This window comes from Carassius auratus, unplaced genomic scaffold, assembly GCF_003368295.1.
Source record: "Carassius auratus strain Wakin unplaced genomic scaffold, ASM336829v1 scaf_tig00021007, whole genome shotgun sequence".
Taxonomy (NCBI): Eukaryota; Metazoa; Chordata; class Actinopteri; order Cypriniformes; family Cyprinidae; genus Carassius; species Carassius auratus.
This window is the reverse complement of record NW_020525077.1, coordinates 1,631-73,719: the sequence shown is the minus strand read 5'-3', so window position 1 is coordinate 73,719 and position 72,089 is coordinate 1,631. Positions and strand designations below refer to the sequence as shown.

Here is a 72,089-nt window from a genome sequence, read left to right as displayed (position 1 = left end):
CTCTGCAAATGTCTTCACAGCTAAAACATCCTACTACCACAACAAAATTAACAGCTGCTGTGATGCTCGGACACTCTTCAAGACTTTCTCTTCTCTTCTTAATCCGCCGCCTCCACCTCCTCCATCAACTCTTACAGCGGACGACTTTGCAGCTTTCTTCACAAATAAGACAAGATCCATCAGTGACCAATTCTCCACACCGCAGACTGAGGACAACTTCACAATGATCGATGCACACTCTTTATCCTCCTTCTCCCCACTCTCAGAGATGGACGTCTCCAAAATTCTCCTGTCCAATCATCCTACTACTTGTCCACTTTATCCTATCCCCACTCACCTCCTTCAAGCGATCTCTTCTTCAGTCATACCTTCACTTACTCACATTATCAACTCCTCTCTTCACTCTGGAACATTTCCCTTAGCATTCAAGCAGGCTCGGGTAAGCCCACTGCTCAAGAAACCATCTCTAAATCCAGCACTTCTTGAAAACTACAGACCGTTATCCCTTCTTCCATTCATTGCAAAGACACTTGAGCGAGCTGTGTTCAACCAGCTTTCTATGTTCCTTGGACAGAACAACCTCCTGGACAGCAACCAATCTGGCTTCAAAAGTGGCCACTCAACTGAGACTGCTCTGCTCTCGGTTACTGAAGCCCTGCGACTAGCAAGAGCAGCTTCAAAATCCTTGGTACTCATCTTACTGGACCTGTCTGCTACTTTTGACACTGTTAATCACCAGATTCTCCTGTCCACCCTCAGAAAGATGGGCATCTCTGGAACTGCTCTCCTGTGGGTTAAGTCCTACCTCTCTGACAGATCCTTCAGTGTCTCTTGGAGGGGTGATGTTTCCAAGTCACACCACCTTGCTACTGGGGTTCCTCAAGGCTCAGTACTTGGACCACTTCTCTTCTCCATCTACATGACATCTTTAGGATCTGTCATTCAGAAGCATGGCTTTTCTTATTACTGCTATGCTGATGACATCCAACTCTACTTCTCATTCCAGCCAGATGACCCGACGGTAGCTGCTCGCATTTCAGCCTGTCTGAGTGACATTTCTAGCTGGATGAATGACCATCACCTTCAGCTTAACCTTACAAAGACTGAACTCCTGGTGATTCCAGCTAACCCATTGATACATCACAACTTCTCTATACAGCTGGGCTCGTCAACCATAACTCCTTCGAGGACACCTAGAAACCTAGGAGTTGTGATGGATCATCAATTAAGCTTCACTGACCACATTGCTACAATGACCCGGTCCTGCAGTTTTGCCTTATACAACATTAGGAAGATCAGACCCTTCCTGTCAGAGCAAGCAACCCAACTTCTTGTCCAAGCTCTTGTTCTCTCCAGACTGGACTATTGTAATGCTCTCCTGGCGGGGCCTTCCTGCATGTACTGTCAAGCCTCTGCAAATGATCCAGAATGCATCAGCAAGGGTTGTCTTCAATGAGCCAAAAAAAGCTCATGTTACTCCTCTCCTCATCAGGTTACACTGGCTACCAGTAGCCGCTCGCATCAAATTCAAGGTACTGATGCTTGCCTACAAGACGACCACTGGCACGGCACCAACTTACCTAAATTCACTGGTTAAATCCTATGTGCCCTCCGGAAGTTTGCGCTCTGCAAGTTAACAACGCTTTGTGGTGCCATCCCAAAGAAATTCAAAATCACTCTCACTGACCTTTTCCTGGACTGTGCCCAGCTGGTGGAATGACCTCCCAATCTCAATTCGTACAGCTGAGTCTTTACTCATTTTCAAGAAACATCTAAAGACTCATCTTTTTCACCTGCACTTAACCTACTAACACCAGTACTTTAACTTTTCTTGTCTTTTTCATTAAAAAAAAAAAAAAACTGGCTATGCGTTCTATACTAGACTAACTGAGACTTGTCATGGCACTTGTATACTGTTGTTGTTCTCTTGTTGACCTGACTGCTTCTATTGTTCTCATTTGTAAGTCGCTTTGGATAAAAACGTCTGCTAAATGATTAAATGTAAATGTAAATGTAATGTGCCCATTCATCCAGATCACAGGAAGTTCCTTCGCTTTGCTTTTCAAGGTCAAGCATATCAATTCGAGATCCTTTCGCTTTGGCCTTTCCCTCTCTCCCCGTGTATTTACCAGGGTGGTGTCAGCCATTCTTTACCCTCTTCAGGCAGTGGGTATAAAGATCCTCCCATACCTGGATGACTGGCTAATCTGTGCACCAAGCCGTCACAAGGTTCTAAGAGATACAGAGGCTGTTATCAACCATGTACAAGAGCTTGGATTCCGCATGAATCTCAAAAAAAGCAAGCAGATGGAGTTGGCACAGTTTCCAAAGATTACTGGGGATGATATCGGCAGCAATAAAGGTAGTGCCTCTGGGACTGCTCAAAGCACGACCATTGCAATGGTGGATCAACAAATTTCAACTCCACCCAACATTACACTGGCGAGTGAAGTTCAAGGTCACACATAAATGTGTTCAGGCTCTGCGTCCATGGATAAGCAGCAGCAGGTTGGGTCAAGGTGTTCCTCTGGGGAATATACCAGCGGGGAGAATGGTGGTGACAACCGTTGCTTCTCTGAAAGGTTGGGGGCTGTCTGGCAAGGAGGATCAGTCAGAGGCTCATGGATGTTCCCATGGACTATGGAACATCAATGTGCTGGAGCTGAGAGCAATCTATCTGTCTTTGAGACACTTGATTCCGTTCCTACAGGACAGGCATGTCCTTGTAAGAACCGACAATATGTCGGCAGTTTATTACCTCAAACACCAAGGAGGCACCAGGTCATTGCGCTGCCTCCAGGAAACCAGGAGACTTCTGTTTTTGGCTCACCCGAGACTCTCTCAGGGCAATCTACATACCCGGAGAAGTGAACCGGGCAGCCGATCTCCTCTCCCGAACTGGACCTCTCCCGGGGGAATGGCGATTACACCTGGAGGTGGTGCATCTCATTTGGACCAGGTTGGGAGAGCCCACACCGACCTGTTTGCATCAGTCGAGACAACCCATTGCAAGATGTGGTTCTCTCTGAGTGGCCAAGGAGGGCCTTTGGGACTGGATGCACTGTCTCATGAGTGGCCGGGAGGTTTATTATACACTTTTCCTCCCCTACCATTGATTCCTCATGTGCTCAAAAGGGTGGATCTAGGGCTGTAGTACTCGAGTTCGGACTTGGACATTTTTCTGTCGTCTCGGACCATTGGACTCGCCAAGTCTTCTAGTTGGTCTCGGCCGAGTCCAGCAAAAAAAAAAAAGGAAAAAAAATTCTCCTTCAAAACAAAACCACTCGCGACTGAAAACGTGTGGAAAACGCTAGGCGCACCGCTCTCCTTATTTCCAAAGCACTCTGTTATCTTCCTTGCACTCCAGTGGCGTCTGCTGTTGCTGGGCAACCATGACCCGCTCTCCATGAAAACACTAATAGATTCATTTAAAAAATGGCTATCCTTGTACAGCTATGATCATCCGTTTCTCTATCTTGGCTTAGCTTTCAGTATTGTTCCAGGAAATGATGTGCATGACCAGCGGTGCACTTACTGCGACCTGAAAAGTTTAGATGTTTATGATTTAATTTTCTACCTGTTTAAGGATTAAAACACTGATTGTGTTTTATTTATGTCTACACCTAGATAGCCTTCAACGTACCCTTTAAAATAATGAAATACTAATTATTGTTGTACAGTATAGGGGTTGCAAGACTACTGATTTCTACTACTCGATTTTTTTTAATAAAAAATGCTTGGAGTTACTCGGCTACTCGTGGTTCATGTAATTGAAAACAAATTAAATCATTTTTTATCAATAAACGCATATTAATGTATAGCCTTATGCAACAATATGTAAAAGTATTTGTTTCTGTAACAATCACAAATTTTTGCATTCGGATGCAACGTCGTACAGTTACTTGATAAGCTCGTTAAGACGTTTTATATATTTTTTCATAGTTATCAGAATGTCATGTTAAACTAAATTAATTATTAATTTCTAAAATTATATTTATCATGCAAGCAGAGAGATGTCATGACAAACGTTTAGTGATCATTTGAACATGAATGAATCCATTCAATGCGCACATTTTCATTACGCAGAACATAACACTTGAGCAAGTCTTAATGTTATGAACTTCACTAAACAGATGTGTGTGTGCCGCGCAAACCAGCAAAAGGTAAAGATGCAAACATGTAGGACAAGTAGACGGTGTATCCGTATCTAAGCTGATTATTAGCCTACTCTCGAGATAGAACTGAATGGTTTTTGAGAGACTGAGACGCGCAGCGCGGCTGTTTGATTGGTGAGCGCGCTGTGCTTATTCCATTCATTCGTATCATATCGTGGCCTAAGCTTTAAAGGGGGGGTGAAATGCTCGTTTTCACTCAATATCATGTTAATCTTGAGTACCTATAGAGTAGTACTGCATCCTTCATAACTCCAAAAAGTATTTAGTTTTATTATATTCATAAGAGAAAGATAGTCTGTACCGATTTTTCCCGGAAAAACACGAGCATCTGAAGGACTCGCTCTGAGCGGGGCTCGAACCCGGGTCTCCGATGGGAGGCGGACGCACTAACAAGGAGGCAGAGATATTTTAAGCAGTTTTACTCACCGCCTGTGGTTCCAACACACAATCGTGACCCTTTTTCGTTGGGATTGCATCATCCTTAAGAAATAAACGATACGCAAATCCGTCGTCAAACTGGGCTTTGTTTGTAAAACAAGCATTTTAGAAATGCAGGGAACAAACACAAACACTTCCACAACTCCGTTGATGCTCTGTAAAAATAAACTCCATCCACTGGTCCCTTAATGCTCTTTTTTCTTTGGTAATCTGTGCAGGGTTGTCTTGCCCTGGCAACCAAAAACACATTCCTTTTGTGACATTTCGCGATGCTCTCGCTCTGATCAGTGATTGTCTGCACAGCCTCTCTCTGCTCTGCTATACGGAGCGCGCGCTCTTCTGGCAAACGTGCCCTCAGGACCCATATAAGGAAATTCCGCTCCATCTAACGTCACACAGAGCCATACTCAAAAAAAACTTTCCGAAACTTGTGACAAACCGGAAGGAGTATTTTTGGAACAGAAATACTCCTTCAAACGTACAACTTAATTTTTGAAACTTTGTCCATGTTTAGCATGGGAATCCAACTCTTTAACAGTGTAAAAAACTCAGTATGCATGAAATAGCATTTCACCCCCCCTTTAAATATTTGCCTTTTAAATATATACAAATAATATAACGTATATGATGTATTATTGTAGTTAAAATTACTCTTGCAATGATCTGATTTCTGAGAGATGCAAAGAGAGGCAACAACAATGCGGTGTTTGATTTGCGCTCTTTTCACTCATAAAGTATACATTCATTCACTTCTGGCGCTGATCCCCTGGCTCACCTGTTATCTAGCAAACACCAGACTGTCTCAGCTTCAGCCGAGTATTCAGGCAGAATTATTACTTCTCAGTTATTAATTTTTTAAGCCATTATCCGAGCCATTCCGAATAAGGTATTCGGCTTCAGGCACAACCCTAATTATTACATTACATATTTAATTTTTACATGCAACATAGATAAGGTCATATAGTAACAGGTCACACAATATTGTAATTCTAAAATTCACGTTGTACTTGCAAACACTTCGTATGCATTATGGTTAATGCATGCTGGAGTAGTCGATTGTTTCCGAAAGCGCTCGACTAGTACAGTATGACAAAAAATTTGCTGTATTTATGTGCGCATGCCCAACGTATCCCTTCTAGCCTTGCTGCGCACATTTGTCATATCCCAAGCTTTGCGTGTGTCTGTGCACTGTGCCAAGGCATCCGTCATTTTAATTTTTGAACACAGACATAATGTAAGCAAAAGCAGCATTATTAAGTAAATAAAATGAAAATAAAGTACATAAAAATTATTTGAACTTACAGTTGCAAACTTTGTAAAGGGCCAGTGTCCTTTAGAGTTTAGGTTGGACTGAGGGTAAAACCAGTACTCATTACCAGGGCCCCGAAGGAAGAGAGGGCCCTTGAAAAGTATGAATCTGAAATATATTTTATTTTACCTGGATATTTTCATGGGTGGGGGGCATGGGTGCCCATCAGGACTACCTATCCATAGGGCCCGGGATCTTGTGTAATGCCCTTGATAGCTTTAACCCTACACACTTGAACCAGCTAATCAAGCTCTTACTAGACACAATAATCTTCCAGGTGTGTTAAGGCCAGTTGGAGCTAAATTTTTCAGGACATTGCCATCCAGGATCTAGTTTGGAGACCCCTGTCCTACAGAGTTGTTGCTTTGCACATGCTTTTTGATCATTACAAATAATAATGTAAAATTATTTTCTTAGAATAGGAGATATGCTGTCTTTGCATCACAAACATTATCATTAGTTAAGTATGTGGTCTTGAAGAGGACCCTTTTTTCTCTCATTTGGACTCGGTCTTGACCTGGACTTGAAACTTTCGGACTTGGACTTGACTTGGATCGAACCTCTTTGGACTCGGTCTTGACTCGGTCTCGACTAGTCCTGGACTTGGACTTGACTTGGACTCGACAAAGCTGGACTTGACTACAGCTCTAGGTGGATCTGGGATGTTGCAAGATCTTACTGATCGCCCCGAAATGGCCAAAGAGACACTGGTTCCCACTTCTACGTCTGGTACGTGCCATCCATGGCCACTACCAACCAGAACAGACCTTCTCTCTCAAGTGGAGGGACAGATCTGGCACCCAAACCCAGCCACATTACAACTCTGGGTTTGGCCCCTACTGAGCCCCTCTCTTGTCAGCTAGAGGAGGCAGTAAGGAAAACCATAAACAATGCTAAAGCGCCTTCCACTTGGGATAACTACTCAAGTAAGTGGCGTGTGTTCTCTAACTGGTGTCAGGACAAAAACTTAGACTCCATGAATTGTGGTCTCGATTCCATTTTATGCTTTCTTCAGTCACTTTTAGACTCAGGAAAAAAAGTCAACACAGTACGAGTTTATGTGGCGGCTATTTCCCATTTCCACAGTATTTTGGAAGGTTTATCAGTTGGTAAACACATGTTGGTTACTCAATTTCTCAAAGGTGCACGTCGCCTCTATCCAGAAAAAAGGCTGAGATCACCATCCTGGGATCTTCCAATGGTTCTACAGTCATTGACTAGAGCCCCATTTGAACCATTGGCCAAGGCGGATCTTAAATCACTGGCGTGGAAAACAGTTTTTCTTCTTGCTATCTGTTAAGCAAAGAGAGTGGGTGAGTTACATTCTTTAGCAGTAAGTGAAGACTGTCTGAGATGGAAGGCAAACTATTCAGGGGTCTCTCTTTGGCCGAACCCGGCTTTCCTGCCTAAAGTTCTTAATACTTGCACGATCAATCAAGTAATCGAACTTGCAGCGTTTCAACCTGATCCTGATCTCTCTTGTACAGAACTTGATCTTGCTACCTTATGTCCAGTTCGAGCACTTCGCACATACATTGAGCGGACACAGTCGTTACATTTACACACTCAGTTGTTTTTGTGTTTCGATAAGAAAAGTATCGGAAAACCAGCCTCGAAACAGTGCCTATCACATTGGATAGCACACACATACTCCAGTCAGAGCTTACCAGTCCCAGGGAACCTGGTAGCTCATTCTACCAGGAGTCTGGCCACATCCTGGGCAGCACTGAAGGGGGTGGCACTAACGGACATATGTGCAGCGGCATCATGGAGCTCACCTTGTACCTTTGCCCGGTATTACAGGGTCAATGTGGTGGACCCAGTTACGCTTGGGTCCACAATTCTGCTCTCGGCCGCTAAGCAGGGATGTAAAGAAGGAGAGGCTTAAATTCCCTTGTGACCTTGATGGGACTAGTCATTCAAGGTAAGACTGTGGTTACTGTCTGAGTGAGGTTGAAATAGATCGTAAGTTATGACTATAACTATGGATCTATGAGACCGAATGATGACCGTCACCATTTCTTGTCACTCGGGATGAACTGAGGCGTTCCAGGCAAGAGGAAGTGTTCGGTTCATCCGGATGTTTTATAGGGAACCAACCACTAGGGGTCAGTCACCTGACATTGTTTACATTAGGTCTCGAAGAGAGCTGGCAGAATGGCGTCATTCAAGGTAAGATCATGGTGACGGTCATCGTTCGGTCTCATAGATCCATAGTTATAGTCATAACTTACTTTCTTTTTGAATGAATCTTTTAGGTGAACGAATCATTCTCGTTCATGTAATCCACTCCTATTTCTCGTTCAGTGAAGTTCCTCCCTCCACAGCAGCCTGGCGCTATTAGTAGCGCATGCGCAGCTCGGTGAACCGGGTAACTGAACCATTTCATCCTGTCAAAGAATAGCCAATAGCCTTCGAGTATGAGATGTTACTAGAGTATGTGATTTGTTCAATGTAGTGAACGAATATGCCCTTCAATTAACGAGTTTCATATGAGTCTGAACTAGATCTAGAGATCTTATCGTTCGTGAACGAAATGACTGAACTGGTACCCATGTCATTCGTGCACGAGTTGAATGATTTAGGACATCCTGTTCGTGAATGAAATGATTGAACTGGCACACATGTCATTCGTGAACGAGCTGAATGAACGTATACACGTCGTTCGTGAATGAAATAAACTGGTACATAGCTTATCTTGTTCATGAATGAAATGAATGAGAGTAAACCAGTTCAGTCTGCCATTTAACATGTCAATCTCGGAAAATGCAAAGCGCAGTTATAGGTACAGTACTGTGCACATACGCTTGTTTTGATATTTAGCAACTCCACGTTTAATCCCCAATTTATGAATGTGGATATATAATATACAAACTGACCAAACAATTAAAATGCTAATTAGGCAAGAAAACCTTGTGCTTTGTCCATCTAAACAACTTAATTAGACTTTATATATTGAATGCGATTATACACACATTTTAATAAAGCCAGATCAGTTTTTGTAACAAGTGAATACGTTCGTTGACTAAAGACATACCACATAACACACTCTTTTTTTTGCCACCTGCTGGCATATTTTGTGTAATACGAAGAAATTATCACTGAACGAATCAGTGAACGATTCTGAACGAATCATTTTGGTGAACTAACCGAAAATGAACAAATCTCTAGAAATAATCATAATTTCCACCAATTCAATAAGTCAACTCCTTTGTTTATTGGTCAGCGTCGCGCATGATCAGTTCATTTGTTCAAGTCACCGCACTGATAAGGTGCCTTTGTGCATCCTGTGCAAAAATACACACAAGATTTGCCTCCCGACATGAATGTGAACACATATCTATAAATAGCATATTTAATAATTTCAAGGATAAAGTATTAGGTATGGAAGCATATGGGTAGCATTATTCAATTTGGGATGTAATATGCAAAATGACAATGCAAAATGTAAAATGGCAATGCATTTCTGTATTTACATTTACATTTTCCAGTACATTTGTGCAACGTTTGGTGCAAAATGAAAATTAAAATTAAATTACATAATTTTCATTTGCCATTTCCTACACCAGTTTTTGCAAAATTAACCAGTTTTTGCACAAGTTGCAAAATTCAAATTCAAATGTATTACAGAAATGATTAGATATGTCTAACACGTTAAAGAAAAAACTGTGGCAAAATGATCATTTAAAATGCTATTTTTCTTAAATGCATTAACACTCACAGTCAAGACACTTACGATTGCATTTTCATTCAATGTCCCGCAATGAATGTAGCAAAATTCAAAGTGCACATTGAAAATGCATTCAGAGCTGATCACATCTCCGCCCCCTCCCGCCCTGTCAATCACTGCGTGAACAAGGCGGGGCTTACAGAAGGTCAGAGACTCAAATCTCAAGAAGAGGATTCAAGTGAGAGAACATGGACAAGACAGTTGGTCCATGTACGTTTTGATTATTTCAGTTTATGGCTTCAATATTTCATTCGCACTTGTGGGCGGAGCTGAAACGCTGCTTTCATCTGATTGGTCGAATCGCTCAGCCACGTCGAAGTGATCTGAGGGCGCGGGTGCTTCGGTGTGTGCGCATTCTGGGCTGGCTTAGTCTAAGTGCGGCGCTTGCGCAAATTAAGCCAGAACGCGGACGCATCACACACCTGGAAGCACGCGAGTCCTCATATCACTTGGACGTGGCTGTGTACAAGAGGTAAAAACGATATAAATACTGTTCATTTTCTCACACAGACTGCTCGTTTCGTGTCTTAGCCCATCAATGTGTACTTACGATGGGGAATTGTTTAATTTGGACTTCTCTGTGCATGGCCTTTTTAGGTGGTGACCATAGACCTGCATTATATGACTGACAGACAAGAATAGTTTGACCTAAAAAATCAAAGTTGAAACTACTGCGGAAACAAAGACACCTACATCTTGGACGTCCTTAAGGTAAGCTAAAACATACCAAAATTTAATTTCAAAGTGAACTATCCCTTTAAACTTGAGGGAAGAACTAAAGTTGAAATGAGAATAAAATCTGTTTTCACCTTCATTAGAACGATAATTAAAAAAATGCTGTATTTCAGTTTCAAAACACATTATGATAGTAGTCAGACATGTCTTGGGATAACAGTGTTACATAATCAATTATAATGTTAATTTTATTTCCATATTCAGCAGTTATGGATCCCAAATATCTAAGAGAATGGCGTCGCTTGAGAGATCGAGTTAATGCTCTCGCTGAAAATTAATAGGTCATTTTCATTGCCATTTAAGTGAAATTACAGAAATTATATGAGCTTGATAAAAATGAACATTCCAGAAGAAAATTTCAGATATATATGTATGTATGTGTGTGTGTATAAAAAGCATATATATATGTATATATATATATATACACGTGTATATATATATATATATATATATATATATATATATATATATATATATATATATATATATATATACATACATACATATATATATATATATATATATATATATATATATATATATATATATATATATATATATATATATATGCCTTGTACAGAATTGTTCAATACGCGTATCGTTAAACGCCGTATTGCTTTACCATTAAGCGAGCAAAAATGTTCAATTATTGATATTAATTATAATATTGATATAAATTATTGTCTATATTGATATAAATTATATAGTCTCAATCTATATTCTGTTAACTCTATCTATTAAATCATCCTAGCAAGAGTGATTGACTAATTAGTTAAAAGGGATCGTCAACAATGTTTTTCTTGAGCAATAATTCTTTCCTTTTTCTCATTTGGCAGACGCAGTGATGACCAGCTTTCCATCAGCTACGGAATGTGAAATAAAAAATGCTATTTCTAATCATTTCAAACAAGCACCAGGGAGGGCAGGGGTTGGGGGTTATGGATCTAAAGTAAACAGTTAATTCCTAAAAATTAATTGTTTTACATATTTTTACAATGTTTTATTTGTTAATTGTTATGTTTGAATGTTGTCCAAGTTGTTGTTGTCTATATAATTGTTCAAAATAAATCCCTTTATATTCAGTTAGTTTGGATGGATTTTCATTTATGAGAACCTGTTATATTTGAGTGAAAAGAATCCTTATGCCTCATTTTGTTGTCTATTACATGTATATGTAGTGTAATTGATGAGTAGTCTATTCTTGGGCTATGGTTAGACGTCAGTGATGTGCGGGTCAATGTATAAATAACCCGCACCCGACCAACATTTTCAACTAACCCGCCCGCAACTCAGACCGCAAAAAAGGAAAAGAAAATATTGTACTCTACCTGCTTCCTGACCCGCATTTTTAAAATGTAGTAAATGCTCATCAAATCGTCATTGGGCCATAGACATAGGAACTAGGCAAAAAAATAAATAAAAAAATAAATAAGCTCATCATTTGTTCTAAAATAGTCTAGTCTGGCTATGTCTATTTTTATGTTTCTGTTCAGCAGACATGAGGTTCGGGTTTGCGCATTTCTCCATATATTACGCTCCGTTCGCTCATTCCGTGGGGTCTCGCTCAACCCAGAATGGCCTGCTGGTTCCAAAAAATGCAAGGAGACATTTTTAATTGTTTAGTAATAAACTGGTGTTTTCTGTGTTGCTGCAAAGATTAAGTTGACGATGCTCACTTGCCAATGAACGCCAGAGAGAAATGCACATTATGGATTACATAATCAGAGAGTAGCCTATTTATTTTGGTTTTAATATTTTCGTTTAAAAGTAGACATTTCAAGCTTTCTGTAATAGATAGCCTTGTATTTCTCAAATCTGTGAGGCACACGCTGAGTTTCGGCGCCCTCCAGGTCACATGCAAGTGATCTTGCCAGCGCAGCCTCATTACATTGTCTGTTATATATTTGCTTCTTATTTATAAAATACGGGCAATTGATTGATAAAACATTGATCAAAATTAAGATACAATTTATAGAAAACGAAAATCTTTATCTTAACAATCTGATTTTCTACCAAAAATTATTATTATTATCATCATTATTATTATTATTATTATTATTATTAATGTTGAAAAGAGCTGAGAATATTTTTTCAGGTTTATTAGGGGGGATAAATTGAAAGAACAGCATTATTACATTTGTTACAGTCACATTTATTTGTTACATTTATATTATTTACATCAAGCTTTTGAATGGTATAACATTTAGTCGGGAATTATATTTTGGAAAAAGTCTAACTAGTAAAATGTTTATAGGTTATGTGAAAACTAGTACTACAAGTATATGCATAAATAAAAAGAGACTTACTCATGTTTATGATCTCTGCTGAATAAAGCACTTCATCTTTTTTTTCTGAGGAAATCCATTTCTCAAATCCTCAACCACATCACATCTTTTCGGGGTTCATTATGTCTTATTGCTCTCATCGCAAAGCGAAAAAATAAAGAGTAAAATAAAAAAAACTTGAACAGTCTGGCTGCTTTTTCTTCTGTGTGTGTGTATTCAAGCCGCGCGCTTCAGTTTGAATCTGAATAGCGCGTTCAGCGCGGGGGCGTGGTCACAGTAAATATAATGAAGGGAGATGTGAAAAACAGACATCGCGTTGTTTTCATATGGATTACTTTATCACAGAATATCTGTTTTGGCAGCACTTGTTTAGTTTAAAAGCAGACATGTCAAGCTTTCTATAGATATCTCTCTCATGTCTCTTAGTTGAGTATTCACGGAGTTACACTTCATTTTAATGACGTGTTTGTACATGAAGATCAGCGGAGACAAAGGCTGCAGACAGCACACCTTGTTTGTTATCTTTATTTTATAAGTGCACAAAGTTCTGTTGTTATTATGTCTGTATTAAAAAAAGAACACCCTTTACAGATTCGATTGATGTATTGCTCTTATCTGTACGATCAAAACTGAAAATGTAATTTAAGTTCCTTTCGTGGTTATCAGGAGAAAATGACTCATAATGGGTCTCATTCATGAAACACGAGCAGAACGAATTTTTGTGTAAATCGCGTGTAAAGTGGTTTTGGCGTAAATTTTCGGATTCATTAAAACGTTCGTATTTTCCAAATGTTATTGGAAATCTACACCTGCTCCCAGCCACGCCTAAATAGTGTTTTTAACTTCTGAATGTTTTGCTCATTAATACTGCTGCATTTTAATTAACACACAGCATTTTGAAAAAAAAAAAAAAAATTATATATATATATATATATATATATATATATATATATATTAATTACATACGGTTTTTCTTTTAACTTTTATTATGAGGGGCAGTAATAGGATCTGTAATATGCTGCCAAACTTCCTTTTTTAGGACCTGATACGCCACTAGTATGCTTGAAAATAAAATGTGGCATCCCAGCCGGCATTTCAACGTTGATTCAACGTTGAAACAACGTCAGGTACCATGGTTGAAACAACGTTGAATAACCTTTCGATTTTGCAAATTGGATCAACGTTGAAATCACGACGTGGATTCACCGTTGAAATCGCGACGCTGTTTCACCGTCTTACCTGCATTACGGATGAATTAGGGTCGTGCTGCAGACCTGGGAGGAAAGCTGAATGAGGTGTTGATTTTGAAAAGTTAATCAGCGTTGATAACACGACGTTGTTTCCCCGTCGTACCTTGCATCATGTATAAATACACCTAGATCCTAGTTGGCATTTAGATCAACATGGTACGCAAGGCTAAAAATCTAATGACTGGCAGCAATGGCTTTACAAACAACTTCAATAATCTACCACTTGGTCAAAATTGTCAAACAGCAGTTTAATTTTGGAAACATACTGTATAAAACAGATGAAAATAATCCCACACTTTATTATGCAGAGTATGCAGGGAGGTAATGCTAAAAACAGGTAGTAGAACAATCCAAATACAATAATATTTAAAGGTTTTTGTGAAATAATTTGGCACATAAATGCATATTTTTTTTGCAGCACTTACTGACTGAAACCAGTGGATCTTTTATTTTGGTGGAAACCTACAGTTTCTGTCAAAAACATGTTTTAGTAATGTGTCTCATTACAAGAGTTGTGTACATTTGTGCAGTGAAAATGTGTTGAACAGTTCGAGAAGGGAAACTTCCACCAGTTGATTTCTAATGGGAACCCCCCGGACTGTGTCTTCTTTACCGTGGGGAATGCAGAATGAGATTTCTACCGCAGGGCACTCTAAAATGTTAGAACCAGCAGCCTTAGTGTATACAGTGTGGTTGTGCTTCGGGTGATCCTTGAAAGAGTCCCAGCGCTCGGTCCTTTCTGACGCCGTCCCCTCCACTCTCTCCCACTTGTGCACTTTCTGTACCGTCCTGTATAAACATTTACATTTAATCATTTAACAGACGCTTTTATCCAAAGCGACTTACAAATGAGAACAACCGAAGCAGTCAGGTGTACAAGCGAACAACAACAGGATACAAGTGCTATGACAAGTCTCAGTCTAGTACAGAACGCATAGCCAGGTTTTTTTTTTTATATATATATAAAAGACAAGAAAATAAGGAAAAGTGCTAGCATTAGTTGGTTAAGTTCTGGTGAAAAAGATGAGTCTTAAGATGTTTCTTGAAAATGAGTAAACATTCAGTTCGGATTGAGATTGGGAGGTGATTCCAGCAGCTGGGCACAGTCCAGGAAAAGGTCCGTGAGAGTGATTGTGAACCTCTTTGGGATGGCACCACAAGGCGTCGTTCACTTGCAGAGTGCAAACTTCTGGAGGACACATAAGATTTAACCAGTGAGTTAAGGTATGTTCACAATGTTTCACAATAACTTTGATATTGTGAAATATATTTAACTGAAAACTGAATGCAAAATAAATCACACAATATTTTCACTTTACAGTTCAGTAACAGTGAGGTTGGAAACAAAGTGGACAACACTATTCATTAAACACTTATTTAATGTATTCAGATGAAAATTTACAATATTAACAAATTATTCACAAGCAGTGTTTTCAGAGCCCCCAGTTACACTGTTTTAATCAGAACACTAGCAATACAGTGTAGTAAAACAAGTCAAATCAAATACAGTACATTTTTATTAAACTAAGTACAATCAAAACCTATCACAAAAGGTCAAAGCATCTCTAGCAGAAGTGACAGTGCAATGTAGCAGATGAACAATTTCTTACCAATGTTTCAAGAACAAGCTGGATCCTCGATGACTCTACAAGGGGAAAGAATAAATGGTTTACTGAAAAGTTCTTAAAAAGCAGGATTTCATATTATACCATTTCTTTAAACCATTGGTTCTCAAACTTTTTATACCAAGTACCACTTCAGAAAATATTTGTTATTAAATATTAAGTTGCACCATAATGACCAACATTACATTTCAGCAGCGTAGTAGACCAAACTATTCAGCTACAGGTCTACAGTTAAAAAAATGAGGCAGTTTTATTCTAATAAGAATATTAATTGTTGTCAGACACTTTACCATGGTAAATACAGTTTGAACATTAACACTACAACTGTGCTTACATACACAGGTAAATGAAAAAAAAAAAGTTTAAATTAAAATGTAATTTTAAATGTAATTATGTAACAAAAGTTACAAAACTGTACTGTACTTTAACTGTAACATACTTAAATGTGCAAAAAAAAAACTTACTCAAAGATTCAGTTAAAATATAACATTAATTAGTTTAACAAAATCGCACCGAAATCGCACAGTGTATGCCCACCTTAAGCCACTCCGCTCGACTCGTAATTCCTCGCACATGATACGAGCCACGACCATATACGAGCATAATACACGATTTCCATACGATTGAAAAAAAAAATTGCATGCGAACTCGTACGACAGCAAAAATCGCATCGTGTACGCCCGCCTTTAAAAGTGTTACAGCCTCTAAATCAGCCTCCTTAGTAACAGTACATAACGGTTTGTAAAAAGCTTCTACTTTCCTTCATGAAAGAGTAAGCAACTACAAATGACACACAATAGAATATAACATGAAACTCATAGAAAATTACAAGTATAACATTTATATCATGAAGCAAAATGATATACAATAATAAAATATTTCGACATTGTTCTTTGGGTAGGAACTCCATCTTTGAGTTGATCTGAATCTCAGTTGAATCTGCTGCTTTTGAAGATGAAGATGAACTTTATTAACTGTGAAAACTTGTTTCTGTCATGTTGCTTGTAATGTCTGGTTAGGACAGATTTATCCAGGTGATATTTTATTGCTTGCAGCATTATTGCTAGAGCTGAAACAACGAATCGATTTAATCGATTAAAATCGATTATTAAAATAGTTGTCAACTAATTTAGTAATCGATTCGTCGCTAAATAAATTTTATTTGCCATAAGCGGCTCATTTCGTGCATATTTCAAATTTGCGGTGACCAAAGTGTGGCAGTAATGAGCCACCGGAGGTTTTACTCAGCCAGTACAGCAGGTTTTTCCAGGCGCGTCCACACCGCATCCATTTATACTTTGCTGAAATTTCCGGGTCTTCATGGAGAGGGCACGTCATGGAGAGAGCACGTCATAGTTACTTAGCAAAGGCAGACGCCTCAGGGGCGCTTCTGCCCGAGCGCTTTGGAAAGAAGGAGAAAGCGGCGCGACTAGCGTTTTCCACGCGTTTTTAGGTGCGATATGTGAACGGCCCCTAAGAATTTTATTTGTGCAGATTCTCCAGTACAAGGTTGTTTGCAAATGTTTAGTCGTAAAAGCTGATAACATTGCTTTTTAACAGTTAACATTTAAAGCTTTACAAACATGTTATGTGATCAGTTTGTCATTTACCAGTTCATAATTCAGACTTGCAGCCTAATTATGACTGAATGAGAGAGGTAAATGTTTGAGTATATTTAAAATGCACTTCTAAGTATTCACTGCTCTTTTTCACACAGCAGGTTTTTTGTGTGTGTCCCAATTTTTTTTTTCTGGACAACCTTCTGATGGATTTTACTTTAAATTGTGAGTTCCATTCAGGTTTCATGCCATTGGCACTTTTTTTTCGAAGGATTGTTTACAATTTCACAGCATAAGCTATAAAGCTTTTTCCCAGTAAATAATAAAATACAATGCACTGCAATTTTATTCTGTTTTATCCTTATACTTCGTGAAAATATGTTCTCAAAGATTCCTTAAGCTTTGTTTGGGATGTTAAACTACTAAGGACTGCCATGGTGAAAACAATATTTGAAATCTCCTTGTGAATTTTGCTAGAGTATGGGTCAGTGTTTTGATTGCAGAAGAGTTTGACAAAGGATTACTAACATAATAAAACAACTCCAGGTATATTTTTGATGAGGATATGACAATGCAAAATGGTTAAAATCTCTTAAAAATCTATGCTGAATGATAAAGACCCTTTATTAATAATTTACTTGGGGAAAAAATGGAAAAAACTAAAATATAAGTACATAAACCGATTAATCGTAAAAATAATCGACAGATTAATTGATTATCAAAATAATCGTTCTGAAATAAAAAAACGGTTAGTTTTCAGGAACTTTTATGAAGGAATATAAATGTGAACCCTAATTTAACAGCAGAAAAAAAAGTTATTATATAAGATGTTGATTGTTTTTATGAAAGTGACGTGACATTCAGCCAAGTATGGTGACCCATACTCAGAATTCGTGCTCTGCATTTAACCCATCCAAAGTGAACACACACCCGGAGCAGTGGGCAGCCACCCAGGGAGCAATTGGGGGTTTCGATGCCTTGCTCAAGGGCACCCAAGTCGTGGTATTGAGGGTGGAGAGAGCACTGGACATGCACTCCCCCCACCTACAATTCCTGCCGGCCCGAGACTCAAACTCCTAACCCTTTGAGTGCGAGTCCGACTCTCTAACCACTAGGCCACGACTTTTGTAATTTATACGTCCCTGAAAAACAATTATAGGCACTAATCCCATGTTTCTATGAGGAGAACTATTAAATTTTTGATTAACTATCCAACATATCTAACATTTTAGAAGAAAAAGTACCCAGTTCATAGAAAGTGTCCCTGCAGAAATATAAAAGTGCTTGAAGCTTTATAACCATCAGCATTATTAATGAAGAATCAAGAATGAACACCAACCTGTGTGCAGTGGTGGACAGTAACGGAGTAGCTTTACTTCGTTACTGTACTTAAGTACATTTTTCAAGTATCTGTACTTTACTGGAGTAGTTTTATTTTGAGCAACTTTTACTTTTACTTCACTACATTCCAAAGCATAAAATCTTACTTTTTACTTCACTACATTTCATAAAACCTATCGTTACTCCCTATAATATATCACGTGCTCCGACACGCAAGCGGTGTCTGATTCATCATGAACGAACTGAGTCTTTTCAAAATAAACTTTTAAATCGGATCGCGAATCACACCAAACAATTCGTTTACGAATTAGAATGATCCAATTGCAGCTGTTCTGGAGTCGACCACTCACTGATTCAAATGAACCGTTTAGTGCGAGTCCCCAGAAGTAAGAACCGGGAGATCTTGTGAGCGCGCGTGCGTCTTATGTTGCTAAAAGTAACTTATTAATATCAAAATTTTGGATTAATTATTGTAACTGAAAATCATATTTGGGTCAAAACTGTCAGTTGTTTGGGAACTAAATCCATTGTAAAGAGTGATTTATTTAAGCCCACTGAAATGCTCGAGTGCAGAAGATGCAGACACATCAATTCTAGGTAAAAAAACAACAACAACAACAACAACAAAAAAAACATAAAATAACACAGATTAAATACAATAACTTGTGCACGTTCAAATTCATCGCTGCCGTAATGTTAACAGTTTAATTAAAATGTCCTTTGTGACGTTTGTTTTTATATTTTTTATCAACAGTAACGGTATACATATGTATATTGTTTGGATTAACTAGACGAGTAGACAGACATGAATGTTCATCGTACTGAAAATAAGTAAATATTGTTAGCTGATGCTAACTGTCTAGCTAATAAGCTTGTTGGTGCTAAGTTGATGTAATTTTTATAAATAATGTCCAAATATTTTTATTCAGCCACCTATCTGGTTAGAAAAGAAAGGATGTGATGTTCAGAACATGGTAACTACAGTAATTATCAGTGGGAAGAGATGCACCCCATTTGGCCATAGGTGTTTTTAAACCACAGACAAGATTTGAGAAGGAAAAAATCATTATGAAAATTCTTTTATTATTTTTTTCCTTAAAATGTTCTTTCTAACTTCAGGCCTTATTATCATGTCATATTTATAGTACAGACCAAAAGTTTGGACACACCTTCTCATTCAAAGAGTTTTCTTTATTTTCATGACTATGAAAATTGTAGATTCACACTGAAGGCATCAAAACTATGAATTAACACATGTGGAATTATATACATAACAAAAAGTGTGAAACAACTGAAAATATGTAATATTGTAGGTTCTTCAAAGTAACCACCTTCTGCTTTGATTACTGCTTTGCACACTCTTGGCATTCTCTTGATGAGCTTCAAGAGGTAGTCACCTGAAATGGTCTTCCAACAGTCTTGAAGGAGTTCCCCCGAGAGATGCTTAGCACTTGTTGGCCCTTTTGCCTTCTGTCTGCGGTCCAGCTCACCCCTAAACCATCTCGATTGGGTTCAGGTCCGGTGACTGTGGAGGCCAGGTCATCTGGCGCAGCACCCCATCACTCTCCTTCTTGCTCAAATAGCCCTTGATGCCTTCAGTGTGACTCTACAATTTTCATAGTCATAAAAATAAAGAAAACTCTTTGAATGAGAAGGTGTGTCCAAACTTTTGGTCTGTACTGTAACTTTGATGTTCTGTAAAACAACAAACTTTAAAATACTTTGTTCTTACTGGTGAAAATCAGATGGTCATCTCTGTTTTCTCTCAGGAACATCACAGTGTAAGCTTCACAGTTAACATCACTCTCATCAGCGTAGTCCATATCAACAACAAAAATATATCTTGACTCCATATGGTGGTTATTTTGAAAAAATCCAAGGTATTTTGAGCAGTAGGATTATAAAAAAATTTGCTAATATAAAATTAAATTAAGTAGCCTATATAAAATTGCAAACATCTATCTCGCCGTACTTTTTTACTTAAGTACATAAAACATTGAGTACTTTTGTACTTTCACTTGAGTAAAATTGAAAAAGGAGTACTTTTACTTTTACTGGAGTAATATTTTACCATATGTATCTGTACTTTTACTCAAGTACTTGATTTGTGTACTTCGTCCACCACTGATAACGCCATTACTAACGCATTACTTTTTCCAGTAACGAGTAATCTAATTGATTACTCTTCTCATCTTAATAACGCCGTTACCGTTACTGCCCAAAAAATGTGGCGCGTTACTATAACTGATGAAGCTGTTTTTTTTTTCTCATCAGACCAAATAGATCTCTGAGCGAGAGACACTTTTTTACTCTTTAAATGACTTTGACTATAATATTTCAATTTTTATTACATAATTATTTAATTTCTATAGGCTAAATTAGTAAAAATAGAGTCGGCTCTTCAGATATGCGAGCCAGCTCCCAGCTTTTTGGAAGAAGTAACTAGTAACTGTAACTAATTACTTTTTAAAAGTAACTTGCCCAACACTGAATATAATACCCTGAGTTTGGACATCAGGGCGGACAGATTACACTAATCTACAATGAAAAAATTAAACTGCAAAAACTCGGACATAAGACAAAAATAAAGGAACGATCGCAAGATGAAAAAAATAGAACATAAACGGGAGTGTGAGAATCATTTTTCTATGCTGCAGGGTAGCAAGAGATTTTTACCTTTTTGCTTTCCTTACATCCAGTTGTGTTTCGTGTATTTGCATGCTGCACTGTTGCCAAATGCGCTTAATTTAGGCTACTTTGGGGCAATGTTTGATTAACTATTTTGTTGGGTTAACTGCACAGACCTGGCAACTGTATCTAAAGAGTTTAAGAGCATGTCTGAGGATAACCAGCTACGACTGAACTCATAAGCATACAACATAGCCTTCTGAGTGAAAAAACAAAGAGAAAATCAAAAAAAGTCAAAGGTACAAGACTGTACATATTTTCATTTCCGAGCAAAGGAACTCATCCCATAAACCACTGCGCCTCACTGAAGTCGACTGAAGCCACAACCGCAAAAGAGTCTTTTGAGCGACTTCCAAATCTGACGACGTGTCCTCCAGTGAATTTTATATAGTGAATGTGCAGTTAATAGCAGTTCTTTCAGTAGTAATCGTGTAAATAATATTTGAATTGTGGGTGGGGGGAGTGCATGTACAGTTCTCTCTCCACCTTCAATACCACGACTTAGGTGCCCTTGTGCAAGGCACCGAACCCCCAACTGCTCCCCGGGCGCCGCAGCATAAATGGCTGCCCACTGCTCCGGGTGTGTGTGTGTGTTCACTGCTCTGTGTGTGTGCACTTCGGATGGGTTAAATGCAGAGCACAAATTCTGAGTATGGGTCACCATACTTGGCTGAATGTCACGTCACTTTCACTTTCAAAAAGGGGAGCGCTGCTAAACCACCACGAGAATCACCCAAATAGCCCCTCATGTTGAGGGAAGGGATGTTTGAAAGTGTACAAACAAATACACACTGGCTGAATGAAGCCCAAGGAACCAAGGTCTAACTATATCAAGAAAGGGAACGAAGCGGAGGGCGTAACCCTTACCGTACAGGATTTCAGAAAGTGTGCAGAGTCTTGCGTGCACACTTACAACTTACATGGATTTTAGAAAGTGTGCAAAGTGTTCACGTGCACACTCACCACCATGTGGTTTTGAGAAAGTACATAAAGCTTAACATGTGTACTTAAAGGTTCCTAAGCATCGGAGAGACACTGAATCGCACGGGAGAGGCAAGCTAAAATTTTAGAAACCTTGGACAAGGGGAGGCAGCATATACAAGAAGACTTCTATAACTGCCACCTCCACTTCCCCCTAGATGCTACAGCACCACTAAGTGGCCAGGAGACCCCTCAGGGTAACTGAAAGGAAACTCACAGAGTTTATTAGTAGACACTGTGGTCAGTGGGGCGGGGCTGAGAGGCGTGGGAACGAGGAGTGAGGCCAGGTGTAGTGATTGGAGATGAGCTACACCTGCGCCCCACCGCCAGTATTGAGTCCCACGTAGGAGATGGAAGGATATAAAACTGGAGTGACGACCGTGAAGGACGAGAGAGGACCAGGCCTGGGACATTATTTTATGTGTTTGCTTTTTATTTGTGCTGTTTTGTTTATTTTGAATATTAAAATTATGTTTTGATCGTGCGCCGGTTCCCGCCTCCTTCTTCCCGATGAATATGGAGATTTGTATATCGTTACAGTGGTGCCGAAACCCGGGAGAAGGAGGGACGCGCTGCTGAAGATCCCTCACCGCTGTGGTGAATCCGCGGTGCCCTCGAGCAGGCGAGGTATGTGCCGCCATGGACGCTCGAGGCGGTGGGCTGGAGCGAGTTGCCGGGGACGGGCGAGCTCGCTGCCGACCGCCCACGATATGGAGGGGCGGCTGCCATCCGATTTTGGGCAGCGGCAGGAGTCCCCCGTTCCTTGCCCCTCCGGATTCCGTCACGGAGGCGGCAGGCTCCGGCTCCCTGGCGAACGGCGCCGACTCCTCCGCTCCCTCACGGACGGCAGCCGCCCCTTTTTATTTTTATTTATTTTAAAATTTTTTATTAATGATCTTCAGTCTTCAAGGACCTTCGCGGGGTTTAGTCTTTTTATTTTTATTTATTTTTTATTTTTTAATTAATGATCTTCAGTCTTCAAGGACCTTCGCGGGGTTTAGACAGTTCCACGAGTTCCACCAATCAGATGCATCACTGTGGGATTGTTCAGGATTGTGGGTAATGAAGTACTTATCCAAGACATCGCGAATAAAAGGCATTTATCTCAAAACAAGATTAGTGCCCCATGAACTTTTGGCGTTTATATGAGCATATACAATTGCTTAGTACAGCCGTAGCTGGTTTTAAGTCTACCAATTATGGTTACGTTTTTATGGCTAATACCTCAACTGTCAATGGAGATATTGTATTGAATTCTTACTTTGAAAATTTGTCACACAGAAATAACATTTTATGAACATAGTCTGCTATTCAGAGCTACATTTCACGTACATGCATGAAATTAGTTGAAATTGAAATTCGTTACACACGTATGGCGAACCATTACCTGAGATTTTTGTGCAGTTTTCACCCATTTCCATGCCTCGTACTTTGACGAACTCCTCCTACAGTTTTAATCGGATTATCTTCATATTTGGTGAGGGTCATCATAAGACCTTTGTGACGTTAAATTGCGTAAAATTCTGTCCTTATCACATCAACATGCCCTTATTCGGTTATAGTCATAGCGCCACCTGCTGGCAACAGGAAGTGTCATGTTTAACACTGTTTTGGACTCCAAGCAACATATTAAAAAGTGTCATCAAATGCTAAATACACTGGCAACATTCTCAAACACACTAAAACATGCTAGCAACACTTAGCTAAGTGCTAAAGCATGCTATGAATGCAGTGAAGCAGGAAGTTACTGTAACTCAGGCATGCAGTGTCCAATCTGGCCCAAATTTAACAAGTTTGACAAGAGTCATGTCCTTAACACACCTACATTTTAATGTTCAATTATAGTCTTAGCGCCATCTGCTGGCAACAGGAAGTGGCATGTTTAACACTGTTATGGACTCCTAGCAACATGATAAAAAGCATCAACAATTGATAAATATGCTGGCCACATTCTAGAGGCATGCTAAAACATGCTAGCAATACTTAGCTAAGTGTTAATGCATGCTATTAATGCAGTGAAGCAGAACATTACTGTAACTATGTCCAATCTGCCTCAAACGTCACAAGTTTTAGTAGAGTCCTGGCCTGAAGATATCTACATGCTCATATTTGGTTATAGGTATAGTGCTACCTACTGACAAGAGTAAGTGACATGTTTCAACACTTTTCTGCACTATTAGTAACACCATAAAATGTGCCATTGTGTGCTAATCATGCTAGAAATATTCTCAAACATGTAAGCAACACTTACTGTGTTCTAAAGGCTGCTATTAATACTATGAAACAGGAAGGAAGTTGTAACTAATGCATACAATGAGGGTCTTCACACGTTTTATAAGACTCCTGGCCTGAACACAACTAAAGGCCAATATTCAATTATAATTATAGCGCCACCTGTTGGCAGCAGGAAATGTGGCACAAATATTTAACTTTTTATAAGCAAATGGCCAAACGTTCGCTGTTCTCCTATGGCCACTGGGTGGTGGTGAGCCCGGGTCCAAGAGCCCTTTCATCACTACTTGCAGCTTTAATTGTCATTATGTTTCTCTTTCTGTATTTTATTCAGCTGCAGAGATTGAAATAAACATCTGCAGGAACATCTTATGATTTATGGCTCTATGAATCATGATTGTTCTTCAGCATCATGAATGAATGAGGAATAAAAATGAATACCAACCTGATTGTTTTTCTGCAGGGTTCTTGTGGGAAAAGCTAATCTGACAAAATTAAAAAATATATCAGCTTCTAAATTTGTTTTCATAATAAATAGATTTATGTCCGTCTGTCAATTCATTGTAAAGTAACTGATGGTAGTTCATAATGATTTTGATTGCTAAACCTAACATTGTTCGGTGTCTTTCAAATACAGGGAGGGAGCTCAATGCGTTGCAACTTCAGAAAACACATGCAAAAAACACCAGCAAACACCAGTAAATCAAGAACAAATAAAGAAACACACAGCAAATAGTCACAACACAATCAAATAAAAACTTATTTTACAGCATTGTGAGCATTTGCAGCACCTGCTGTCAATCTGATAAAGATGTTTTCTTGATTTCCAGGTGCACTCCCTATTAAGTCCTATTGTACCGAATTTTGGTTGCAGTTCCACTGGGGGTGATCACTATGAGTGCAAAATGAATGGAAGTCTATGGGGCTAGATGGCTAAATTTGTCCCTTTCACCCAATTGCCATTGAGAAATCTCAGATCGGATTGTAGGTTTTGCAAGTTCATCATGGGTTATAGGTCGAGAGTTGAATGAACGAGTACTTATGTCCTTTCGATTTCTTACAGGTTGAGTTGTTATTGCCCATAACATGCTAGCATTCTGCTAATGAACGCTGATTGGTCAGTGAAGGACTGATTACGACCAGAGATACCACTTGATGATATCCGAATCAGAATCAGTGGGATCAGAAGGATAAGGCAAACTTTTTCGCCCAAGTTTTTCTTTTCAATGCAGCAACTTTTTTTTTGGTTGCTGGCACTTTTATCTGCCTATTGTTATGTATGTACTGTGAAATTTACACGGAAAATAAATTGAATTTGAGTACTTGTTGTGTTATTCTTGTGTTAAGAAATAACGGATACATATGGTATAGTATTGCCACCTTAAAAAAACACAAACAAATGTCACGCTCAATAGTGCTAAATATCAATAAAAATGTAAAAAGGAAAAAAAATCGCAGATGTGCAATGATAAATTGTTCTAATAGTGGGCAAGCGTTGTCCTATTTCTCATTTCCCAAGGACGACAAAAGGTAACCTATGTGGACTCAGTTAATTGTCAAAGCCTGAATTTACGGTGGTTCACGTGAGAGGGAAGGTTGGCCAAATGCCAAGTTGGCTAATGTCCAAAATCTGCCAGGTTGCGCCAGGTTGCACCAGAGCCGTTAAATAATTAATTTTTCAACAGCTCTGGAAAGTACCATAGACATTCTATGAAAGCACCAAAGTGACTGAAGGATTGCCGCCGTAAAGCAGTATCTCTGGTCGTATGATGTGTATGATGGCATTGACATTTTAAAAGACTTTTTAAAGCAAATAAGTGACTCTAAAAAATCGAACACCCAGCTATGTGTAATTTCTTTGCATCTCCTTTCGAATACAACATTCAAATTACAAGACAAAAAATCATATCCTGAGAAAAGTGGATTTTGAGGGGTATAACGCCATTGACCTCCATTCATTCTGCTCTTGTCATATGGAATCAGAGTGGAACTGCAACCAGTTCAGAAGCCGGAAGTGTAGTGAGAGTGAAACTTCTCGCAATATTAGACATTCTCTGGTACAGATGTGTTTGATGGTTGTGTAAGTGAAATACAGTGAACTGTTTGCTTCACCTCAGAAGAGTCTTCTTCTTCTTCTTCATAGCCAGCTTGTATTTTCTCATTAGCGCCATCTACTTTGGATTTATGGATCACGTGTCTCCTGTGCTTTATACAGTAGGCTATAAGTCTCATGTGCCGCCTTATACTCCGCCCTGAAAGTATGTTAGAGTGTGCACAGATTCACACTTCAAAAATCACCTGAAATAGTAGACCATCCGGGGACTTTTGGCGTACTTTTTTTTAACATACTATGCTTTGGGATGCCCTTATTCTAATCTCATATACTTTGTATGATGGATAGTACATTAAGACGCAGGGAGAGACTATTTTACTCCTCAGATCTGTCAGGACTCTACGCTGTATATTTCACTAGAAATAATCTTAAAATATCATAACAACGTCAATGACTGAAACATCTGCTCTTCAATACTTGAGTTGCACAGTGGCTTCATTGTTATTTTTTTATTTTTTTAGTAAAAAAAAAATCTCAGATTAGATAGCACACGTACATCTGAAAGATGTCTGTTAAAGATCTCTTAATATGGAAAGCATTTACAGTACTCTCTACAAACATCTGACAGTCGTCTTTAAGATCTAAGTTTTACATACATCCTAAATCATAAACATCTCAAAGATATCTATTAGACGTCTATTTGATATCTAAAAGGAAATGTCCTAAACTCTCTGAAAAATATGTCTTGCAGACGTAAATGCAGACTCTCGGTGATGTATGTGTGACCATGTTCTTAAGGTGGTTATAGTTAAGTTACAGTAGGCCTACATCAGGCAAAAATGCTGTTAATAAACACTGTACCCAGAAAAAGAAAGCGATTTTTATTTTTGTTACACAAAACCTAAAGTTGACATTGACTTTAAATAAAACGTCCAGTATGGAATGATATTCCGGACTTTATTCAAAAGGAATTGCAAATTGTATTTGCAATTCCGTTTTCAATTTGTGGACGCATAAAATGTGACATAATCCAAACGCAAATGCAAATCGCGCATTACTGTTTTAATTTTTGTTTAAGTGAATGCACAGTGTCTGCCAAATTTAAAATGGAAATACAAAGTCCGTTTGCAATTGTGATTCCCATATCTCACGAGCTATGAGCCTGTCATATTTAAATAACAATAATAATTACCGCATTTGCCTTTTCACTCTCTCTGCACTGCGCATGTAAACTGCCAAAACTCAAATGGAATCGCAATTCCTTTTGCATTTGAATTTCCGACATCTACACAGAAACCTGTCAATCAAGTGACAGGGGTGGGGCCATTTTATTGGCCGTGTTTGCATTGGGAAGTGACATCAGTATGAACTCTCATGTGCTCTTTAAGGCATTCTTTTTGCGTAAAACTCTTCCTGCACTGATCACACAGTTTCTCTCCAGTGTGGAACCTTTCATGTGTTTTCAGGTGTCCTGACAGACTGAATCTCTTGTCACAGTGTGAACACTTGTACGTTTTCTCTCTAGTGTGAATCATCTCATGTCTTTTCAGGTGTCCTGACTGATTGAATCTCTTGTCACAGTGTGAACACTTGTAAGGTTTCTCTCCAGTGTGAATCATCTCATGCTGTTTTAAACGGTCCGCTGAAATAAAAGTCTTTTCACACTCAAAGCACATGTACTCTTTCACACCAGTATGAAGTTTCTGATGTTGTTTCAAACTTTGTAGCAATGTAAAACTCTTTCCACACAAATCACACGAATATGGCTTCTCCTGTGTATGAACCGTCAGGTGTTTCTTCAGGACTAAAGCCCACAAAAATGTTTGCCCGCACTGATCACATGAGTACAGTTTCTCTCTTGTGTGGATGTTCATGTGTCTCTTAAGGTTTGATGATTGTGTAAATCTCTTCCCACAATGATCACAAGAGAATGGTTTCTCTCCAGTATGAACTCTCATGTGCTCTGCAAGGCATTCTTTTCGCGAAAAACTCTTCCCGCACTGATCACATGTGGACAGTTTCTCTCCAGTGTGGATCCTTTCATGTGTTTTCAGGTATCCTGACAGACTGAATCTCTTGTCACAGTGTGAACACTTGTAAGGTTTCTCTCCAGTGTGGATGTTCATGTGACCCTTAAGTTTTTCTGATCTTGTAAAACTCTTCCCGCACTGATCACATGTGTATGGTTTCTCTCCAGTGTGAACTCTCATGTGAATATCAAGATTATATTTGAGGGTGAAACTCTTTCCACACTGAGTGCAGGTGAAAGATTTCTTGGCTCTTCTTTTCTTTAAATCTTTCTGTTTGGTTTGAGAGCAACTCAAAGGTTTTTCTCTGGTTTTGACATGATTTTTCTCCTCAACTTCACTTGATTCTTCACTCTCCTGGTTATCTTCAATCAGCTCTGAAATAAAAGTAAAAACGGTTACTTTTCAGGAACTTTTATGAAGGAATATAAAAGTGGACCCTGATTTAACAGCAGAAAAAAAGACAGTTATTATATAAGATGTTGATTGTTTTGATGCGTTTTTATAATTTATGCGTCCCTGACTATTTTCATGAATGAGCTACACCAATCTCCCAGTTATTTTCTAAAACAATTATAGGCACAAATCCCGTGTTTCTATGGGGAGAACCATTAAATGTTTGATCAAATATCCAACATATCTAACGTTTTAGAGGAAAAAGTTCCCAGTTCATAGAAAGTGTCCCTTATTATATGTTGCATCAGCAAGATTATTCAGACGCTCTAAAGATTTTTACAGCAAAAACATAAAAGTGCTTGAAGCTTCATAACCATCAGCATTATTAATGAAGAATCAAGAATAAACACCAACCTGTGTGTTCTTCAGTATCTTCAGAGTGTTCCATTCTGCAAGGTTTGTGGGAGGAGCTTCACTGATGATGTGATTGTTGTGGGAGGAGCTTCACTGATGATGTGATTGTTGTGGGAGGAGCTTCACTGATGATGTGATTGTTGTGGGAGGAGCTTCACTGTCGATGTGATTGTTGTGGGAGGAGCTTCACTGATGATGTTATTTGTTGTGGGAGGAGCTTCACTGTTGATGTGATTGTTGTGGGAGGAGCTTCACTGATGATGTGATTGTTGTGGGAGGAGCTTCACTGTTGATGTGATTGTTGTGGGAGGAGCTTCACTGTCGATGTGATTGTTGTGGGAGGAGCTTCACTGATGATGTGATTGTTGTGGGAGGAGCTTCACTGATGATGTGATTGTTGTGGGAGGAGCTTAACTGATGATGTGATTGTTGTGGGAGGAGCTTCACTGCCGATGTGATTGTTGTGGGAGGAGCTTCACTGTTGATGTGATTGTTGTGGGAGGAGCTTCACTGAACATCAATTTCTCTGGAAGCAGATTTTGGAGAATTCATTTACACATTTAAGCATTTACTCAAGTGAAGCCAAAGAGACCAGAGCCTAGCAAATATAAAGTGTTTTCTCTTTGAAAAGTATTTGATTACAATATTAAAAAAGTAACAGCTCTGACACAAAGGGCACATCAACTTAAAATGTTCATAAATTTACATTGCACTCACATATGTGCTAAATCACACATTATGTTTCTGCTTTCTGTCTTTCTATTGTAAACATTTCTATCCATGTGTTTTTTTTTTTATTCTGCTCCATGTATTAACATAAAATATGATACCTGTATAGAAATAAAGAAAATAATATAACGTGAATTTCTTTCAAACATAAATAACAGTAAGAATAAAAAAGCTGTTCTAGAACAGTTTGGCTGCCTATCAGGGTACAAGTTAAACTTTAAGTTAAGCTTGTGTCTTGTTAACCAATTTGCTAAATATCTTCCTCATTCTTCATTCCCCTTTAAGTTGGCCTTGGATGGGTTTAAATATCTGCGGATATTTATCACTGGTAAGCTTAAAGTCTTGTTTTTTAAGAACTTTACACCACTTGTGGAAAAATGCAAGTCAGATATTGCTAGGTGGAGTTCCCTTTCCTTTCTGAAATAGGTCATGCAAACCTTATTAAAATGGCCAAAGTTTTTGTATCTTTTCCAGCATCTTCCAGTCTGCATGAATAAATACTTTTTTTTTTAATTTATATCAGCAATTGAATAACATCCATAAATTACTATATTATGTTGGCCTTAAAAGTTATGCCTCTAATCTGCCCTGGGTGCATGTAGAGATATCTTCCTCTCGTTATTTACTGTTTAATATATTCTCCCAGCTTTTCCCTGGGGTACACCAAATCTTGAACAATCCAATAGTTATTAATAATATTAAGATTTGGCATCAATTCAGAAAAAAATTTGGTCTACATAGAGCATAGATTCATATGCCAATTTCAAATAATCCCTTATTTTCCCCAACCCTTTCAGATAACTTCTTTGATATTTGGGCAGCTAAAGGTCTCTCTACTATAAACGACCTGTATGGAAGCATGTCAAGACCTCCTGACTATCTGAGCTATCTGTTTGTTAAAAGCACTATATAAATAAAGGTGGCTTGACTTGACTGGACTATTATTAATATCATAACATCTAGGCTACATGAGCATTTAGAAGAAGTTTTTATCCAAAACGACTTACAAAAGAGGAAAAAGCAATTAGTCAAAATATTCGGTGTCCGATAAAATCATATATTTTTGCATAAACAAATTGTGTAAAATGTATTTTAAAAATGTTTAAATATGTGAATGCTGCATGGATTGCTCACCTGTCCTCAAGAAGTCTCGCTGCAGCTGCGTCCGAGAGATCTTATAAACCGAGACAAAGAGTGAAAAACCAGTCCAAGGATTTGTCGTTTGCCTTTTAGTTCTGGCAAGACTGGTCAAACTAACACAGAAGCTCTGTAGTGAGAAAACAAAACACCTACAGTTGTTATGTCGTGATGTCGGCAAGAAACAGCAATGGATTCTTCTCAGGAACTTTTAATAACTTATCAAACAAGCCTAGTAACTCACATGCACAGCTCTCTCTAACAACTCCAGTTACCCTTCCTCTTATAGACTTTTATTTTTTTTTACAGAAGTAAGGAAGGACCTAAAGTGACATCTAATGGGGTTTTCCAACAGTGCAGTCTCTTCTGATAAAGCCTGTCCAGGGATCAAGCTTGACCTTCAACAGTATCTTGTCAGATTAGCTCTAACCACTCATAGCCATTCCCCTGTTCGAGTTTCATCCACATACACTGAGAAAATACTGAAGGCCGACACACGTGCAAATACAACACAGAAAATAGAGAGTGTACATATATATATGTACATATACATATACATATATACATATATATATATGGAATATAGAAAATTATAGAAACTTCGGTCACACTACAATACTAATTTCTCGATTGACATGGCATCAAACGTGGAAAAAGTTGGCACAAACTGACCAATTTCACAGCTTAACTGTGACGTCTCCGCCTAGCTGTGTGTGTGTGTGTGTGTGTGTGTATTTGTGATTGTGTTTTAGGTGCCGTCTGGAGGGGGCGTGGCTACACACCTGACACTTGTTGGATTGTGGAGTGAAATATGTGGAAGACTTCTCGAAGGCAGTTGTTGGGCGTTTTGTCTCCGTGATGGAGTTTGTCGCTGCACGTCAACGTTGATCACTTTAGAAAAAAAAAAAATGCAAAATTTTATTTACCTATGAATTTGTGAATTAGTAACTTTTGGATTAGAAATATGGCATCCATCGAAAGCTTTATTAAATCTCCGTCGGAGGCTTTGTTAAATGGGCTTTCTAAAGGACAATTGTGGGAACTTGTGGAACATTATGGTATTGGAGATGTGGATAAACGGTTAAAAAAGAATGAGTTAAAAACAGTTTTGAAGGTAAAGTTGAGTGAGGGAGAAATTTTGTCCGTTGCGAATGAAGAGGTTATTGAGGAGTCCAAGGAATCGGTGGACCTTTTTTCAGGTTTATCTTTTGAACAGAAAAAGAGATCCTTAAGATGCAGCAAATGCATAGTCGAGAGATGGTTAATGTAGTTAAGGAACGTGAACTTGAATTGGAAAGGTTGAAAATGGACGATTTGCTTAAAAAACGCGAAATGGACTTATTGCAGCTCAAACATTCGCAACAGCTGGAATCTGAGAAGCTGTCGCGAGATTTTGAGTTGCAAGTGCAGCGGTTAAAATTAATCGGTGAAGGTAAAATGTCATTTGAAGGTGTACCATCACAGGAAAGAGTATCGCGTTCATTTGATGTGGTAGGGAATTTAAAATTGCTTCCTAAGTTTAATGAACGTGATCCCGATGTTTTTTTCTCGTTGTTTGAGAGTATTGCGGAGGAACGTAACTGGCCTATTGCTGATCGAGTAGTGATGCTTCAAAGTGTAATTACCGGTAGAGCACAAGAGGCCTATATGGCGCTTATGGTGGAAGATCGAAAAGACTATGACAAGGTTAAGTCTACTATTCTGAGGGTGTATGAGTTGGTTCCAGAAGCGTACCGTCAGCGTTTTAGGAGTTGGCGAAGAGGAGAACGTCAGACTCATGTTGAAGTGGGGAGAGAGCTGACTGCACATTTTGATCGGTGGTGCGCTGCATCAAATGTGAGTACTTTCGAGGAGTTGCGAGATTTGATTTTGTTGAAGCAGTTTAGAAATATTGTCACTGATAACATTGCTACTTATATCAATGAAAATAAGCCCGGCACGGTTGCTGAAGCCGCTGTATTAGCGGATGAATTCACTTTAACTCATAGGAGTGGGTTTGCTAATGCACATGCAGGTGGTAGTGTTAGTTATAGAGATAATTTGTCTCAGCAACGCTCACGGAAATTTGATGTTGTGCCTCCTGCTCAGAGGTCTGTTAATTCTGTGCGGGGGAAAACTGATGATAATGTTTGCCATTATTGCTTTAACAATGGACACTGGAAAAATGAGTGTCCAGTATTGGCAGGCAAACTGAGGTCACGAGGTAAAAAGACCAATTTTGTTCCCACATTATTGGTAGACACTGTATCTATGTCTAAAAAACAGCCGGTATTCTCTGATTTTGTAATTGAATCAAAAGCTCTAAAGGTTGATCCTCATTTGAATTATGCTCCATTCATTACAGACGGTTTTGTGTCATTAACTGATGGTATTGACAAGGTACCAATTAAGATCTTGAGGGATACTGGGTCATCAGAAGCGTTTATTTTAGAGTTGATTCTACCTTTTTCTGCTGCCTCAAGTGCGGAGAAAAACGTATTGATCAGGGGGATAGGGCTGCAGACGTTTTCTGTTCCTTTGCACAGAGTTTATTTAAAATCTGACTTGGTGGAGGGAGAGGTAACTGTTGGAGTACGTCCGTCGTTACCTGTTAAAGGCGTTTCTGTGATTTTGGGAAACAACTTGGCAGGGGGGCGAGTGTGGAGAGATGTTGTTCCTCCACCGGTAGTTTCGTGTACTCCATTGAAAGGACAAACTGATGAATTGAGATGTGATTTCCCTGAGGTGTTTGTGTCCTGTGCCGTAACCCGTTCAATGAGTCGTAGCTTACCTGATCGTGTAGAGGTGCAAAAAGTTGAGGTGCCTGGGTTAGCCGGGATTTCTCCTATTACTCGTAGTGAGTTGGTAGCTGCACAGCAGAATGATACCGTTTTAAAACCTTTGTTTGCTGTTGCAGTGCGCCCTGAGGAGGTGGAGAGCGTGGCAACCGGCTACTTTGTTCAGGAGGAGTTGAGGTTGAGGAAATGGAGTCATCAAAGTGAGGATTTAGGCAGTAAGGCAATAATTCAGGTAGTGGTGCCGGATCAGTTTAAGGAGGTGGTATTAAGGGCTGCCCATGGGGATGTTGCAGGCCATTTGGGCGTGAAAAAGACTTATCATCGTATTTTGTTGCAATATTATTGGCCTCTTCTTAAAAAGGATGTAGCAACATTTATTAAAACTTGCCACACTTGCCAGATGGTTGGTAAACCCAATCAGGTTTTAAAACCTGTGCCGTTGTGTCCGATATCGGTAACAAGTCAACCTTTCGAACACATAATGATTGACTGTGTGGGACCGTTGCCTCCGTCTAAATCGGGTAACTCGTATTTGCTTACAGTTATGTGTCAAACAACTCGATATCCCGCGGCATATCCCTTGCGTAAGATCACCACTAAAGCTGTCGTTAAAGCTTTGACGCATTTCATTTCTATTTTTGGAATACCCAGGATTGTTCAGAGCGATCGAGGGACCAATTTTATGTCTGGAATGTTTGCGGAGGTCTTGAGGCAGCTTGGGGTGAAGCATAACCAGTCAAGTGCACGACATCCTCAGAGTCAAGGGGCATTGGAGCGTTTCCACCAGTCTCTGAAGTCGTTGTTGCGCGCATATTGTGTTGAACTAAATCGGGATTGGGAGGATGGGCTGCCTTGGCTAATGCTTGCTGCTAGGGAGGTAACACAGGAGAGTTTGGGTTTTAGTCCAAACGAATTAGTGTTTGGTCACACGGTGCGGGGACCACTTACAGTTTTGCAAGATGAGCTGAAGGGTGAGGAACCACCTAAAAAAATGTCAGACTATGTTAGTGGGTTCCGGAGGCGTTTGTTTCTTGCAGGACAGAAAGCGCAGAAACGTCTTGGGAAGGCTCAAATTAAAATGAAAAGACTGTTTGATCGCCATACGGAATGTCGTGTTTTTAGTCCGGGCGATCAAGTATTAATGTTGCTGCCTTACCCCAGCTCTCCATTTTGTGCAAAATTTTCTGGTCCTTATACCGTAGTACGGAGAGTTTCGGAACAGGATTATATAATTGCTACTCCTGATCGGAAAAAAATTAAAGCAACTTTGTCATGCTAATCTGCTTAAACCATATTTCTCTTGTACGTCCACTTCAAGCAAAAATTTTAGCGGTTGAAGGTTTTCCTCCTCCATCAACAAAAAAGGAGCTAATGCGTTTTTTGGGACTCGTCGGTTACTATCGGTGTTTCTGTCCTAATTTTTCCACGGTAGTTTCCCCATTGACTGAGATGTTGAAGGGTTCAATGAAGTTTGAATGGACCCTTAATTGTCAGAGGGCATTTGATAATGTGAAACTGTTACTGACAACAGCCCCAGTCCTTGCGGCACCTGAGTTTGGTCAGCCTTTTAAAATACAGGTTGATGCAAGTCACATAGGAGCAGGGGCAGCTTTGTTACAATCTGATCAAGACGGAGTGGATCACCCTGTATGTTTCTTCTCACGAAAGTTTAATGTACATCAAAGGAATTATTCTGTGATCGAGAAAGAAGCTTTGGCTATGATCTGGGCACTCCAGCATTTTGATGTCTATGTGGGGGGTGGCGCGGAGGTGCTGGTATACTCTGATCATAATCCTTTGACATTTCTGCATTCATTGCAAAGTCCGAGTCAGCGTTTGATGCGTTGGGTTTTATTTCTACAACCATACAATTTAAATATTCAACACATCAGAGGGGTTGATAACGTCATGGCTGATGCATTGTCCCGTACGTTTGATGCGGATTTATAATTGTTGATGAGGATGCTGCCTACTTTTCTTTTGCTTCCTACTATATTCTTTATCACCTTAAATTGCTTCCAGGATCCGGATTGCTGGCGATGAAGATGTTGGGTAGATGAGGTAAAGGGTTAGTGGGTCAGAAGTTCTTTATTATTGTGATCTTGATATTTTCAATGTCTTGTGTTTGGATTTATGTTTTGCTGTATTTTTTTTTTTTGTTATGGAATTGGGGGTTTTTTTTAAGGGGGGGGGGGTGTGACGTCTCCGCCTAGCTGTGTGTGTGTGATTGTGTTTTAGGTGCCGTCTGGAGGGGGCGTGGCTACACACCTGACACTTGTTGGATTGTGGAGTGAAATATGTGGAAGACTTCTCGAAGGCAGTTGTTGGGCGTTTTGTCTCCGTGATGGAGTTTGTCGCTGCACGTCGTGCTGAGTGTTTTGCCCGACCCTGATACTTTCCGTTATTTGGATTATGTTAACGTTTGTTTTCTGGCATTTAAATAAATGTTTAATGTGCCGTGACGCGTCTGGTCTCCATTTTGTTGCGGCCTGAGTGCTGGCCGTAACATTAACTCTCACAGAATTTGTATTTTATGTTTGAAACAGCTTGTTGAGATGCATTTAAATGTATGCATTTAGCAGACACTTTTGTCCAAAGCAACTTACAGTGCATTGCAGGCTAACATTTTTTTTTTACCTAAAATGAGATAAAAAATAATACTGCATGCTTTTATGGATTTGTAAAACAGGGAACCTAGGTGTTTTTCCCAAGTGCATAGATGTATGGAGACATTGTACTCGTACATTTTCATTGTGAATACTAAGAACATTTTCGAAAGGTGGTTAAGGAGTGAAATGATTTCCTTATGAAATTAATAGATGCCATGCAATAAAACAATAAAACTGATCTGGAGAAGTGATCTTCGAAAAGAGCAAACAACACCACTCCCCTTGTTCATTTACAACCCCTTCCCCTCTCTCCTCTTCCCTCTCATTCTTTTCCCCCAAAAGCAAGAAGATCCATATATCACATGCGTGGTGTCTTGTGAATATGTTGTTTTCTTCCCTTTCATGTTTGGTATCGTTCTAAACGTCTCCGTGCGATTGGTAAATTGGTCTCAATTTCACAGTAGTCCCTTGTGTTATGACACACATAGAAAACTTTTGGAGAATTGTGTTTTCTGCTGAGGAGGGAGTGTGTCCTCCTTTCTCTGTGGGAATGTTTATCCGTCTCCAGCCAGGTGTGACCTTGGGTCACGAGAATCCACCAAACCAAAAGTGTGTTTGCTGTTTTATCTTCTGGTTTGGAGATTTCTTCGTTTTTCGGTTCTGTGTATGTGAAAACATTGATGTGATTCACAATTGCATTATTCTTTGTTAATTAATTAATTATGTCATAGTCATGTTTCAGTTAATCTGACTAATAATGAATTGCTATATTTGACTGATTCTGATCTCTTCTGAAATCATGATGACTATATTATGAGGAGGCTGATAATACTGCAGTGCTGTGTTTGGTTTGGTCAGACTAAAGGCTCTTGAATAAACGGCACAGATGACCTTTTGATTTCTGTTCATCTCTGCTTTAGCGGGTTGTCTGGAAATGACTAAATTAATTACACTTTTTGTATGCGTGAGTAGCAGGCAACCGACTGAAAGATATTAGTTAACCCTGCTACAGATGATAGGCTAAGGTCAGACACGATAAATAAATTATATGTAAAATATTGGCTACAATCAGTATTGCTATTGTGACAAAATGAATGCTCATTCATCATAGTCTAAGTAAAGAAATGGTTATATTCATATTACACAGCTGCATGCCAAATGTTATTTTCTAGTGTAAACCTATAGTTATAAAAGATAAACAAAAACAGGGTGAATGATCTAATGTTTCCAGCTCTTACCCAAACCATTGCATTTTGAGTGGAATGAGATGTTTAGGTTTTGTTACCTTATTCCACGAGATACCCACAGTCTCCTACAAGGGTAAGCACCATATTTCCTTCAAGAGATATCCACCAACACTAACCCATTTTTAGTGTAGGTCCTTCCCTGATCTCAGGCCTTCTCTTAGGAAGAATCCCCACTTTGTGGACGATGCCCCAATTGTTGAAATAAAGTATTTGAGAAGATCTGATCTGAGTGACGGAGCACAGAAAGCAGGTACCCGGGACCAAGAATGACCAATAATGTATTTCTCTAAAGGTTCAAAGCATTATTGTGACGGGCAAATATCTATAGCTGTCAACTCAGCACAAGTAAAGGAAAAGGGACAACAAGATGACCATGATGCATTGCTGCATACAGAAGAGCACAGGATCTTACATGTATTGAACAATTGTTTAAATATGTGAAATACGATTGATTGCTCACAATACTCATTTCTCATTAGAAACTACATCAAAAGTGGAAGAAAGTCATTACAAACTGCTCAGACGTCCACTTTTATCTCTTAGCTCAACTCTCATGGAATTATCACTTTTCGTGTTTCCAGTTAACTTATGTTGAGATCATAAGAAATAAAAAAATAATACTGCATGCTTTTATGGATTTTGTGAAACAGGGAACCTGTGTTTTTTCAGGCAAACTTTATTAAATAAATTCCTAATAAATCTTAAGGTTGCACTTTACTTTGAAGACCCACTCAAAGACCGTCCCCTGAACCCAGCCACCAAATCAGCTAAAGATAAATCTGCAATAGTGCCTTGTAATTCATTGTATTTTTCTAGAGCTTTGTTTTAATTCTGTTTGCTCCAGATTCATTCTTTTCACTTTTCTGCTTCTCTGACAAAAGAATGTGATCTTTTTTGTGCATTTCTTTTTTGAGTTTTCATCAGTTTGCTCTTCATCTTGTGTCCCTGTCTCTCCTCGTCACTTGCTCCTGAGTTGTCTGCTTGTCTGTTTTCTTCTCTTTCCCCTTCCTATTTGTCCATTTGTTGGCCCACATCTGCTCAAAGTATTTTGATCCTCTCTTTAGCAGTCCCATCTCTCATTTCATCTTCACCAGGGAGACTCTTTGCGAGTCGTTGCAGTGGTCTTCTTCCCTCGTTGACAGGAGAGGGTAATTACCAGCCCTTCATCGCTCTCTTCATGCTGAGTGGAGTTGTTGAAGCTGGTTGGCGTATCTTAAGGTTAGAGATGGGAACTCAGGCGTCACTCTGTAACTGTTTTGCTGATTAATGCAAGGCTCTCTTGAGATGATAACTGAACACTCACTGGTTGTCTTTTGAGGGAGCAAACCATTCCTTGGCCAGAACTACTGTCGCCTGTAAATGGAAACCTTTAGAGTTTTCTGTTAGTGATATCAAGCATGTTAATTTGCTCATCTGGCTAGTTGTCCTTCTCGGTGTGACCTGTGGAATTGTAATGTGGGTTAAGAGCTGTCCTGGTCCCTTCTTTTGAGCTCTCACAAATCCAGTGCTGTCAATGAGTATAGGGCTTATACTCTCTTTCTATAATAAAAAGCCAGAACAATAACCCAGGTACTGACCAGGAAACCAAAATTCATCCATGTTAATTTTTTTACTGGGCATAATATGCCCTGTGGGGCCATATATAAAATTTGTATACAGCTGTTCTGGCTCAGTGTTTCGTCAGACATCGTCTTTCACTCCATACAATACCATCATTCAAACTTTTTTACACTCTTTCAGACTCCCTTTTGGCCAAATACATGTTTTTTTTTTTGTTTTTTTTTGAGATTTCAGCTGATTCTGCTCTCAATTATTTTAGCTGTGGAATGGCACGGATTCTGAGTTGGTTAATATGAAGTTTTTTTCGTTAGGCGAGTGTAGATCTGGTATCATTCCACACGGCTTCTACAAGTCTTGCAACTGGGAAACATCAGTCACCATAAAGTTTAGTTTTTAACACTGCTATATAAATCTTTTTTTGCCTTTTTTCATAAAAAAAAATCTAATAGATTAAATTTTTAGAATAATAGGCCTAGGTATTGAGAGAGCCAATTATAATTTATCAAATGTCACTTGTGTAATTTATTTGGCGCTACTTTTTTGGTAGCTTTACTAGTTACATGTAAAAAGTCATCTGATTACAAAACTCAGATTAATTGTAATGTGTTACCCCAACATTGTTGTGCTGTGCATATTTGCATTTGCACAAGTTCCTGCAATGGCAAGCAATGTAGCCTATATCACAGACATAACTGTTGATTTCTTCAAAGCTAAGTTTTTGTTGATTACGGAGCAGAGCTTGCGAATTACAAAAAAGATCATGTAGACACAATGTAAATAAGCTTTTTAGAGACTATAAATATTATATTCTTGATCGGCTTCTGCATAGGATACACCTGTGCATTTTTTCTTATAGCTCCTCTGGAAAGTTCCTCGCTCTTATACCTCACCTCCTAGTGCATGGTGCATCAAGAGAACTGAGATCTGGGTCATGAGCTGGAGGACAAAAGAGCGAGGGAACAAGGAAGCACCTGAGTATTGAGAAGCATCCTTGGTGATGAGAAAAATGCTCAGCAATTCAACTAGTAGTAACTGAAAAACTAAATGCGTCATTGGAGACAGGCCAATATTTACAGACAGGACATATTTACAGTATGTCTATAACAGCTGACTGTCTGTCAATTCAGGGAGACTCTGGAGGTCCAATGCTCAGTAGAAATAGTTCCCTGTGGATTCAGTCCGGCATTTCGAGTTTTACTGGAAAAAAATGTGATCATCGGTAGCAGGACTGGATCAAGTCTTACATGGGTTAGCAACCTACCTGGAAGTGTTGCATTTAATTTTACTATTTGGAGTCACATGCATTGTGAAACTAGGCATTTTAATCTCCATATATGATTATTTTGTGGAGGAGACAGGCTGGAGATTCATGTACTTACTTTTCCTCTGATGGGCGATTACTAAGGGCCGGTTCTGGTAAATGCTTTTGTGCATACGCAAATCCTTATGATGAAATCTACATAAAGTTGTATACATGAGTTCTCTGGAGCTCTGCGATGTGATCTGGGATGCTGAAAGTGTAATTATCAAATCTGGATGAAATTAGTGCTGTCAAACCTTAATTGCGATAAATCCCATCCAAAATAAAAGTTGTTGTACATATAATATACATATGTGTTCTGTGTAGATTTATTATGTATATATAAATACACACTCATACAATATATTTAGAAAAATTTACGTTTACATGTCTATATTTATATTCGTATATATTATTATAAATAAATATATTTCATATATGATTTTTTTAAATGAAATATATACACAGAGGTGTCTATTCATATATACACAGAGCACAAACATACTACAGCTACTAAAAATACTACAGCTTCAATGATGTTGAGGTCTGATATACATTGCCCCAAATTTAAAGACACTTGTTTTAAAAAATCCTGTTTAGGACACATCCACAGCGTCATAAAAAAAAGAAAAAAAGATTTTAGTTTGTTCTTCAGTTACTGGAAGACTCGAACACCCTTTTAGTGCTGTCATATGAATGTTTTCAATTAGCTTTCAGTGAAAAACAATATTTATCCTGTAGTTATAGTAAATATACTTTTTATTTATTTAATATATTGAATTTCCTTTTTTTATGACTTAGTAGATTTGGTAATTTTGGTGGTTAATACCAATAATATAAATCATCTTATATATAAATATAAATCCTATTTTTCATTAATTCTGTGACAATAGTTCAAAGTTTGCTTACAAATACTTCAGAGTACAACTCCAATTCCAGAAAAGTTGGGATGTTTTGTTAAATGCAATAAAATCAAGAACCTGCGACGTGTTAGTTCTCTTTAACTTTTATTTAATTGACAGAAGTACAAAGAAAATATTTCCAATGTTTGTCCTGACCAACTAAAAGCATTTTATAAATCTAAATGAATTTAGATTTTGATGGCTTCAACACACTCCAATTAAGTGGGACAGAGGCAAAATAAAAATGAAAAGGCTGTTTCCAAATTAAACGGTTTTGTAACAGTTCAGAGTAGGAAGGTTGTTTTAAAACAAATGTGGAGGAAAAACACAATACACTCAACAAAACATTCTGCACAACAAAACACATGAACACAAACACACATACAAAAGAGATATACAGTAGAATCACATACACATTTATGGCCAGCACTAAAAAATATTGACAAGTAGATGAAAGTAGATGATGAAACGAGCAATACTTATTCAGTACAGTTTGTCAGCATGAGAGAAGTGTTACTGTACTGCTTTTCTTCATTGGTGTTTACAGATATGATATTCATTTCAGATTCACATTCACTCTTGATACAGGTATAATCAAACACCAAAATAATAGAGCAAAAAAGGCATTTATGAAAGCATCAAAAATGGCAATGACAGTGAGCAGTATCTTGGCTTCAAGATATCAACAAGTAAAATGTTCATTAATCAGAAAAAATAAAAAGTTTAGTTGAAGAAGTTTGTCGGTAATCTTGTGTGTGTGATTATTATTGAGGTTTATCACTGAATCCCACAAATCTTCTGTTGTAGTAGCTTCCCTGTGGTTCTGATTGCAAGTTGAACTGCCTCTGCACGACTGATTCCTAAGCTCTCAGCCTCCTTTATGGCACTCTCTTTCTCCTCAGGAGTCACCACCACCTTCATCATGAGTCTGGCTATAGCTGCTATGTACTTATCACTAAACATAACACGCAGTGCTTCTTCTCGAGACTCCTCTGCTAAAGTCCAATACATTGACTGCCATTCTGTTAGAAAGCCCCCTTTCTTTTTCTGTTTTAACTGCTCCACTTTCTCACGCAGTTTCTGTTTCTGAATCTCCCGAATGCATTTCTCTGTTCCTTCAAACAGGTCATTAGTAAAGTGGCCTCCATTCTCATTCACCATCATCTCTATTTTACTCAGAAGATCTTTGAACTGTGGGTAACTGGAAGCTTCATTGTCTAAACAGAAGAATCTGTTTCCACAGCTCTGTACCAGCTTCTTAAGATCTGGATCACTTTCCTGTAGAAACTCAGCGATGGTTTGCTTTTTCTTATCTAACTGATCTTTGTGGGTGAAGAGGACCATGGTGTATTTTTCTATTTTTTCTCCAAACACTTCTTTAAGCTCCTTTATTGAATTTTTCTCTTCCTCAGTGAATCGACCCACTTTAATCACAATAATAAAAGCGTGCGGTCCTGGAGAGGCATACGTTATGCATTTCACTAATTCTTTAATAACCTCCTGATTACTGAGTACAGTATCATAAAGTCCAGGTGTGTCGATCACTGAGATATTTTTGCCCATCCTCTCAATGGTTTCTGACTGACACTGTTTTGTTTCTGACTTTGAGCTGACAGTGGATTTAAACACGTTTCTGCCGATGATGGTGTTTCCAGTGGCACTTTTTCCAGCTCCAGTTTTTCCCAGCACAACCAGCCTGATCTGGTTTTTCCTTTCAGGAATCTGAATGTCATCTGGATCTTCATCCACTGAACTTCTTCCTGAAACTACATCACAACAGTGTGATATTAACTGCTCTTCTCTTTTAAGATCAGCTTTAGATTTAAGGCACTTGCAGATGCTCTCAACTACAGCACAACAAATGAACAGGTGAGCACATTATGTATTACTGCAGTAATTTAAAACAATGAAACAACTTACAATTCATGTCAATGTCCTTGCTTTCACTCCTCTTCATTCGTTCCATGCTAAATTTCCCTCTGTTTTCCTCCATCCTTCCTCCAATCTTCTGCAGTAGTTCTTGTACCTGATCATCTGATTTATTTCTGTTATTGAAACAGTGAAACGTTCCTCCACATGCAGTCACCAGCTGCTGGAGATCCTCATGGTGTTGTAGATGTTCATCAATGGTCTCATCCAGTTCCTCCAGATCATCTTCATGTGTGAACAGGATCATGATGTACTTCTGGACGTCAGGACCAAATAGACACTTAATAAAATCCAACATCTCTTCCTCATTTTCCAGTGGTTTCTCTAGAGGAACGGTGAGCAGAACTGAACTGAGACCTGCTGCACACAGAGAGACCAGCTGCTCTTTCATCTTCTCCAGCCGTTCTTTACTCAGATCTGGATCCAGTAGATCTGGACAATCAATCACATGCACCTGCTTCTCTCCAACCTTTGCTTCTGCATCACAAACTTCAGCTTCCTCCTTTTTAAGTTTAAACTTTTTTCCTCTCAGTATAGTGTTTCCAGATGAGCTTTTCCCAGAGCCCTTTCTGCCCATCAGAAGAATCCGGATCACTGGATCATCTGAACTGGAGCTGATCGCTGACATCTCTGAAATGATCAGAAAATATGGAGTAAGACTATGCAAAAAAACACAGAAAAATATTACTTCTACACCGTGTTCTCCAAAAGTCTGGAAAAATACTTTTTCCTTTAAAAATAAAAATAAAATAAAATAATAATAATATATTATATATATATATATATAAGCATACTTCCGTTCATCAAGGTTGCATTTAAAAGGAACAAAAATAATTGTGTAATTATTTATGACGATTATTATTACCCTTAGAAATATCGACTTAAACTCATTTCTAGACAAAGCATTCCTGAAATATAAGACAAAACTCTGTTATCAACTGCAGTAAAGATAGTCAGAATTAGAAAGTTTTTTCTTTATTGCGCATTCCAAGTAATATAAATCAAACTGAAGTTGGGTTGTTTTGATCAAGTAATAATCAGTGTTGAGATTTAGAAGGAAATATCAGTTAATTTTCCAAAAAAAAAGTTACTCCAGTTACTTTGTATTCTCATTTATTGGCTGAAAGCTCTCGTGTTGCCATGTTGAGAGAAATTGGGAGCAAGTGCAGAGGCCCTTTCTGAACATGATGTTACTGTAGCTCTAGACTAAATATGAATATGTATTTACTCATCTCACTGAACAAAAACAGATTACTCAAAATTAATAAAAAGTAAAATGCAAATTCAGATTATACAAATCTGCATCAACTAGATGATCAAATTCAACTATACTAATATGCAAAATGACCCATTTAAGTTTCATTTTTATAGTTGAATAGTGTTGATCTTTCTTCTCCTGCATCATAAACTGTATGTACTGTATGTGATTCCATGCAATACACCGAGCTTTTCAACGCACCTCTTTTGCAAGGTTCTGTGAAAACTCCGATGATTATGGAGTTAATATTATTACAGTGGTGCCGAAGCCCGGGAGAAGGAGGGACGCGCTGCTGAAGATCCCTCGCCGCTGTGGTGAATCCGCGGTGCCCTCGAGCAGGCGAAGTATGTGCCGCCATGGACGCTCGAGGCGGTGGGCTGGAGCGAGTTGCCGGGGATGGGCGAGCTCGCTGCTGGCCGCCCACGATATGGAGGGGCGGCTGCCGTCCGTGAGGGAGCGGAGGAGTCGGCGCCGTTCGCCAGGGGGCCGGAGCATGCTGCCTCTGTGATGGAATCCGGAGGGGCAGGGAACGGGGGACTCCTGCCACTGCCCAAAATCGGAGGAGCCGTCGCCGTCCATCGGGTGGCGTAGGACTGTCGTGCCGTCCGCCGAGGGCCGTCCAGTGCCACCGCCGGGCACCGCGGAGGAGATCACCCAGCCGGTGGAGGGCCGTGCAGCAATGCGTCTGGGAACCGGATTATTTTTTTTTTCCTCTCTCCCCTCTCTCATCCCTGTCGCTCCTCCTTCCATCTCCTTTTCTCTCGCCTCGTCTGTCCTACCCCCAGGTTCCTGCAGGTCCCTGTGAGCGGTCCCCCCCGGAGGGAAGGGGGGGGGGGGAGCGTAGTCTCGAGGGTACCCCCCAGCCTGCGAGGGGCGATGGGGGTATGTGGCGAGTGGGGCGGGGCCGAGAGGCGTGGGAACGAGGAGTGAGGCCAGGTGTAGTGATTGGAGATGAGCTACACCTGCGCCCCACCGCCGGTCTTGAGTCCCACGTAGGAGATGGAAGGATATAAAACTGGACGACTACTGTGAAGGACGAGAGAGGACCAGGCCTGGGCCATATTTTATGTTTTGGTTTTTATTTGCGCGCACCAGTCATCCACGAGGGGCTGGTGCGCTGTTTTTGTTTATTTTGAATATTAAAATGATGCTTTGATTGTGCGCCGGTTCCCACCTCCTTCTTCCCGATGATTATGGAGTTTTTATCATTACACAATGATTTGTTAAAATTGACTTATCGGCTTCTGTTCACAAACAACAAGGGCACTTGTCAGCTTCTGCAGTAAAACACGAACACACACAAATATATATATATATATATACACACACTAGGGGTGCTCCGATCGTTATGCGCATCTCGTCAGTAAAGCCGGTTATCTAATCAGTGGTTACTGACGAGATGCGCATTAACGATCGGCCGATCATGAACGGAGCACCCCTAATATACACACATTTCAACATGTCAGCATTTGAAGTGGATCAAAACCTTTCTTAATAAAGTTGTACTAAAACCAAAATGTATTTTTGTGTTAGGACAAATTTGATTCAGCAATTACTCTGAACACAGAAGACATGTTAGTGTTCTTTGGAGATGTAATGTTCCAACAAGCCAGCTTGATCAATTTCCAAAAAACGCCAAAATTATTCAGCAAAATAAGATTTTCTTATCAAAGTGATACATTTTTGTGAAGCAAAATGAGTACACCTTCCTAAAAGTTATAAAAAAAAAAAATAAAATTGATCATCAGGTAATTATATTGAACCATAACTTTTAAAGACAAGTCAATTCCTGACAATTAAAAGTGACTGTGGAAGCACTTGAGAGAGAACTACAGGGAGACTTATTTCTTAGCATAAAAGAGGACAATGGTACAAGAGGAATACGAAATTACTGTTTTAAGTGTAAAAAATTAAGCAGCAGTAGCACCAACATTCAAAAACAATGGACTTGTGATAAGAATCCTGAAATACCCAGGTCTTCACTTTATGTTTTCATTTAATGATGAGTGAATGTTTGCTAGTGTAAGAATTACAGAACCCCAGACACTTTGATCTTCTGAGACATACAGTAGACACACAGTGCATTAACATACAGACATCTGTTCCCACGTCTCACTGAGAGAAAATGCAGGAAAGGCCTCTCTCACATATGCAACAGTTCTTCCTCATCCCCTTCCTTCCCCTCACCCAGCTCACTCAGAATGGTCAAGAGTAGAATATAATGTTCTGCATGAATGCAAGTGATATTTACAGTCCTGTTTGATGTCATTTGAATTGTCTCAGGGCGACTGGTACTGTAGCCAAAGCAAAATAAACCCATTTAACCTCTTCCAGGGCCCATATTTACAAATGAGAGACTTCTGAGAATCCATAGTCTGGTCTCAAGAGACCAGGTCAATCATTTCAGATCCAAAAGCATCCAAAATGTTCTGGTGTGGCTAGAGGAGGAGTACAGTGAGAAGTGCTTGGTACCCACAGAGACGTTCAGTAGTAGTAAAGCTTTTATATAGGGATGAATGAGTGCTGAAAGTGTGAGGGAGTTGTGCTTTATCATTACTGGCTGGCTTGAATTCACACACTGTGTGATGTAATACAAAAGCTTGCTACCCTCCCCTCATTCCCTGCATTACTGGCCATTTTTTCAGCATGACAATGAATATATTCATTCTCCCACAGTGAAAATCCTTCAGTGGAATTGTATTTCACTCAATCTTAATGCTCTTGAGCAGCTGTGGGGGATTCTGTAGAGACGAGCTGAGGAACACTCCCCGTTAAAGACCATTTAAGGAGGTCGTCCAGGAATTAAACAGGACAGATGTCAAAATTTGTCATGAACTTCTACACTCAGTGCAGAGAAGAGTCAGAGCAGTATACTTTAAGTTTTGGTGAACATACTAAGTACTAGAATATTATACATTTTATGAATTAAATCTAGGGTGTACTCACTGCCTTATTGTCAATAAATGAAAACTAAGACTATATCAACAATCCCACTGATGAAATAAGACGAGACGTTATTGCAAACTGCTCACATGCCTTTACTACTCATGCCTTCATAAGTATATTTTTTTCATAAATATCAATAAGCAATATGTTTTGCTTATTTTGAGCAATCTGGCAACCATGCGCATGCACTCACTCCTCTTTGCGAAGTGCTGCCGCCGATGATCTGAAAAACAAATAAGCTCGAGTTTAACATCTAAATCAGTGGTTCCCAATCCTAGTCCTGGAGAACCCCCAACACTGCACATTTTAGATGTCTCCCTATTCAAACACACCTGATTTAACTCATAAGTTCATTAGTAAAGACTCCCAAGACTTCAAATGTGTGTTTCATAAAAGAGACACAAAAAATGTGCAGTTTTGGGGTTTCTCCAGGACCAAAATTGGGAACATCTTGGTTATGTATGGTAACCCTCGTTCCCTGAAGGAGGGAACAGAGATGTCATGTCAGATGATCGATGAAATTGGGATCTCGCCAGAGAGACCAACCCACCCCGAGTGTAACTAAATTAGACAATGCACATTGACATTGCTCCTCCTGATGTGAGAAGCATGAGTTCCAGGAACCAGGTCCTGTTGGGCCAGTATGGAGCCACTAACAAGACCTGCTCCTTGTCCTCCCTGATCTTGCACAGTGTCTGTGCGAGGAGGCTCACTGGGGGGAATGCATTTTTGCCCAGGCCCAGGGGCCAGCTGTGTGCCAGTGCGTCCATGCCGAGCACTTCTTCTGTTAGGGAGTAGAACCACTGGCAGTGGGTGGTTTCTGGAGATGCAAACAGGTCTACCTGAGCAATGCTGAACCAAATACAAATCAGCTGAACTGCCAGGGGGTGTAGTCTCCACTCTCCTGAAAGAGCTGCTCGAGACAGCTTGCCGGCTGTCTTATTGAACACTCCCGGGATGTGGATGGCATGAAGGGACCTCAGATGCTTCTGACTCCATGGAAGGAGGTGGAGGGCGAGTTTTGACATGCAATGGGAGCGTAAACCACCTTGCCGGTTGATATATGCAATGGTCACAGTGTGTTGTCTATGTGAACCACAATGTCCCGGCCCTGAATACGCCATCTGAGGCAGCTCAGGGCAAGGCGTACTGCTCTCTCATGTCAGCCAGACACAGCCAGAGATGGTGGCTCCTGGACCACCAATGTGGACATCACATGGCCCAGGGACTGCGCGGTCACCTTCGTTGATCGAATCGCAAGGTCAGTCATAACACGCAGTTCGTGTAGATCTGCCTGGTCGTGACCACCCTCATGCAGGTCTTTCAGTGCTTTGGCCTGGTGGACCTGCAGTAATGCCATGGTGCAAAGGTTGGAAGCAGCTTCCCCACAAGCTCTGTAAGAACTGCCAGTTAAACCAGATGAATACTTGCAGGCTCGTGAGAGGAGGCATGGGTCACCCCGCAGAGTGGAAGCAGCTGAAGGACATAATTGCATGGGCAACAACTGATGAGCCACAAGACTTGTTTCAGGCAGTAAAAGGTGCCTTCCATGGAAGTGCATGAGGTGCCTCCTCATGCACTTCCAGGAAGAATGGCACTCATTTAGCATAGAACGATGCAGAATTTTAACTGCTGTTCACTGGAAATTAATTAATAATAATAACAATAATTTAACAGATGTAGAGATATGTAGACCATGGGGAGGGGATGGGGGGACAAATCGTAACTACATGTAAACTTTATTTGGAAGTTTTTACTTGGAAAAATTAAAAATCTTTAGCATTCGAATAACAATGGATAAACCTGAACAATAGAAGAAAGATTTTTTATTTGTCATCTGTGATCCCTCTAATAGTGTCCTAAAAGCTGGTGTGGGATCTTAATCTAATAACTCAGCATACCCAGTTAAAAAAAGTCACCGCTCGCCACTAACATAATATATACAGAGTATCTCACAAAAGTGAATACAACCTAAGTGATAACAAAGCCACATGTCCTACTCATCATATTCATGTTTTTGTCTGCTTGACAAAATTCAAATTCAAAAATAAAAAAGTTAACAGCTTAAGTCATTTATGGATTAATGCGTATTGGAGACATGAACCGTTTAAAATGATTCAGTTCGATTTGGTGAACTGGTCAAAAAGATCTGGTTACATCGAATGATTCGTTCACGAACCGGATATCACAAACTGCTTTGTTTTGAACTCTCTCACAACAGACACAGAAGAGAAGACAATGCTGAATAAAGTTGTAGTTTTTGCTATTTTTGGACCAAAATGTATTTTCGATGCTTCAAAATATTCTAACTGACCCTCTGATGTCACATGGACCACTTTGATGATGTTTTTCTTACCTTTCTGGACATGGACAGTAGACCGTACACACAGCTTCAATGGAGGGACTGAGAGCTCTCGGACTAAATCTAAAATATCTTAAACTGTGTCCCAAAGATAAACGGAGGTCTTACGGGTTTGGAACGACATGAGGGTGAGTTATTAATGACATAATTTTGCTATTTGGGTGAACTAACCCTTTAAAGCTCACATCTGTCGAAATAGGTCCTTTATTTTGTTTATTATTTTGGCAGGCCTATGCTCTTTATGGATATTTCTTTGCATTGATGTGATTTCTTTGATTGTGAATGTGTACACAGTGTTATCTTATGATTATTGCTATTCAACACCTCAGGGTGCTTTCACATCTCTAGTTCGATTAATTTTGTCCGAACCAAGGGCAAACAATTATACATTGTAGCATTTTTTAGCTTTTTTGGTTCGTTTTCACACCACACTGATTGCTTTGGTCCGTACCAGTTGAAACGAACCAAAATGCAGTCACATGACAACATCTACATCACTCATTGGCCATGACGTTTTTTCTAAACTGCTTTTCGATTGGTCAGAATTTACGTGTGGGAAAATTCCAACAAAAGAGGAAAAGCCAGCAAACAACACGGAGACAACACAACTACACGACAACACGACTGCGCGGGCTGGTTTTGTCCCTGGCCATAATCTATTACATTATTTGTATACACCACAATATGCAAAAAATACATTTCTATAATGAAGCGCGGATGCGGCTTGAAAACAACGTTCTAATGCACTGCAAACGACGAGTGGGAATCGCTCGTAACTTCAAGCGGAGGCGTCCATTAATTCTTCTTAACTCTGACATGCTCATGGTCATCTGACCAAATTTCTATGAGGCTCCGCACCTCCTCACTACAAGAAGTTTGTCCACGAGCTGCCATGCTAAAGTGCAAACTGTCATCAAACACTTCCTCATCCCATAATGCACAACGCAGCTGACTACAGCAGCTGGTTTAGTCCAAAAATGATCAGTACTTTTTGCAGTTGGGTCTGTTCGAGGTCGGATCACTTTCTCACCACAAACAAACCGCTCCAGAGTTCGTTTGAAAGCGTACCGATTCAACCGAACTAAATGAGGCAGGTGTGAAAGGACCCTTAAAGAGTAAATTATTACAACCAGAGACAGTTTATAAGAGACATGTCACTTCCTCAATCCTCAATACATATATATAAGAAAAAACTCGTAACGGCAAAAATGGAGGTTGTGTGCACATGTCCCGCCCCTCCCGCTGGAAAGCCAATCATCTGCTTTTAACAGTCAAGCAGGGAAACATTTAAGCCTATCGTCTGGTTCCACTGACATATGCGCACAGTTGAGGAACCCTTGCGCATGCATAGAAAAGGTATAACCTGTGGGGAAAAAGGCGTTTTAAACCTTATTTTGGGGCAAAGTCATCAAATTTTTTCAGGGAATTTCATTATATTTCACTGCTGTTTCAAAACATGCTGTTTTTATGACCCGGTGACCTGTGAAAGTGCAGTTCTGACTCTCTGCCCATTCATTTAGATAGGAGCTGGTCTTGTTATTCTGATATAGCTGCCCGGAGGCGTTGCCAAGATGGTGGCCGAGTGGCACGACTGAAAGGACTTTGGTACAACTGACTGCTCATTGACTGCTCTTCATTTCTCTTATGGTCAATGGACATCCACGGTGGAAATCGACCCTATTGGTGCAATACAGTTCCTTTCATACAATTCATACAATTAGAGAATTAAAGATTTGGTGCTTTGAGTACAATTCTTTCATACAGACCACTGGATGCTCAACATGGCACCTCATGGCAAAGAACTCTCTGAGGATTTAAAAATTAGAAATGTTACTCTCCACAAAGATGGTCTATGATATAAGAAGATCAGTAACACCCTGAAACTGAGTTACAGTACAGTGACCAGGGTCATCCCCTCTGTGGACATCATCAAGCAATAACGTCTCTACGTTTTCTCAATGAAATGTGGTATCAATTAAAATTCTAATTAAGTAATTTGTGTAAAAAAAAAAGTTATTTGTGTGAAAGCATATTGCTGATTATTACCATATAATTCACTTAAGTTAATGGTGTTTGTGGTCACAGTTTCATTCGTGGATCCTTAATCAGATACGACTGACTGAACAAAACTGACTATCCTACAACTTGGATAAGATAACTAAAAGCACACATTACAGACATTGATGCACCAGCGCAGATAAATTCTACAAGTCTACAGTATAAAGAATGAATAAACCTTGATTTCGCTTAAGCAACTTTAAATATAATATGCATGCACAAAAAACTATTGTAAAATTTACTTACATCACTCGACAGTATGCTTTTTTTGCAGGTTTTAATAAAATGTAAACTAAAAAGCATATTATGAACACGTGCCTCAGGCTTGCACAGTGTGTATTGTCAAACACACTCATCACAATCTTCGGTAATCCTCGGCAAACTTCGCCACAGCTCATTCGGTTCTTGTTGAGTCCTTGGTAATCCTCAGCAAACCTCGACAGCTGGTTGAATCGGTTCAATGTGTTCTTTTTGAGATGTATGTGCTACTTCCATAGACAGTAAAAGAAACTACTTCGGCTGTGTGTCCTGCGTCATCAATCCGGAATTAAAGTTCGATTCAGTTCGATATGTGAACCGGTTACTTCCCGAGAACTGGGTCAAACGTTACTATTTTCGGTGCAACTCCAGCCATTTCAGGTCATCGACCCACTCGTTAAATTATGACAGGCGAGTTACTGCAGAAAGACGGTCATTGTGACACTATAAAGTAATAATAATAACTAGGTAATAATAGGTAATAATTTATAGCTTGAATGCATTGTGAGTCGCTTTGGATAAAAGCGTCCGCTAAATGCGTACATTTAAAATTTAATTGAATTTAATAAAGTGACGAAATTATATCCTCATGTGCTTTTAAAACCATCATGTTTCACGTTCTCATATCGACTGGGAAAATAAGCATCGTTGCACTTTGATCAGGTGAGACATTTAGTAAAAGGGTGCAAAGGTGACTTTCCCCCGATAATTACATTTCCAGGACTAAACGTCAGATTTACATATTATTAACTATTGGTTCAGTCGGTCAGACGGATTCGCAAAAATGCCTGCAATTGTGTTTAGTTTAGGTCAGTATTGTCTTTGCATAGCTATAACGAAATTTTTTGAAGCAATCCGAGAAAAAAAAAAGGAAAAACAAATATTTTTTACATTTTATATTAAAATACATTTGTGGATTAAGTTTGATTTCATTCACTGAAACTGGAAAGGCTGATTTATAAAACAGGAAATTATAAAAACATGCGTGGGGTTATGGATATACCTACAATCCATTGTATGAAAAAAAGTCAAATGCTTGTTATGGTGTGTCAGAGATGAAGCAGCGTGTGTGCTGCTTTACCCAAACCTTAACTGCACTTTAAACAACTGATTTATGTCAAAAATATACCCATCTGAAATTTAGGGTTTAAACTAAACTCTTACCAGTCGGTAGTTCAGGCCCCGTCGCCATCTTTACTGTATTTGACAGATCATAAGTCAGTGAAAATGCTTCCCAAAAAGCAAATGCTATTCACATCAGGAAAATAATGTTAATATAGATTTGCAATAGTTTATAATGTCAATATATTCGCATAAAATCCTTCGTCACAAAAATAGATTCACCAGGAGTCGCGCTGCTGCTGCGACGTTCGTTCTTTATCTTTAGTTTCACTTTTGTTTTACCCCACCCTGTAGTGTGACGATGCTGTTTTCCCGTGCCTGATTCCTGCATGTTCAAACGTCTTTTGTTAATAATTCGAAATGTTCTTGATTTGCAGCCGAGAATAATAATAATAATGAACCGAAAATCAACATAACAGCATAACCTGGAAACGTTTAAAGAGTAACTAAACCCTAAACCCACTTTTTTTAGTTAATGATCTGTAAGGATGGGACTTTATTAGTGCTGTTCATTGATTCAAGTAACTTATTTGACATTTGAGTATAAAGTGTTTTAATTCTACAGTACTATGATGACGAGTCCTGTTCAGAACATCAATATGACAGGACAAAAACAATAAAAACCCATTACAAACGAGGAAGTTGTTGCATTCAGTGGGGACACAAAATAATGGATTAAGATGACTTATACTGTCTTTTTACATGTTGCGTATCGCGTCCTGTAAACATAAAACCATGTCTGCATTTGTGATTGGAGAAATGACCAGGAACTGATACTCTACTGCAGGTGAAAGATTTCTTGGCTCTTCTTTTCTTTAAATCTTTCTGTTTGGTCTGAGGGCATCTCAAAGGTTTTTCTCTGGTTTTGACATGATTTTTCTCCTCAACTTCACTTGGTTCTTCACTCTCCTGGTTCTCTTCAATCAGTTCTGAAATAAAAGTAAAAACAGTTACTTTTCAGGAACTTTTTATAAAGGAATATAAAAGTGAACCCTGATTTAACAGCAGAAAAAAGACAGTTATTATATAAGATGTTGATTGTTTTGATGCGTTTTTAAAATGTATACATCCCTGAATATTTTCATGAATGAGGTACACTGATCTCCCAGTTATTCTTTTCTAAAACAATTATAGGCACAAATCCCGTGTTTCTATGGGGAGAACTATTAAATGTTTGATCAAATATCCAACATATCTAACATTTTAGAAGAAAAAGTACCCAGTTCATAGAAAGTGTCCCAGCAGAAATATAAAAGTGCTTGAAGCTTCATAACCATCAGCATTATTAATGAAGAATCAAGAATGAACACCAACCTGTTTGTTCTTCAGTATCTTCAGAGTGTTCCATTCTGCTGGGTTTGTGGGAGGAGCTTCACTGATGATGTGATTTTTGTGGGAGGAGCTTCACTGATGATGTGATTGTTGTGGGAGGAGCTTCACTGATGATCTGATTGTTGTGGGAGGAGCTTCACTGTCAATGTGATTGTTGTGGGAGGAGCTTCACTTAACATTAATTTCTCTGGAAGCAGATTTTGAAGTTTTTTTATAATTCATTTACACATTTAAGCATTTACTCAAGTGAAGCCAAAGAGACCAGAGCCTAGCAAATATAATGCGTTTACTCTTTGAAAATTATTATATCAGATTCAGGAAGAGCTTTATTGCCAAGTATGCTTGAGAATACAAGGAATTTGTTTTAGTGACATAAGCTCCCAGTACACAGAGACAACAACACACAAACCAAAAATAAATAAATAAAATGAGGCAAATAAATAAGTGTATAAACAATTGTGTTATAAATGATAATGGAGTAGGATTGAGTAAGATGCAGGGATGTACTAGGATGGAGGGGTAACAAATAAATATAAGGATATTGCACATTATTATTATTATATAACAATATTAAAAAAGTAGCAGCTCTGACACAAAGAGCACATCAATGCTCAGAAATGTTCAGAAATTAACACTGCACTCACATTTGTGCTAATTCACACATTATGTTTCTGTTTTCTGTCTTTCTATTGTTAACATTTCTGTCCATGTGTTTTTTTTCATTCTGCTCCATGTATTAAAATAAAATATGATATCTGTATAGAAATACAGAAAAGAATATAATGTGAATTCTCCCAAACAATAAACTAATAAATAAATAATAATTATTATAAAGCTGATTTGACACAGTCTGTATTGTTAAAAGCACTATATAAATAAAGGTGACCTGACCTGACCGGACTGTTGTTAATATCATAACATCTAGGCTACATGAGCATTTAGAATAAGTTTTTATCCAAAACGACTTACAAAAGAGGAACAAAACAATTAGTCAAAAGTCAGTCATAATACACAACGATAAGATTATTAAACAATAATAATAAAGTGCTACGATTATCAAAATTAAACAATATTATGACATCATTCTTATTAAATCAATGTATTGCACCTTGTGCACGCTACAACTGATAATCACTGCAAGCATGCAGTTTAATGTAAGGCAATTTAATGTACTTCACTTAATAATGCTACACAATAAAACAATTTTATTGTGGTTTCGTCCAGGAATTTGTCCAGTTCCATAAGATTTGTTCTTCTAAAATGAGTCTGTTGGTACAGCTTACAAACCCGTGGGAACGGATTCATAACTCCAAAAAGTCTTTAGTTTTATTATATTCATAAGAGAAAGATAGTCTGTACCGATTTTTCCCGGAAAAACACGACCGACTGGAGGCGTGACGTGTGGGCGGAGCTAAAGAATCACAAGCGCCAGTAGGCTTTTGCGTTGAGAGCGTTTGAAAGCTGTGACACCGTGAGGACAAAACCAACCAAAACAAACCATGGCTAACAGTCAGATTCAGCCGTTTATTTATGATCCAGAATCAGATCCAGAGGCTGAAATTTAACAAGAGCAGCATCAGCAATCAGTCTCTATGTGGTATGTACTGAAACTGTATATATTTGCTTAGCGGTTTTGGAAAATGACTAAGTTCCACTTTGTCGTCTTTTTTTTTTTTTTAAGCTGTACATGTGGAAAGTGCAGTTTGATGACAACATCCCATGTTGTTTACTTGATGTGCTTACGCGCCGATAGCTAAGTTAACAACACAGAGATATTTGAAGCAGTTTTACTCACCGCCTGCGGTTCCAACACACGATCGTGACCCTTTTTCGTTGGGACTGCATTATCCTTAAGAAATAAACGATACGCAAATCCGTCGTCAAACTGGACCTTGTTTGTAAAACAAGCATCTTCGAAATGCAGGGAACAAACACAAACACTTGCACAACTCCGTTGATGCTCTGTAAAAATAAACTCCATCCACTGGTCCCTTAATGCTGTTTCTCTTTTGGTAATCTGTGCAGGGTTGTCTTGCCCTGGCAACCAAAAACACACTTCTTTTGTGACATTTCGCGACGCTCTCGCTCTGATCAGTGAAGTCTGTTGTGCTCTCAGTGCTCTGCTATACGGGAGCGCGCTCTTCCGGCAGAAGTGCCTCAGGACCCATATAAGGAAATTTCGCTCTATCTAACATCACACAGAGCCATACTCGAAAAAAAAACTTTCCGAAACTTGTGACAAACCGGAAGGAGTTTTTTTGGAACAGAAATACTCCTTCAAACGTACAACTTAATTTTTGAAGCTTTGTCCATGTTTAGCATGGGAATCCAACTCTTTAACAGTGTAAAAAACTCAGTATGCATGAAATAGCAAATGAAATAGCAAATGAACTTGTTTTATTTACATGCTTGTTGCCTGCTGTTCTCAGGTCAGCAAATATTCTGTATCCGATCAATCCTATATTGTTGCATAAACAAATTATGTTAAATGTATTTTACAATTGTTTAAATAAGCAAAATAAGCTGCATGGATTGCTCACCTCTCGTCAAGAGCTCTCATTGTGGGTGATTTGAGAGCACAAAGGCTGCACATATGCATCCTTTCCTGTATATGCAATATTTTTCGAATGAAGAACTCAGTCCTTGGTTGAAATTCAGAGGATCCTCGACAATGGAACAGTCCTTCGACGGATGTCGATGACGTAGCATCCTCGAAATTCTGGCTTCCGAGGATACGCCTACGTTACCCTCCTCCTCCTCCTCCTCCTCCTCCTTCTTCTTCTTGATTTATTGGGGGGTTGGCAGACCAGCTTTCGATGCATTACCGCCACTCACTGAACTGGAGTGTTGAGCGTCGATGTGAAATGAGAGAAAAAAGAAAAAAAAGAGAGAAAAAACTATATTCTTAAATCAATTCCTGTTTCCTTTAAAAACCTCGATATTGCATATTGCATAGGAATTCGTCCAATTTTTTAGCCAGAATATTTTTTAATGATATTTTTTAATGATCATTTCTATGGAGCTAGAATTGTGTCTTTATTACATGTGAGAAAAAAAATAATTTAAGAGAAAAAATAAAAGTTTGAGAGAAAAGTTATCACACTGATAGCAAAAAAGCATTTCATGAGAGAAAAAAATAATATTTGAGAGAAAAAGTTTTCATACCAATAGCAAAAAGTTATAATATTTGAGACTAAAAAAAGTTTTGAAAGTATTTTCTCATAGAACATAAAAAATGTAAATTTGAATTTTTTTTAATTATTTCTGAGAAAAAAAATTCTCTCAAATATATATTTTTTGCTATCAGTGTTTTTTCTCTAAAAAAACAAAATGCTTTTCTTTGCTTTCGAAGCAATTTCTTGCTCTCGTGTCAGGATTTTGCTTTCACTGTGAGAATTGTGTCATGGGCGGGGCCACGTTCCTATTGGCCAGTCAGGTGAGCATCGTATTGTCTTGGGAGTCGAACTGAATCATTACACCATTGTTCGGTTCACATGCATAGATGCCGCCTCTGTCTAATGGCTTGTTTAGTTGAGCACAGACACTCCAATGTTTGGGTAAGATGATGAAACACAGCTAGCTGAGCAATTCAGTATCACTGAAGATTAAACATTAAAAAATAGCACTCATATTCATGAATGAATGTGTATTATATTATTTGCTTGCTAATCGCTAGTAAAGCTAACCAGCCATCATGCTCGGTAAACTTGCAAACTCACCTGGTTTATACTATTTTTAAATCAAATGCCAAAAGTGAGAAGAGCGAGCCTGGCAAAAGGCGGACTCTAACCCAATCAATCGCGTTACAAGCTAGTTTTCCGTGCCCAAAACATTACTGCCTACACCATTGAAGCTGTTATTCACATATGTTGCTGGGTAAATGCTGGGTAAAGGAACGACCATGAAGACAACACAGGAACCAGAACAATAACGACGCAATGACTCACAGAAACTCCAAACGATCTAACAAAGACAGGAAGTGAGATGAGCACATATATAGGCCGGTGAAAGTGACTGCAGCTGTCGTTGGTGATCACGTGAGTGGTAATTAGTGGCCACGCCTCCAACAAAACCAAACAAACACAGAGAGCTTGAGCCAGGAGTGATCGACGGTTTGGTGGCCCGATGGCGGATGCTTCAGCGAGAAGTCGGAAAAGGAATGGCGGCAAGGCACAACTGCTCCGGGAATTGAGCAGAGAGGTTTGAGTGGGGGGACAGTGAAGGAAGTATGGATGTAGTAAGTGAAGAGGAAAGTGAAAGATATCTTTAGGTAATGGATGGAAAGAAGAAAGGAGTAATCGGGGATAAAAACGGAAGAAAAGGAGTGATGTAGAAGAGTCGGATGAAAACAGTGGGGAAAGTATAAAGTGCATCGTAAAGTTTGGAGATCAGATTTGATTAAACAAAATTAATCCATTAAAACTGACAAAGATCATAAATAGAGATATAGGAAATTTTGATTTCGCTAAAGTTCTCTATGATGGGAATCTGCTAATTGGATGTAATAAAGGAACAAGCAAATAAAACTCTCAAAATTAAGGAAATAGGAGGGATTAAAGTTGTCAGCACAAACAGAGTAGGAGACTATGTCATGGAACCATAATTTTTTGAAACCAACAATGTACATAAATCTGTTACACATGTACAGAGACAGAGAACCTCGTTAATGTCCATCTCATCGTCACATTCAGACACCACATCCAGAATTTTTCTAGTCGTTACACAGACTGATTCTTTACTGGTAATAAACATACTAGTCAAATCAGGCCATGGGTTATTTTTCAGGCTTCTTACAACATTCATTTCATTCTTAAGATTTTTTACACACTTGGTATCCCCATGGAAAACCAATGTGTGTATGTGTGTGTGTGTGTGTGTTTAGAGTTGGTTTTAAAATTAACGTGAGATTTCAACTCCTTTTAAACACCACATATTATGGATAGTATTTTCTTAACATTAAGGAATGTCTGTTTGATTTTATTAATTCCAGATAACATTAAATTATTTATCTCTTCATTGCCTTGGTTAGTTGCTGATTTAAATGATTGTCTCTCTCTCTCACACACTATCTCTCTCTCTCTTTGACATGTCATAGAAGTCATAAAACCTAGCGTCCTACATAAAAGACAACATTGATGTTTCTAAGATGTGAACTCGGTACTTCCTTTTTAAAAAATAAAATTCTCACCTGGAAAGACACCAGACATCGTCCTTCTTTTCAAATGTGTTTGTAGACGGGGAGCATGTGGCCTGTTGGTGTCTAGGTATTAACATATAACATATAGATCAAACAAACATTGATCCTGTCAAGGCGTCAAAACCCTCACTTTTGCACAGCCATTTTTTTTTCCCAGGAAGAACCCAAACACCTCCCACTGTTAGGTGTGAACAACAGGCCAGGAAGGAACTTCACAGAAACCCCCCACAGCTCTGGTTACAGATACAACCATCATATATCCAGTAATAAACACAACACAAGTCAAATCTGAGATCGCTTTGATCTTTTGATTTACACACCTCTGCCATGTCAATCAAGGGTGACAGGACCCGGTGACATGGCAACCGCTTTGACTGACAGGCCTTATAGTCATAAATCAATCCAAACAGACCATGCACACTTCTGACTATCTGTCAGTCTACACTGACTGTACGGCCATAAATCAGGGTCATAAATGATCAGGATTGGAGATAAAGTGTATGATAGGACTACTTATATATATATATATATGTGTTAAAATTTGTCAATTTGTTAACTAACATAAACAAACAATTAACATTTATTACAGTTTTTATTCATCTTTTTAAATGTAAGTTCATAAAAATACAGTTCAATCAATCAATCAATCAATCACCTTTATTTATATAGTGCTTTAAACAAAATACATTGCGTCAAAGCACTGAACAACATTCATTTGGAAAACAGTGTGTCAATAATGCAAAATGATTCATTGAATTCAGTGATGTCATCTCCGTTCAGTTTAAATAGTGTCTGTGCATCTATTTGCAATCAAGTCAATGATATCGCTGTAGATGAAGTGACCCCAACTAAGCAAGCCAGAGGCGACAGCGGCAAGGAACCAAAACTCCATCGGTGACAGAATGGAGAAAAAAACCTTGGGAGAAACCAGGCTCAGTTGGGGGCCAGTTCTCCTCTGACCAAACGAAACCAGTAGTTCAATTCCAGGCTGCAGCAAAGTCAGATTGTGCAGAAGAATCATCTGTTTCCTGTGGTCTTGTCCTGGTGGTCCTCTGAGACAAGGTCTTTACAGGGGATCTGTATCTGGGGCTCTAGTTGTCCTGGTCTCCGCTGTCTTTCAGGGCAGTAGAGGTCCTTTCTAGGTGCTGATCCACCATCTGGTCTGGATACGTACTGGATCTGGTGTCTACGGTGACCTCGGAACAAGAGAGAAACAGACAAATATTAGCGTAGATGCCATTCTTCTAATGATGTAGAAAGTACAGTGTTATGTGAAGTGTTTCCGGTTCCGGTTTACCTAATTAATGCAGCCTAAAAATCCTTTAACGGATTTGGATATTAAAAGCATATTAGTATGTTATGTGTATGCCAGCTTAAAGAGATGGGTCTTTAATCTAGATTTAAACTGCAAGGGTGTGTCTGCCTCCCGAACAATGTTAGGTAGGTTATTCCAGAGTTTAGGCGCCAGATAGGAAAAGGATCTGCCGCCCGCAGTTGACTTTGATATTTTAGGTATTATCAAATTGCCTGAGTTTTGAGAACGTAGCGGACGTAGAGGAGTATAATGTAAAAGGAGCTCATTCAAATACTGAGGTGCTAAACCATTCAGGGCTTTATAAGTAATAACCAATATTTTTAAATCTATACAATGTTTGATAGGGAGCCAGTGCAGTGTGGACAGGACCGGGCTAATATGGTCATACTTCCTGGTTCTAGTAAGAACTCTTGCTGCTGCATTTTGGACTAGCTGTAGTTTGTTTACTAAGCGTGCAGAACAACCACCCAATAAAGCATTACAATAGTCTAACCTTGAAGTCATAAATGCATGGATTAACATTTCTGCATTTGACATTGAGAGCATAGGCCGTAATTTAGATATATTTTTTAGATTGAAAAATGCAGTTTTACAAATGCTAGAAACGTGGCTTTCTAAGGAAAGATTGCGATCAAATAGCACACCTAGGTTCCTAACTGATGACGAAGAATTGACAGAGCAACCATCAAGTCTTAGTGTTCTAGGTTATTACAAGCAGAGTTTTTAGGCCCTTTGATTAACACCTCTGTTTTTTCTGAATTTAGCAGTAAGAAATTACTCGTCATCCAATTTTTTATATCGACTATGCATTCCATTAGTTTTTCAAATTGGTGTGTTTCACCGGGCTGCGAGGAAATATAGAGCTGCGTATCATCAGCATAACAGTGAAAGCTAACACCATGTTTCCTGATGATATCTCCCAAGGGTAACATATAAAGCGTGAAGAGTAGCGGCCCTAGTACTGAGCCTTGAGGTACTCCATACCGCACTTGTGATCGATATGATACATCTTCATTCACTGCTACGAACTGATGGCGGTCATATAAGTACGATTTAAACCATGCTAATGCACTTCCACTGATGCCAACAAAGAGTTCAAGTCTATGCAAAAGAATGTTGTGGTCAATTGTGTCAAACGCAGCACTAAGATCCAATAAAATTAATAGAGAGATACACGCACGATCAGATGATAAGAGCAGATCATTTGTAACTCTAAGGAGAGCAGTTTCAGTACTATGAAACGGTCTAAATCCTGACTGGAAATCCTCACATATACCATTTTTCTCTAAGAAAGAATATAATTGTGAGGATACCACCTTTTCTAGTATCTTGGACAGAAAAGGGAGATTCGAGATTGGTCTATAATTAACAAGTTCTCTGGGGTCAAGTTGTGTTTTTTTTTATGAGAGGCTTAATAACAGCCAGTTTGAAGGTTTTGGGGACATATCCTAATGACAATGAGGAATTAATTATAGTCAGAAGAGGACCTATGACTTCTGGAATCACCTCTTTTAAGAGCTTAGATGGTATAGGGTCTAACATATATGTTGTTGGTTTAGATGATTTAACAAGTTTATACAATTCTTCCTCTCCTGTAGTAGAGAATGAGTGGAACTGTTCCTCAGGGGGTCTATAGTGCACTGTCTGATGTGATACTGTAGCTGACGGCTGAATGGTTGCAATTTTATCTCTAATAGTATCGATTTTAGAAGTAAAGTAGTTCATAAAGTCATTACTGCTGTGGTGTTGGGAAATGTCAACACTTGTTGAGCCTTTATTTTTCGTTAATTTAGCCACTGTATTGAATAAATACCTGGGGTTATGTTTGTTTTCTTCTAAAAGAGAAGAAAAGTAATCAGATCTAGCAGTTTTTAATGCTTTTCTATAGGATATGCTACTTTCCCGCCAAGCAATACGAAATACCTCTAGTTTTGTTTTCCTCAAGCTGCGCTCCATTTTTCGGGCTGCTCTCTTTAGGGTGCGAGTATGCTCATTATACCATGGTGTCAAACTGTTTTCCTTAACTCCGTTAAGCGTAAAGGAGCAACTGTATTTAAAGTGCTAGAAAAGAGAGAGTACATAGTTTCTGTTACATCATCAAGTTGTTCTGAGGTTTTGGATATGCTAAGGAATTCGGATACATCAGGAAGATAACTTAAAAAGCAGTCTTTTGTGGTAGAAGTGATGGTTCTTCGATACTTGTAACAAGAAGTAGAATTTACAATTTTGGCTATATGAAGTTTACACAGAACTAAATAATGATCTGAGATATCATCACTTGGCTGAATAATTTCAACACTATCAACATCAATTCCATGTGACAGTATTAAATCTAGAGTATGATTTCAACAATGAGTAGGTCCTGAAACATGTTGTCTAACACCAATAGAGTTCAGAATGTCTATAAATGCTGATCCCAATGCATCTATTTCATTATCGACATGGATATTAAAATCACCAACTATTAAAACTTTAACTGCAGCCAGAACTAACTCGGATGTAAAATCACCAAACTCTTTAATAAAGTCTGTATGGTGGCCTGGTGGCCTGTATACAGTAGCCAGTACAAACATAACAGGGGATTTATCATTTACATTGGTTTCTCTGGATAATGTTATATGAAGCACCATTACTTCAAACGAGTTATACTTGAAGCCTGCCCTCTGAGATCCTGAAAACTTTGTTATAAATTGAAGCAACTCCTCCCCCTTTGCCTTTTAGACGTGGCTCGTGTTTATAACAGTAATCTTGGGGGGTGGACTCATTTAAAATAATGTAATCATCAGGTTTTAGCCAGGTTTCTGTCAAACAGAGCACATCTATATTATGATCAGTGATCATATTATTTACAAAAAGTGTTTTCGTAGAAATGGATCTGATATTCAATAAGCCAAGCTTTATCATTTGTTTATCCATATTGCATTTGTTTTTTATTTGTTGAACCTCAATTAAATTGTTAACCTTAACTTGGTTTGGACGTTTTTTTGTATTTTCTAGTATATCTAGATATCTATGATATCTAGGTGAAAGAGTCTCTATGTGCTGAGAATTAACTGACCTCTGTGACGGGAGGCAGCTAGCAGACGCTCGGTCTAGCCAGTCTGTCTGCTTCCTGACCTGGGCCCCAGTTAGTCAAGTATAAACACTAAGACTATGTGTTAATTTTTAATGTTTAGTTCACATATGCATTAACTAATATTAACAAACAACAAGGAGACAGGATGGAGATTAATGTTTTTAGGATGAAATCTACATAAGTTTTTATAGCTGAGGCATCTGGAGCTCTGCGATGTGATCTGGGATGCTGAAAATGTAATAAATCAAAACGATTAATCATGATTAATATTTGTTATGTACTATATTTATATTCATAAAGTTTATATTATGAATAAATATATTTAGTATATATCTGAAATATATTGTAACAAATCACGCAGCAGAGAGACACAGGGAGAGAGCGAGATCCAATAGGATTAAAGGGGTAATCCAAATCGTTGTCAAATATAAGCAGAGGTCAAAGCCAAACAGACAGTCCAAAAAATAAACAAAACAAATAAACAAAGGAGGGAACAGAAACGGGAACTCGGAAGACAAGAGGTTAGGCTCAAACTCAGAATACGAGAAGGTTGCATACACAAAGGGTAAGGACTACATACAAACAACAGGGAAAATTTATTTATAATGAGGCTAATAGATTTCCTGCACCTGGTGCAATTAACTGGAGTGCAATTACTGTGAAGACAGGACCAGACTAGAGGAATTATAGTGCCTATGGTGAAGTACCTAAGGAGAAGTGAGCTCACTAGTGGACACCCAGGAAAACAGAGACTAGACAGCATGACATATATACATGCATGTGTGTATATTTATATAAACATGGCACGTATACAGTATATTATGTAAACAAAACGGTCTCAGGTTACATATGTAACCATGGTTCCCTTTCGAGGGAACTTCGAACTGCGTCCTCTAGGGGGCGCTTTGGGGAACACCTCGTCGTGACCCGTGTCTGAAGCATACAATGAAAAAACACCAACTTGTTGGCCGTCGACAGCCTCCGACGTCACTACCGGCGCGACTATAAATCAGCACCGGGAGAGCACGTCATTATCTTCTTCGTCTGAAGCTTGCGTCCGAAGCATGGCAGAGAGCTAGAGGACGCAGTGTCTCGTTCCCTACTCAGGGAACCATGGTTACATATGTAACCTGAGACCGTTCCCTTTCGAGGGAACTTCGAACTGCGTCCTCTAGGGGGCGCTTTGGGGAACAGTATACCCACGCCGCCATGCTGAGGGGAATGCAGGCCAGAATCATGGCGAGCACTAAGTACCAACTCTACCATTACTATGGGAGTTGCCCCTGGGACGTTTAGACGGCTGTCTGTGACAGTACCCCTTATGGCCAAAAGGCCTAAGCTACATACCCAACTTAATTGTTAGGGCCTCGGCCCAGGGTAGAGCTGAAGGCTTGGAATCAGGAAAGATTCCTTTAAAGGGATACGGCTAAGAACCTAGCATTTGTACCAAGTCCTGCCTGTCACACAGGGGCTACCGCTAGCTTACGCATAAGCTTGCTGAAAGAGCTGTCTCAACAGTTCTCTAGTAGCAACACCCTGTTTAGATAGGTATCCGAGGATACATAGGTGGAGTGGCGCCCAAGATGAACGGGGCTTTTACCAACTCAAGAAAGGGCACGAAGCAACCGCGCGAAGCCCTCACCATATAGGATTTTAGAAAGAACGCAGAATACTAGCGTGCAAACTTACCACAGTGTGGATTTCAGAAAATGTGCAAAGACTACACGTGCACACTTACCATAGCATGGATTTTCAAATACTGTTCTAAGGAGGGGCTCTCGTGGCACTCTGATAGAGCAGCTCATAGATGGAATGTTGCATCTTTTAAACAGTATGATTGAGAGTCATCAACTCGATCTATGGAAACAATACTGGAGCGCTCTGGGAAAAAAACAGAGAACTCCGTCTCGTACGAGAGGAGAACTCCGAGCTCAGAGTAGCGCACTCATAGGTGACCCATTTTTTGGAAAAAGGGGAGCGCTGCTAAATTACCACGAGAATCAATAGCCCCTCATGTTGAGAAAAGCGATGCTTGAGGTGTATAAACAAATACACACTGGCTGAATGGAGCCCAAGGAACCAAGGTCTAATCATCTCAAGAAAGGGAACGAAGCGTTACCCCTCATCGTACAAGATTTCAGAAAGTTTGCAGAGTCTTGCATGCAAACTTACCACTTGTGGATTTTTAGAAAGTGCGCAAAGCGTTCACATACACACTGACCACCATGTGGTTTTGAGAAAGTACACAAAGCTTAGCGTGTGTACTTAAAGGTTCCTAAGCATCGTAGAGGAGCTGAATCTCACGGGAGAGGCAAGCTCAATTTTACAAACCTCGGGTGAGGGGAGCATCACCTGAGGCAGCATATACAAGAAGACTTCTTTAACTGCCACCTCCACTTCCCGGTAGATACGACAGCACCCCTAAGCGGCCAGGAGACCCCTCGGGGTGACCTGGCCAGACATCCATGAAATTCCCTGCAGTGCTGTGCCAGGCCTGATGATCAAGGAGGCTCCCTCAGAAACCTGTGATCTCAGCCGCCTAATACCGGAACATGAAGCCGGATGGCTGCTGCTGACGAATGTTTAGTAAACACTGTAACTGAGCACTGCAAAGGAAACTCAGACAGAGTTAATTAGTAGACACGTAACCACCAGCAATTAAATACACATAAGTATATACAGAGAGGGTTACATTTACTCACTCACCCTCCTACGCCGGAGCCCCGCTCAAGGGGTACCTCCTTTTAACCTGGACCATCAGTTTCAGGTTGGTTGCTATGGACATAGAACCATAAAAAATATTATAGGTCCAGCATAGGAGACGGTTATGCGAGAGGTTTCCACCTAACCTCGATCAGGTGGAGAGCTGGTGGTTACAGGGGAATTAGGAAGGGGAGGATAAAGCAGAAGTTAACCTTTTGAAGTCGATTAACGCATATACGCGTTATGTCTTTTCTTTTAGTAGATACCTCTGTATTATTCTGATTCGGACGAGAACGCTGCCTCGTCTAGATCATACCTCTTAGGTTGTGTTTACCTCCTCGTGACCCACGATTCCTCTAACCCCTGCCCGCAGGTGGGGAAGGAGCGCGAGTTGCGACACTAGCCTTCTGTGCCCATCTTTGATCCTCAGATCGAGACAGGCCAGGACCCCTATGTTGTTTGGGCTCAGACCTGGACCTTCGTGGGATGAAGGATCTGAAAGCAGCAGAGCGCGCCTTCGTCTCCCTGAACTTTTCAAATCGCCGCCTCAACGGAAATACCGAAAAGTTCAGAAGGCGAAACCTGAGCATCGAGCAGAAAGCATTTTCTTTCCTCCCGATGTCTGTTCATCCACAGATGTCTCTCCGCTGCCACCATGGCCGCCATAGTCCTGCCCCATGGCGGAGGCGGGCCTGCTTGGTAGCATGGAGAGAGATCCGTGGTGTGGCGCAGCTCAGCTACCAGATCGGAAAAAGGCCCCAGCCTCTATCCAGGTCTCTTAGCAGATCAGTCTGATATGCTTGAAGCACCAGCATTGTGTGTAATAAAGCCACAGCCTGACCTGCTACTGCGTATGCCTTGCCATTTAAGCGAGATGATTTTCTGAAGGGGCTTAGATGGCAAGGAGGGAGATTAAGAGAGGAGGTTTCCCCTGCAGAAAGAAAAACATTTTTTCACATATAAAAATTTATAAATTATTTATAAAATTTTTAGCTCTTTCTACAGGGGCATTCCCTCCTAGCCGCTTTCACGCATCACCTCGATGTCGGCAGATTACTTTAATGCCGAAACCGATGGATGCAAAAAGAAAACGGCATCTTTCATTTCTTTTTAATCTCTGTATGGAGATCATGCACAAATGAAAGGCTCACCTGAGCTGGGAGGTTATGGTCAAAAGGTAATTTTCGCTCAATAACCTCCAACAGCTCTACATATGCAGGGCAGGAGAATTGAGAAGGCTCAGCCTCAGCTTCTTCACCATCCTCAAATATCTCCTGCTTTTCCTGGGTAAAAACCCAGCAGAGCACTAACCTCAGTATGAGAAAGTGTTAAAGATATAACAATCATCTCCAAGGCTCTCTCTCGTCCGCCGCCCCTTTTTTTTTTTACGATCTCGAAAGGGAAAGTCCCTCTTTAAACCATTCAGACAGATCCATCTGTATTCTCACGAGCTCATTTTCTTTCCTGCCTCAGCGTGGACAGATCCTGAACCGCGGGAAGCAGATGGCTTGCCTTTTTTTTTTTTTTTCAGAAGAGAGACGAACGAGAGCGGAGCTTTTTCCATTGAAAAAACGCTCACAGTGCACGGCAGATTGCCTCCTCAAAGACATCGCGTGCGTGCTCTTCACCCAAACAAATGACGCAAAGATCGCGTGTGTCATCGGCGTGTCAAATAACGGCGACACGGATGCACACATCGTCTAAACGCTTGCTAGTTGTCGCCATGATAAACAGAGAAAGATCGCCCTTACCGGTTCTTTCAGATGCACGCTTCAAACAGAACAGTCAGTTGAAGATGAAGAAGATAATGACGTGCTCTCCCGGTGCTGATTTATAGTCGCGCGGGTAGTGACGTCGGAGGCTGTCGACGGCAACAAGTTGGTGTTTTTTCATTGTATGCTTCAGACACGGGTCACGACGAGGTGTTCCCCAAAGCGCCCCCCTAGAGGACGCAGTTCGAAGTTCCCTCGAAAGGGAACTTTTATTCTGGATGCGGATTAATCAAGATTAATCATTTGACAGCACTAGCTGAAATCTTTTAAACAATTAGTTGTACACAAAATTATGAAGTAGCATAACTGTTTCAACATTGATAATAATATGAAAATGTTTTCTGGAGCATTATATCATCATCTGAGAATGATTTCTGAAGATCATGTGACACTGAAGACTGGAGGAATGATGCTGGAAATACAGCTGCACATCACAGGAATAAATTACACTTTACAATGCATGCACATAGAGAATTGAATGACCCATACTTTGACCCATAATGCAGTGACTAACAGAAACTCAAACATAAATAAATAATAATGATACTTTATATTCTATTCATTTACCCAGTTTCCCTCAAGAATACAATGGAAGAATGATAATTTCCTGTTTGGCCGAGTATTTGATTGGCTAGTATCTGCTCTGGTGTCCTCCTGAATATTTTTCTTTCTGTATTGTATTTTTGGCAGTGACATATAGTAGATGTTCTACAGATTCATCCACCTGACAAAACTCTTACAAATGTCTTATTTAGTCTTGTGTGACCCAGTCTTGTGTGTTAACCTTGAGATTATATTTTCCTCCATCTCATCCTAACCCTTCCCTCTTCTTTCTGGATTATAAAGATGTCTGCCTGTTCTTCCCTTGTTCCATTTATCCTGCCATTTACTGATGACCTTACTTCTAACTGTTGTCTTTATTTCTGTTTTACTAAATAAGTCAATTGTATTTTCCCGCCTTGATAGTTTCATTTGCCAGTGGACCTTTTATGCCTTCAATTATAACTCTTTCTTGAAGGACCCTTCACTTTAAACATTTTAAGGGAGCACAGTTCTCTAGTTATCGTTATTCATCATGTTGGGCAAGCTACTTGGAAAATGTTAGTGAGCTAAGCTACCAGTTACTCTACAGTTAATGAAGCTTCACTACACTGAAGCTACCCCCCTGGGAAATGTAGCAAGCTAAGCTACATCAACAGTAGCTTGCTACATCTAAGCTACTTTAAAATTACATTTTTTATGTTGAACACGTTTTATCACAAGTCAATGCTATCTCAGTGCTCAAAACTGTCAGTCAAACAGATAGGCAGGTGTAATTGTTTTAGTTTAATAGTTTTTGGTGTTCCTTATCAATTTGGCAACAAAAACAATCAAAATACATGTAATTAACAATGTGCGCACAAGTAAGTGTATGCACCTGTTGCATGGGCATGCTTAATATACTGTAGGACTTTGCAGAACAAAATGCAAGACCTCCAAAAATGGCCAGGCTGGCCCTTATGAAACAAAAATATATTGCAGTATATTGGAAAATATCATGTAATATATTAGGCATATATTCTTACATATATTTATTTTTTTCCAATATATTGCAATATTGAAAGCGGCAATCATTTGTATGTTTTGCAATATATTATATAATATATGTGTCATCAATATATTATTTAAATGTATTCAATATATAAATATTAGAAATAAAAAGGGAAAATAAATATATTACAATATATCACATATATTTTAAGAATATATTGGGTAAATATATTTTCCTTTCGTAAGGGGGACCCTGATAATTTTTACAAACAGCATCTGAAAACATATTTTCTCTCTGTTATCGTCGGTCAGTGTCATGTACTTGTCGAGGTACGCCACGGCGACTCACTCCTCGGGACTAACTGTTCTCCGACCTCATCCTATGCCATCATTTCATCAAATCATTTTTTGCGTGACTGGCCAAGGAGTGGTACCATCCGGAGCAGAAGGTGGCGGTAATGCATCATAAAGATGGTTGGTTTGCTATCCACCGTAAACACGAACAAGATGAAGTAGCGCCGTCGTGTCACTACTGATCAGGGGGCAAGGAACTCGACCGGATGTTGAAGTCGGGTGGGGGCTGCCATCTTTTAGCAGAAACTTCACTTTGCGTTAGCATTCCCATTGACTCCCATTCATTTTGGCATCACTTTGACCAGCGAATAACTTTACATCTGAGGCGTTTAAAGACGCCGTTTGTCCATTATTTATTTCTAAAGATACACGACAATGTATAAAGGGCTCCATTACCTTCTATGTTACATTATGGCCCGCGTATAAACAGTTTTTGTAAAAAATAGGCTACGATTGCGTCATAACCACTCGGCTCTCTGTCGCCATTACCGTACAGACAGGAGGAGAAGCTCGCAGGCCAATTAACTTAATATGGCGTACTGGCGTTACATTTTAAAATACTATACAAAATAATTAATCAGAATACTTACTCCTGCTCACTCACGCCAAAGAACTCCCCGCTCAAGCTCGCTGTCTCTGCAAGATTAACGATGGCAGTTTGCCACGCACAGCCACTTAGAAGATTTTACATCTGGCAGACAGGTTGCTGACGTCGTCAAGCTTCGTTTGAGTCTGCGCGTCAGAAACGGAAGTGCTAAAAAACGCTAAAAATGGGCTTCACTTGTCTCAATTGAGTTCCAATGGGGTCGCTGTGTCTATTTCTTTTACTGTCTATGCTACTGATCCAGGATCAGCGATCTTAGCAGTTGTACTTCCCGATTTGAGTTTGAGCTTCAGAAATGCTTGCGAAAATGTAGCTTGTGTGGAAGCTACCGCGACTACTTGGTAAAAAAAAAGAGCTTCGCTACTGAAAAGCTATTTGATTCAGAAAGTAGCGAAGCTACGACCAAGCTACTGAGAAATGTAGTTAAACTAGTAGCTTCGCTGCTTGTAGCGACGCTACTGCCCAATACTGTTATTCATCAACAACGAATCAGTTCAACATCCCTGTCTCCATCCCCATGCCGTCAGCTTTCATTACAATTTCAGTGTTGATTCAACATACTTTAAACACTGAAATATAAATCTCAATCAGATTATTGACTTACAGCAGATGAATCTTCATTCACAGAGTCTGAGCTACAAACATCATCCATCTGTTTCACTGATGATCATCTGATTCACTCAAACTTTCTTCAAGGCTTTCTTTCTCTCAGTTTGTTTCACTCACCCAAAGACTTTGCCTTTGGAAACAGATTATTACATATTTCAGTCTTAC

The 72,089-nt window shown here is 39.4% G+C and overlaps 2 protein-coding genes across 2 annotated transcripts; both read right to left on the bottom strand.

Annotated features, from left to right (window-relative positions):
• Positions 1-26,588: 26,588 nt before the first annotated feature.
• Positions 26,589-29,272, bottom strand: LOC113076672 (zinc finger protein 239-like). The gene is made up of 3 exons (XM_026249357.1): positions 29,239-29,272; positions 27,772-28,805; positions 26,589-26,600 (listed from the first exon to the last, which is right to left on the bottom strand). Exons 1-3 carry the CDS (start codon positions 29,270-29,272, stop codon positions 26,589-26,591), a joined length of 1,080 nt encoding a protein of 359 aa, XP_026105142.1.
• Positions 29,273-41,592: 12,320 nt separating this feature from the next.
• Positions 41,593-53,673, bottom strand: LOC113076673 (GTPase IMAP family member 4-like). Its single transcript, XM_026249359.1, has 3 exons — positions 53,475-53,673; positions 43,420-44,058; positions 41,593-43,265 (listed from the first exon to the last, which is right to left on the bottom strand). Exons 1-3 carry the CDS (start codon positions 53,500-53,502, stop codon positions 42,277-42,279), a joined length of 1,656 nt encoding a protein of 551 aa, XP_026105144.1. The 5' UTR covers positions 53,503-53,673; the 3' UTR covers positions 41,593-42,276.
• Positions 53,674-72,089: the final 18,416 nt, after the last annotated feature.

Coding starts and splice junctions, on each gene's coding strand:
- LOC113076672 (XM_026249357.1), bottom strand. CDS start 29,272: ATGGAACACTCTGAAGATACTGAAGAACACACAG. Junction 28,806..29,238: donor AGATACTGAAGAACACACAG/GTTGGTGTTTAT, acceptor CTTTTATTTCAG/AGCTGATTGAAGATAACCAG.
- LOC113076673 (XM_026249359.1), bottom strand. CDS start 53,502: ATGGCGACGGGGCCTGAACTACCGACTG. Junction 44,059..53,474: donor GGGGCCTGAACTACCGACTG/GTAAGAGTTTAG, acceptor TGATCATTTCAG/AGATGTCAGCGATCAGCTCC. Junction 43,266..43,419: donor CAAGGACATTGACATGAATT/GTAAGTTGTTTC, acceptor GTTGTGATGTAG/TTTCAGGAAGAAGTTCAGTG.